At 41.2% G+C, this 67,500-nt stretch overlaps 6 protein-coding genes across 9 annotated transcripts; 2 read left to right on the plus strand and 4 right to left on the minus strand.

Moving 5' to 3' along the window:
• Positions 1-8,243: 8,243 nt before the first annotated feature.
• LOC144213933 (uncharacterized) lies at positions 8,244-11,489 on the minus strand. Its single transcript, XM_077742658.1, has 6 exons — positions 11,466-11,489; positions 10,529-10,575; positions 10,212-10,420; positions 9,446-9,649; positions 9,002-9,305; positions 8,244-8,835 (listed from the first exon to the last, which is right to left on the minus strand). The coding sequence occupies exons 1-6, from the start codon at positions 11,487-11,489 to the stop codon at positions 8,244-8,246; spliced, it is 1,380 nt and encodes a 459-aa protein (XP_077598784.1).
• A 671-nt stretch (positions 11,490-12,160) lies between these two features.
• Positions 12,161-15,648, minus strand: LOC144213465 (uncharacterized). The gene is made up of 2 exons (XM_077741950.1): positions 15,101-15,648; positions 12,161-14,355 (listed from the first exon to the last, which is right to left on the minus strand). The coding sequence occupies exons 1-2, from the start codon at positions 15,225-15,227 to the stop codon at positions 13,349-13,351; spliced, it is 1,134 nt and encodes a 377-aa protein (XP_077598076.1). The 5' UTR covers positions 15,228-15,648; the 3' UTR covers positions 12,161-13,348.
• A 5,758-nt stretch (positions 15,649-21,406) lies between these two features.
• LOC144213427 (uncharacterized) lies at positions 21,407-29,289 on the minus strand. Of its 2 annotated transcripts, XM_077741874.1 has the most exons (3): positions 28,915-29,289; positions 26,351-26,515; positions 21,407-22,255 (listed from the first exon to the last, which is right to left on the minus strand). In XM_077741874.1, the coding sequence occupies exons 1-3, from the start codon at positions 29,003-29,005 to the stop codon at positions 22,140-22,142; spliced, it is 372 nt and encodes a 123-aa protein (XP_077598000.1). In that variant the 5' UTR covers positions 29,006-29,289; the 3' UTR covers positions 21,407-22,139. The 2 variants fall into 2 exon arrangements, with proteins under 2 accessions (XP_077598000.1, XP_077597999.1); XM_077741873.1 differs by lacking the exon at positions 21,407-22,255 and having other exon boundaries at positions 23,493-26,515; positions 28,915-29,288.
• A 409-nt stretch (positions 29,290-29,698) lies between these two features.
• LOC144213445 (uncharacterized) lies at positions 29,699-35,393 on the minus strand. Its single transcript, XM_077741912.1, has 2 exons — positions 34,599-35,393; positions 29,699-33,515 (listed from the first exon to the last, which is right to left on the minus strand). Exons 1-2 carry the CDS (start codon positions 34,726-34,728, stop codon positions 31,777-31,779), a joined length of 1,869 nt encoding a protein of 622 aa, XP_077598038.1. The 5' UTR covers positions 34,729-35,393; the 3' UTR covers positions 29,699-31,776.
• A 59-nt stretch (positions 35,394-35,452) lies between these two features.
• Positions 35,453-47,558, plus strand: LOC144213444 (uncharacterized). Of its 2 annotated transcripts, none has more exons than XM_077741911.1 (3): positions 35,453-36,637; positions 40,061-40,426; positions 45,110-47,558. In XM_077741911.1, the coding sequence occupies exons 2-3, from the start codon at positions 40,105-40,107 to the stop codon at positions 46,618-46,620; spliced, it is 1,833 nt and encodes a 610-aa protein (XP_077598037.1). In that variant the 5' UTR covers positions 35,453-36,637; positions 40,061-40,104; the 3' UTR covers positions 46,621-47,558. The 2 variants fall into 2 exon arrangements, with proteins under 2 accessions (XP_077598037.1, XP_077598036.1); XM_077741910.1 differs by lacking the exon at positions 35,453-36,637 and adding an exon at positions 36,667-38,085.
• An 8,049-nt stretch (positions 47,559-55,607) lies between these two features.
• LOC144213446 (uncharacterized) lies at positions 55,608-67,442 on the plus strand. Of its 2 annotated transcripts, XM_077741913.1 has the most exons (3): positions 55,608-56,269; positions 60,528-61,469; positions 66,673-67,442. In XM_077741913.1, the coding sequence occupies exons 1-3, from the start codon at positions 56,173-56,175 to the stop codon at positions 67,440-67,442; spliced, it is 1,809 nt and encodes a 602-aa protein (XP_077598039.1). In that variant the 5' UTR covers positions 55,608-56,172. The 2 variants fall into 2 exon arrangements, with proteins under 2 accessions (XP_077598039.1, XP_077598040.1); XM_077741914.1 differs by lacking the exon at positions 66,673-67,442 and having other exon boundaries at positions 55,617-56,269; positions 60,528-63,828.
• Positions 67,443-67,500: the final 58 nt, after the last annotated feature.

Below are 67,500 nucleotides of genomic sequence, written 5' to 3' on the forward strand. Positions count from 1 at the left end.
ACAGACAGACAGACACAGACAGACAGACACAGACAGACAGACACAGACAGACAGACACAGACAGACAGACACAGACAGACAGACACAGACAGACAGACACAGACAGACAGACACAGACAGACAGACACAGACAGACAGACACAGACAGACAGACACAGACAGACAGACACAGACAGACAGACACAGACAGACAGACACAGACAGACAGACACAGACAGACAGACACAGACAGACAGACACAGACAGACAGACACAGACAGACAGACACAGACAGACAGACACAGACAGACAGACACAGACAGACAGACACAGACAGACAGACACAGACAGACAGACACAGACAGACAGACACAGACAGACAGACACAGACAGACAGACACAGACAGACAGACACAGACAGACAGACACAGACAGACAGACACAGACAGACAGACACAGACAGACAGACACAGACAGACAGACACAGACAGACAGACAGACACAGACAGACAGACAGACACAGACAGACAGACACAGACACAGACAGACAGACACAGACAGACAGACACAGACAGACAGACACAGACAGACAGACACAGACAGACAGACACAGACAGACAGACACAGACAGACAGACACAGACAGACAGACACAGACAGACAGACACAGACAGACAGACACAGACAGACAGACACAGACAGACAGACACAGACAGACAGACACAGACAGACAGACACAGACAGACAGACACAGACAGACAGACACAGACAGACAGACACAGACAGACAGACACAGACAGACAGACACAGACAGACAGACACAGACAGACAGACACAGACAGACAGACACAGACAGACAGACACAGACAGACAGACACAGACAGACAGACACAGACAGACAGACACAGACAGACAGACACAGACAGACAGACACAGACAGACAGACACAGACAGACAGACACAGACAGACAGACACAGACAGACAGACACAGACAGACAGACACAGACAGACAGACACAGACAGACAGACACAGACAGACAGACACAGACAGACAGACACAGACAGACAGACACAGACAGACAGACACAGACAGACAGACACAGACAGACAGACACAGACAGACAGACACAGACAGACAGACACAGACAGACAGACACAGACAGACAGACACAGACAGACAGACACAGACAGACAGACACAGACAGACAGACACAGACAGACAGACACAGACAGACAGACACAGACAGACAGACACAGACAGACAGACACAGACAGACAGACACAGACAGACAGACACAGACAGACAGACACAGACAGACAGACACAGACAGACAGACACAGACAGACAGACACAGACAGACAGACACAGACAGACAGACACAGACAGACAGACACAGACAGACAGACACAGACAGACAGACACAGACAGACAGACACAGACAGACAGACACAGACAGACAGACACAGACAGACAGACACAGACAGACAGACACAGACAGACAGACACAGACAGACAGACACAGACAGACAGACACAGACAGACAGACACAGACAGACAGACACAGACAGACAGACACAGACAGACAGACACAGACAGACAGACACAGACAGACAGACACAGACAGACAGACACAGACAGACAGACACAGACAGACAGACACAGACAGACAGACACAGACAGACAGACACAGACAGACAGACACAGACAGACAGACACAGACAGACAGACACAGACAGACAGACACAGACAGACAGACACAGACAGACAGACACAGACAGACAGACACAGACAGACAGACACAGACAGACAGACACAGACAGACAGACACAGACAGACAGACACAGACAGACAGACACAGACAGACAGACACAGACAGACAGACACAGACAGACAGACACAGACAGACAGACACAGACAGACAGACACAGACAGACAGACACAGACAGACAGACACAGACAGACAGACACAGACAGACAGACACAGACAGACAGACACAGACAGACAGACACAGACAGACAGACACAGACAGACAGACACAGACAGACAGACACAGACAGACACAGACACAGACAGACAGACACAGACAGACAGACACAGACAGACAGACACAGACAGACAGACACAGACAGACAGACACAGACAGACAGACACAGACAGACAGACACAGACAGACAGACACAGACAGACAGACACAGACAGACAGACACAGACAGACAGACACAGACAGACAGACACAGACAGACAGACACAGACAGACAGACACAGACAGACAGACACAGACAGACAGACACAGACAGACAGACACAGACAGACAGACACAGACAGACAGACACAGACAGACAGACACAGACAGACAGACACAGACAGACAGACACAGACAGACAGACACAGACAGACAGACACAGACAGACAGACACAGACAGACAGACACAGACAGACAGACACAGACAGACAGACACAGACAGACAGACACAGACAGACAGACACAGACAGACAGACACAGACAGACAGACACAGACAGACAGACACAGACAGACAGACACAGACAGACAGACACAGACAGACAGACACAGACAGACAGACACAGACAGACAGACACAGACAGACAGACACAGACAGACAGACACAGACAGACAGACACAGACAGACAGACACAGACAGACAGACACAGACAGACAGACACAGACAGACAGACACAGACAGACAGACACAGACAGACAGACACAGACAGACAGACACAGACAGACAGACACAGACAGACAGACAGACACAGACAGACAGACAGACAGACACAGACAGACAGACAGACACAGACAGACACAGACAGACACAGACAGACACAGACAGACACAGACAGACACAGACAGACACAGACAGACACAGACAGACACAGACAGACACAGACAGACACAGACAGACAGACACAGACAGACAGACACAGACAGACAGACACAGACACAGACAGACACAGACAGACAGACAGACACAGACAGACACAGACAGACAGACACAGACAGACAGACACAGACAGACAGACACAGACAGACAGACACAGACAGACAGACACAGACAGACAGACACAGACAGACAGACACAGACAGACAGACACAGACAGACAGACACAGACAGACAGACACAGACACAGACAGACAGACACAGACAGACAGACACTGACAGACAGACACAGACAGACAGACACAGACAGACAGACACAGACAGACAGACACAGACAGACAGACACAGACAGACAGACACAGACAGACAGACACAGACAGACAGACACAGACAGACAGACACAGACAGACAGACACAGACAGACAGACACAGACAGACAGACAGACAGACAGACAGACAGACAGACAGACAGACAGACACAGACAGACAGACACAGACAGACAGACACAGACAGACAGACACAGACAGACAGACACAGACAGACAGACACAGACAGACAGACACAGACAGACAGACACAGACAAACACACACAGACAGACAGACACAGACAGACAGACACAGACAGACAGACACAGACAGACAGACACAGACAGACAGACACAGACAGACAGACACAGACAGACAGACACAGACAGACAGACACAGACAGACAGACAGACACAGACAGACAGACACAGACAGACAGACACAGACAGACAGACACAGACAGACAGACACAGACAGACAGACACAGACAGACAGACACAGACAGACAGACACAGACAGACAGACACAGACAGACAGACACAGACAGACAGACACAGACAGACAGACACAGACAGACAGACACAGACAGACAGACACAGACAGACAGACACAGACAGACAGACACAGACAGACAGACACAGACAGACAGACACAGACAGACAGACACAGACAGACAGACACAGACAGACAGACACAGACAGACAGACACAGACAGACAGACACAGACAGACAGACACAGACAGACAGACACAGACAGACAGACACAGACAGACAGACACAGACAGACAGACACAGACAGACAGACACAGACAGACAGACACAGACAGACAGACACAGACAGACAGACACAGACAGACAGACACAGACAGACAGACACAGACAGACAGACACAGACAGACAGACACAGACAGACAGACACAGACAGACAGACACAGACAGACAGACACAGACAGACAGACACAGACAGACAGACAGACACAGACAGACAGACAGACACAGACAGACACAGACAGACACAGACAGACACAGACAGACACAGACAGACACAGACAGACAGACACAGACAGACACAGACAGACACAGACAGACACAGACAGACACAGACAGACACAGACAGACAGACACAGACAGACAGACACAGACAGACAGACAGACAGACACAGACAGACAGACACAGACAGACACAGACAGACACAGACAGACACAGACAGACACAGACAGACACAGACAGACACAGACAGACACAGACAGACACAGACAGACACAGACAGACACAGACAGACACAGACAGACACAGACAGACACAGACAGACAAACACAGACAGACAAACACAGACAGACAGACACAGACAGACAGACACAGACAGACAGACACAGACAGACACAGACAGACAGACACAGACAGACAGACACAGACAGACAGACACAGACAGACAGACACAGACAGACAGACACAGACAGACAGACACAGACAGACAGACACAGACAGACAGACACAGACAGACAGACACAGACAGACAGACACAGACAGACAGACACAGACAGACAGACACAGACAGACAGACACAGACAGACAGACACAGACAGACAGACACAGACAGACAGACACAGACAGACAGACACAGACAGACAGACACAGACAGACAGACACAGACAGACAGACACAGACAGACAGACACAGACAGACACAGACACAGACACAGACAGACAGACACAGACAGACAGACACAGACAGACAGACACAGACAGACAGACACAGACAGACAGACACAGACAGACAGACACAGACAGACAGACACAGACAGACAGACACAGACAGACAGACACAGACAGACAGACACAGACAGACAGACAGACAGACACAGACAGACAGACACAGACAGACAGACACAGACAGACAGACACAGACAGACAGACACAGACAGACAGACACAGACAGACAGACACAGACAGACAGACACAGACAGACAGACACAGACAGACAGACACAGACAGACAGACACAGACAGACAGACACAGACAGACAGACACAGACAGACAGACACAGACAGACAGACACAGACAGACAGACACAGACAGACAGACACAGACAGACAGACACAGACAGACAGACACAGACAGACACAGACAGACACAGACAGACACAGACAGACACAGACAGACACAGACAGACACAGACAGACACAGACAGACACAGACAGACACAGACAGACACAGACAGACACAGACAGACACAGACAGACAGACAGACAGACAGACACAGACAGACACAGACAGACAGACAGACACAGACAGACAGACACAGACAGACAGACACAGACAGACAGACACAGACAGACAGACACAGACAGACAGACACAGACAGACAGACACAGACAGACAGACACAGACAGACAGACACAGACAGACACAGACACAGACAGACACAGACAGACACAGACAGACACACACAGACAGACACAGACAGACAGACACAGACCAGACACAGCCACCCAACCACACACACCCACACACATACACCCACCCACACACACACAAACTTTCATTTCGGAGACACGATGAAAGCGCTGCATCCACAAAGAAAGGAGATTATGTGGAACTTCTTTTTCTCATTGTTGGAGAAAATAAGGATTTACATTACCACCTGTCCACTGATAAAGTGTTTTGTGGCACGTCGGGCAAAATTTGAACCAACCTTGTCACTGCTATTGCTGAAGTGATGGAGGAAGAGATGAGAAGGGAAATAAAAGTACTGTTTGTCTCTTTAATGGTGAATGACTCTGTGCATTGTGCTGATGGATTTAAAGCACATCTGGTTTATTTATAATTTTGTTTGTTTTTTTGCTTCACACATTTAATGGCATTTTTGAGCATTCAGACGTGCATTTTTCAATAGTACGCATGATTCTGGCGTGCACGCCCACCAACTCCACGACAGGATTCTGGACAATATTACTTGCCAGACGTGGATCAGATTTCAAGAACACGAAAGACTGATGTTTCTCTCCTTCATTGACCTGAAGAAGTTTCAGGAATACCAGAAAACTTTCCCACATGCGGCCTTCTCCATCTTAACACAAAGCCACAGTACTTTTCGATCTGCCTCGGCTAAGAACAGAACTATTTGTAAAGTATGCCACGGATGATTTTACAGGAAAATCTCCCACTGGTCTCCTTGACTTTCTTCAGTAGAAAAATCTGAGTGAGAGCATGGGGCGGCTGTGACCATCCCCGTTTCCACTGCTTGTCGAACGGACATTTTCAGCCCTAAATATAATCAACTTATGCCAGAAATACAACAGGACAGACTTAACGTTCAGAATTAGTTTTGATGGAAATAGAAAAGAACTTCTCGGTGGACGTGAAACGCACAGGTAATCTGAACGACAGAGTAATTGAAATCTTCTTGAGGAAAGAAATGAGGATGGATTTTGTGTATAAATATATTTTTTGGTGAGTAAAATGAGACTATCTTCCGAAATATTTCAATTTTTGAGGTTATTATTGATTATTTTTTGTGTTGCAGTTGTAGCTGCAGTAAAGGTTTTATAGCTATAAAATACTTGAAAGTTGGATTGATTCACAAATAGCATTATTGAAGCCCAAGGTGTGAAATGCATGGCCCGCCACTAGGTGCCATAGTGTACATAAAGGTGAATTCCAAGTGAGACATGTTGCTAATCTGAATTTAATGAAATACAACAGTATAACTGTTAGGTTCACCAATAATTATAATTTAATATAATTAAAAAACAATACCAGGTGACATCGGATTAAATTAAGGACATCAATTAATTTAGGATCTCTTATGATACTTGCAAGGAGAGTTAATTCTGACATTGTCCTCGCCACAAATGATTATCCCGAGCCGCATTTTCTTCTGCCCATTTAAGACCTCAAATCAAAACAATTGCAAGGTTATTGATTGGATCCAATTGCGTAAGCAACTGCAACAATAATCGCATATCAGACATTCATTAATAACAATTAAGGTCAGAACTAAAAAACAACTCCATTGGAAATTAAACAAACAAGCCTCCATTCGGCGAATCAAGCGAAAAGAGGTTCACAATTTAAAACAATATGCGAGTAATCCCAGAGGTTGGTTGATAGCCACCCGCTGAATCAAAAACAATTTAGGCATCCTTCACAGGTAATCAGTAATCAGTCCACAGAGCGAGGACGCGGTGAAATGTTTAAGTCTCTAGCTGGAACTAGCTGTCCTGGAGAGTGACCTCGAGCTTGCCCCAGTCCCAAATTGAAGGAACTCTTATACAAAAATGATTAAATGCGCACATATATATAGTAGTATCCCAGAATAACCCCAACAGAACCCAAAGTCAGTTCTTATAGTTAAAAAGGGAAAAGCATGTAGTTTACAAAGCTAATAGAACATTCTGAAGATTAAATGAAATAAAACATTTGACTTGTATTTCTCTTTTTCAAACAGAGACAAATTCACAGCAAACTAAATTTATCAAAAAGATTAAAAAATGATGCAAGGGATTCTCGTCATTTTTGCCAATTACTAGACAACATACACACACACACACACACACATTTGTGTCTTTTAAGTTTTATGAATAAATCCTTGGCAACAAACTTAGTATTATGTATTAAGTATTTTTAACCAATGTGTTGAACCACAAATTGAGCAAAGAAAAGGCTTTTTGCCACTGCGGGTTGTTAAATCTTCTTTTCAGGGTTCCCTTCTGTGAAAATGTTGCTCCTGGAAAAGGATTTTGAATTGTGTAGCATCTTAATTGGGTTGTTGCAGCAAATCTGCGGCCACAGACTGAGCAGGAAATTTGTTCTCCAGTGTGGGTTAATAAGTGTTCTTTTAAGCTTCTCCTTTGGGAAAATGTCTGGCCACAAACTGAGCAGGAAAATGTCTGGCCACAAACTGAGCAGGAAAATGTTCTTTGCCAGTGTTGGTTCTTGTGTGTATTTGTAAATATTGCTTTTGAGAAAAGGCTTTACCACAAACTGAACACAAAAATGTTTTTTTCACCAGTGTGGGTTCTTGTGTGCCTTTTTAAGCTTTCCTTGTGTGTGAATGTTTAACTACAAATGGAGTACGAAAATGGTTTTTCACCAGTGTGGGTTCTTATGTGGGTTTTTAAGTTATCCTTGTGTGTGAATCTTCGATCACAAACTGAACACAAAAATGGTTTTTCAGCAGTGTGGATTCTTATGTGGGTTTTTAACGTTCCCCTTTCTGTAAATGTTTTACCACAAACTGAGAACGAAAATGGTTTTTCACCAGTGTGGATTCTTGTGTGTTTTTGTAAATCTTGCTTTTGAGAAAAGGCTTTACCGCAAACTGAACACGAGAATGGATTTTCACCTGTGTGTGTTCTTGCATGACTAATTAAGCTTGTCCTCCGTGTAAATGTCTGACCACAAACTGAACAGGAAAATGGTTTTACAGCAGTGTGGGTTATTCTGTGCCTTTTTAATGTTTCCTTGTGTGTAAATGTCTGACCACAAACTGAACACGAAAAAGATTTCTCACCAGTGTGGGTTCTTATGTGGATTTTTAAGTGTTCATTTTGAGAAAAGGCTTTACTGCAAACTGAACATGAAAATGGTTTTTCACCAGTGTGGCTTCTTGTGTGTATTTTCAAAGATGCGATTTCTGTGAAGCTTTGAGCACAAATTGAGCAGGAAAAAAGTTTTGCAACAGTGTGGGTTCTTCTGTGTTTTCAAACATTGCCTCCAAGAAAAAGTTTTATCACAAACTGAGCATGAAACGGGTTTTTCACCGGTGTGAGTTCTTAAGTGATTTTTCAAATGTTCTCTCCCAGTGTATCTTTGACCACAGACTGAGCAGGAAAATGGTTTTTCACCGGTGTGGGTTCTTAAATGACCTTTCAAATGTGCCTTCCAAGTGAATCTTTGATCACAGATTGAGCAAGGCAAGTGTTTTTCATCAGTGTGGGTCACCACGTGCATTCTTAGGGTTTTCTTTTGACTGATTCTTTTACCACAAACAGAGCAGCAAAAAGGTCTCTCACCAGTGTGGGTTCTTGTGTGTATTTTGAAGTTATACTTTTCAGCAAAGGTTTTCCCACAGTGAGAGCAATTCCATAGTTTGTCGTCCAGTGGAATTTTCTTGTGACCTTCATCATCGTCGTCGCCGTCGTCGTCGCCGTCGTCGTCGCCGTCGTCGTCGTCGTCGTCGTCATCATGAGATTGTGAGACAATATCGTCGGCATCTAATAGAGGTCTGCCACATGATCTTCACATTTCAGGGGGTCACCAGTCGACCAGTCGACGTCTTCCTCCTCTTTAACCGATGGCAGCTCTTCCTTCTTCTCCCTTTTGATTGGAAGATGCTCTTTTCTCTGTTGCCATTGAGGGTGCTCTGTCTGCTCCACTTTGATTCTGGTGTGCTCAAATTCCTCTTTAATGACTGCAGCAGACGCTGGCACCTGCCACTCAGGACTAAGATATTTTGCCAAACCTGCAAGAAAAAAAGACCAAAGATATATTTTATGGGCTCCCTGCGAGGCTAAATCCGCCAAAACAAATGTTTAATGAAATGTTTGACAGTGATGTGCAACTGAAAGAATATGAAATAGCAAATGGTCTATTACATTTACAATGCCAAAATAGCTTTTAAATGACACAATGTGCATTGAATATTTTTTATTTAGCTCGTGTTTTAAGAAATACAACTAATTGCATACTTCATAATGCTTCACACAAATCTTTATCATTGAATGAAAATACCAGATAGCTTAAGTCATGGATGCTCCAACCTTTTCCTTCCAATATAAACGTTTCAAGGAGCGAAAATGGCGTGATCTGGATTTTTTTCCAGGGCACTGAAAAAGCAGTAACTGCGTGAACGCACGATGCCGCTGTTTGATCGCGCAAGTCCCATATGCTGGCCTAAGCCTTTTAATGGGGCATTCATAATGACCTAGGTCGTATATTATAATATAGAAATATTTTAAATAATATTATTGGAAATTATCCACCCTTATGCTCCTTTCCAATAATCTTAGTGACTTGATACTCACAGATTCGCAAGTATGATGTGGCGTCGTTGCTATCTGTTGGTGGAACCATGAGTGTCCCTGCTTGGGAATTTTCTGTTAGGCTGCTCCCACTAAAAGGCTGCGCCCCTCTACTGGCTTCACCCGGATCTTTATCTTCACTCCTCAAGGGTTCAACAGTCCGTATTGGGACTTCCATCCCCTCCTCTTTAATATAGAGGGTCTTCCTCCACCTTTATGAGGAGACGTTGCTGCTCCTCCATGTGAGGTTTTCCAACTTTAATAAAATACTTGTGTTGTTCCTCTTTAATGCGTTCAAATTCATCATTGTTGTCCTTCACCACAGGAGCAGATTCTTGGCGCTGAGGACGATGCGCTTGACTGACATCTGCAAGACAACAGTACACGAGCCCAATCTTATTTCTTTATTTGCAATTGTGTTTCCTCCTCCTCTATCTACCCCACATGTGGCTACAACGGGGCACTGAACACTATAGGTACACTAACGGGTACATAACACATTCTTATCTTGAACAGACGAAATGGGCACTCGGACGTTTGGTTGCCGGACGTTTGGTCGCCGGACGTTTGGTCGCCGGACATTTGGTCACCGGACGTTTGACAACATGTTGACTGTTAAGATCAGCTCTCAAAATTATATTCATGAGAGAGAGTTTAATATCTAAATATCTACTGTTGAAACCAGCTCTCAAAATTATATTCACCCGGGCGACCAAACGTCGGGGCGACCAAACATCCGGGCACCAAATGTCCAGTCACGGACGAAATGAATACTAAACTGTTGTGGGGACACCAAGTGTCTGAGTGTGTGTGTGTGTGTGGGGGGGGGGGTGGTCCTTATTGCCACGGCAATAACCCTGAAAACGAACCTGATAAGCAAAAGCAATATAGAATAAATCATAATTCTTATTGGGGTTTTAACCAATAATAATGAAAAAAAAACACCGTTGTAATCCAACTATAAACAAAAATAATGGCAAAACTTTGCAAAACTCACCCTTTACTAAAAATCGCTAATGGCGCCTTAGTTGATCTCCTTGGCCCCCTCTAATATCTCAGTTTGGGGAAATTTTGGTTCATTACTAGGTTTGTGTTTAGGCGCGGAAATTTTAACAGGCTTATTTTTAGCCATGCATTACACCTCTGATATAGCAACAGCCTTTTCATCAGTATCTCACATCTGCTGGGATGTTAACTGAGGCTGACTGATTCGTAATATGCACGCAAATGGAGCATCTTTCTTTTTCATGTCTCTACCTCCACATCGCCTGGGGCCTTCATTGTGGCTCCTTCTTGATCAAAGAAACTTGAAACATTGGAGTTATTTTACTTATTCTAGTTATAGCTATCGTTGTTTGTAGACTACGTCCTACCATGAGGTCAGATGTCATTTTGTGGTAATCACTAACTTTATATCAGCAGTAGGTAATTATTCCTCATGCTTTATTATCCGTGTTTTTAAATCGTTTTATTGTCTTGAAATCAAGCTTGTGCCTTTTGTCGACTTGAGAGAATGAAATAATTTGCAATGGCATCGCACAAAAGTAGCACTTCTACAACTACCATGAAGGGAATATATAGATATAAAAATCGACATACCTTCTAGTCTGTGAAGAACAACTTTTGCATGCATTATTCTGCAGTGTCGAGTTTTCATTGTAGAACTTTCCTGTTTTTTCCCCACACGTGAATTCTGACGGAGGAGCCATTGATAGCTGCTAGCTAGGCTGAGCTAAAGTAGGCTGCAAAGTTTCAACGAAGTCTTAGACGTCTTGAAGATGATCTTGACTGGAACTTAACACCATGAAGTAGCTAAGCAAGACACTTTGGAGACGCGTGGGTGTATTTAAGTGGAAAAAATTGAGAAAAGACAAGACGCGCCACGTTGCAAGATGGCGACGTGTTCCGCTTGCGCGGAATATAGCATCACTTTCTGTATAGTAGTCGCGTCATTTCTTTCGATGGCATTGAATTGAATGCTTTTATTGTAATTATACAAGTGTAACGAGAGTTAAAGCTTTCACCACATAGTGCAAAAATAACAACAACAAACAGATAAATAAATAATCAATAAATACCAATTTTTCATAGCGCTTAGTGATTATTGTGAGGAACTGGGATGACAGACTGGGACAGAGTCTTGTTCCAGTGAAAGGTTGAAAATGTCCATGAAGACCAGTGAGTGAACCTCTACAGTGTACACCATCAGGTGGTGAAGAAAAAAAGTTTCTCAGCCACAAGCCCGCAGCCCAGAGACATTATTCAATACATTGTTACAGTGTCCTCTGGTGGTTACAATAAAACATATCAGGATAGGTGCTTGTGTTTTATACACAAAGATAGAAAACAATGAGGACAATAAAATTAAATTTAGTGGTTTTTTTAATTGTTGAAAGTCAGTTAAAGCTATCATTTTATATATACCTTTGCATGTGCATCTATTCATATGTGAAAAAACAAGATGCTGTATAAAGAAGATAACAGAAAGAGGGTGTAGGCTGATATGCTCAGACATCTGCAGAGCAGATGTCTCAACATGAGTCGACATTTTTTATAACTCATACCAAAGTGATGCAATACTAACATGCAATTGCAAAGAGCGAGTCAGCATATCTTAAAGTAATAAAATCAAAAACTGGAGAAAAACTTTCTCTCTCACTATTTGAGTTTTGAAAGGGGTTTTCACCCATGTGGATTTTACAGGTGTTTGTGTGACAGTATTTTTCCCACAAATTAAGCGGGATTTCTTTATACCAGTATTAGTACTTGTGTGCATGTTTTAGGGGGTTCTTGTGAGTGAATCTTTGACTGCAGACTGATAAGGAAAAGTTTTTTTTTCTTTTGTGTGGGGTCATTTATTTGGCCTCTAAGTGAATGTTTGACTACAGACTAACCAAGCAAGTTTGTTTAACCTGTTTGGGTTATTAAGTGTGCTTCTAAGCTTGTCTTGTTACTGAACTTAGCCTGTTTGTGCAATCAAGAAACAGGAAAATGTTTTTCACCTGTGTGGGTTCTTAGGTGGGCTTTTAGGTTTGCCTTTTGATTGAATTTGTGGTTACAAACTGAGCAGAAAAAAAGGTTTTTCCACGTGTGTATTCTCATGTGTTGTTTTAAGTTGACCTTTAACCAAGCAAGCTTGTTTACCCTGTGTGGGTTATTATGTGTGCTTCTAAGCTTTTCTTGTAACTGAACCTTTTATTACAGACTGAGCAGGAAAAACGTTTTTCACCTGTGTGGGTTCTTAGGTGTGCTTCTAAGCTGTTCTTGTAACTTATCTTTTTACCACAGACTGAGCAGGAAAAAGGTTTTACACCTGTGTGGGTTCTTAAGTGGGTTTTAAGGTTTGCCTTTTGATTGAATTTGCGGTTACAAACTGAGCAGAAAAAAGGTTTTTCACCTGTGTGTATTCTCAAGTGTTGTTTTAAGTTGACCTTTTTAGAGAAAGCCTGACCACAAACTGAGCACAAAAACGGTTTTTCACCAACGTGGGTTCTTGTGTGTGTTTTCAGATGAATCCTTTCTGCGAAGCATTTGCCACAAACTGAGCAGGAAAATGGTTTCTCACCAGTGTGTGCTTTTGTATGCCTCATTAAGTGGGCCTTTTGAGAGAAATTTTTATCACAAATTGAGCAGGAAAATGGTTTTTCACCAGTGTGGGTTCTGAAGTGTAGTTTTAAGGTGTGTTTGTAGTTGAACTTTTTACCACAGACTGAGCAGGAAAAGGTAAAACCGCTTGTGTGGGTTCTTAAGTGTGTATTTAAATGAGACCTTTGATCAAAGGTTTTCCCACATTGAGAGCATTTGCAGAGTTGAGCGAAACTGTGAGTTTCCTTCTGACTTTCACCATCATTGTTAAATGAGTGTGACGCATTGTCCTGGTGATCTGATGAGCGAGCGATGAAATCGTCTCCCTGCAATCCTTCCATTGAGCTTCTGCTCCAAGGCGTTGCCCCTCTACTGGTCTCGCCCATACAACCTTCCACCTCTTCCCCCTCATTAATGTATGGCAGCTCTCCTTCCTCCTTGATTCGAATTTGTTCTTCGCTCTGGCACTCTGACTCCTCTTTGATTTGAAGGAGCTCAACTTCCTCTTTAATGTCAGGAGACTCTCGGTTATTCTGTTTAAGACCAAAATATTTTGTGAAACCTGCAAGACACGAGAAAAAATCATAATATCAGCGATTTCTAATGGCATAAAATCAACATAACATAACTCGCTTATGTAAGCCCCCGCGAATCTTGTAAACATTCTGCATGTTATATATATGTGTGTATATATATATATATATACACACACCCCCCCACCCACACACAACCACCCACCCAAACACCCACACCCACACACACACACAGTCTGATTAATTAGTGTCAGACTGTAAGACAGTGTTTGTGCTGACATGCAAAAATTCACAGGGTAAAGTTTGTATGATAACAACACAGGCGAAGTTTCTATGGCAACGATCAAACGTTAGGCTGATATGATTAGAGATTTGCAGGGCTAAGTTTGTGCAAAGAAGATTTGTTTTATAGCTCACACAAACTTCCACAATTCGGAAAAACAACTGCAAACACATTTTAGTACTATTAAACTACTAGGTATTTGTTACTTTGTCACTCGATGGCGAATTAGAACAAATAAAAAAGTTTTTCCAATTCAATATCCAGTTTTGGGTGATTTTTCAGAGGGTTGGAACGAATGATTTCGTTTTTAGTTAATTTCTATGGGAAACGTTCGTTAGAGTTACGAGTAAAATATTAGTAAATATTGCCGCGTTGTGTTTATTATCGCTTAATGTGGGGAATTTCAATGAATAATAAGGGAAACAGTTGGCCGAGGTTGCCAGGTATGAAGAAACCAATAGGACAAAATAATCGTCCAAAAGTGAACCCACCTTCGAGCCTGTGAAGAACGACCTTTGCGTGCATTATTTTGTTTAAAGTCGGAAAGGTCTGGGGTGCTGGATCTTCCTTTGTCTCAGAAAGTTCGTTCTTCAACTTTGCTGTCGTCTGAGCAGACATTTTCCACACTTGAGTTCTACTCGTTGCTGACGTGTCATACGAAGAAGCTTGCTTTGTTTAGTTAGCCTAAGCTAACGTAACTGAAATGGAGGAAAACGTGACGCACGGAAAGAGGAAACTGCGGAGGAAAATGCTCGTCTATTTCGTAATCATTTTCGAGACTACCAACTGTTGATCAGCGCATGCGCAGTAAATAGGTAATTGAAACGCGCATGCCTAGATTTGCGGCTTTTATGAGGATCTACGTTGTGTATGGAGGAAAAAACAAAATAAATATGCAATTCGACATTTGTTGGCTAATTAAAATAATTGTATCTATATTAACTGTTTATGTTTTATTCTATTCCTTTCAATATTAATTTTACCGTGAGTTCCTCTCGCTTGCTGACGTGTCAAAGGAGAAGCTAGCATTCTTTAAGATAACGTAGGCAGCAACTGCGCGTGCGCAGTATACAGGTACATGAAACGTCTAGATCTCCGTCTATTTTAAGCCGCTAATGTTGACCTCCCTCTTCCGTTTGAAGATTTCATAATAAAAAGAAAGCATGGTCTGCAAAGGATGCAGGGTTATGCGAATGCTTTCGCGTTTATTTTTCGGGTTTTAAACAGAAATGTATATTAAGGTGATTATCTGTGTTGGTAAAGATTGATTTGGTAAAAGCTTTGGATTTGGGAATAGAGCAAAATAGCCCTGTTGAGCAGTTTGTGGATTCCAAAGAGCTCTGAATTAAAGAAGACTAGTTTTTGGAGGATAGAAGAATATTAATACTATTTTTGAATAGTTGGTATGTTCAAAATACTTTGATCGAGGAGGTTGGCTGGTTAAAGAAAACACAAGGACGGAAAAATTTACAATATTATGGCATATTGGTGACAATTTGAGGGTATTTTATTTAACATTGAGAATTGTAATTAGGAAATGCCTTGCAAAAAGTTGATTTCTCGAATTTAATTGTTGTAAATTTTTATTGTGGTAAAAAGAGAGCTATAGTAAATAGCTATTGTCTTAAGTAAACATCATATGAGGTGATTTGCAAAGATTGTCTTCGGTATTGAGATTTATTTGGTTGTTAATGATAGACAGGAAATTTAACAATGCAAAAGTGGCAAGGGAAAATTCATGGCATTCATCCAAATAATTAGGTGAATTGTACCTTCAAAAAAAATAGCATCTCCAAATTAAAAAATATTATCCTTTAAGTAACGCTTTATGTAGATGGGTTGTCTAGGAATAATATGGGATGGGCAAAACTCGAACGGAATCCGTGATACATTGACGACTACTAAAACAAACTTTAGAGGTGAAATATTTGCCACCTCAATTCTGCGTACAAACAGCTAAACTGGTGGCATTAAAAAGGGTATAACTTAATGCAAAATGTGCAGGTAAATTATTTTACAAACGGTTCAAATACTACTCGCGTGACAGTCGCTCATGCTGACTGACTGGGGCGATGAACGGCGGCACTTTAACTTCCAAAACAAATTTCTATTTGTATAGGTGTGGCACGCGAATCTAATGCATTAATTACCTGGTTACTTCTGGAACAAATATTGCTGATAGGGCAGCAAAAAGGGGTGGAGCTACCAAGAAGCCCCACTGGGTATGGTGGTTTACACCTGTGATGAAAATTTACCACTGATGTATGGTTAAAAGACCCAAATTAAAGGACTGGTGATTAGCGCATCAACCTTATGGTTCAAAGATCTACTAATGGATGCGGGGTGGATCCAGACCTTCCGGAATGTGGGGTATTCCTGGCGTCCTCGAGAATTTGTGGATTTTCTCCGGGTACTCCAGTTTACTCCCACAAAATGAAATTATGGATGCTAGACTGGTTGAACACTCTAAATTCCTCTGATTATGAGTGTGAGTGTGAATGATGGTCTGTCTTTTTGTGTTTATTGATTGGCAGGCCATCAAGATATAATCTATCAATAAAATATCAAGGTGGAAAAGAATTTGGAAAATTGGAATCAATTTCTGAATTTGCCATTAGGCCTTGGGGATAGCGTAACAGATTGGTACAAAAACAAAAACAAATTGGGACCTCAGCTTGCCTAGCTTGAGTCATGGGAAGTCCTATGTCTCGACAGGGGGGGGGGGTGGTGGCCTTGCTAAGACGGCACTACAAAGCTTATGGTTTTAATCTATATGCAGGGAAAATTTTGCAGAGCATGTTTGACTTCTGCTAGGCATAACCCCAATGGGGCTGTACGCCCAGAACGCGGGCAATTCTCAAAAGCTACATATCCATTTCAAAAGATACATATGGATTTTATTGAATCAAGTAAGATATCATTCCATGATATTGAATTCCAGAAACCATCTATAGTGATAATGGCTCCCATTTTGTTAATAGAATAATTGAAGGAATTGGCACTAGGTTTCATATTTTGTTGCGAAATCATTGCGCCTACTGTGGGGTAGACCTGCCAACTGGCTTAATAATTGTTTGTTCATGTCGAGCCATGTCACCAAACTGGTTTTACAAGCATTTGTAAAGACAGTGGAATGTAGGATAGGCCAACTAGCTGGCCTTGCAATTGTTTGTTCGCACCACTAATTATAAGATAGCTAATTAGGTGGCCTTGCAATTGTTTGTTTGCCTGACGAAATGTAACATAGGCTGGCTAATAGGGTTTGCAATAGTTTCCTTGTATTGTGGAATGTGGCCAACTCACTTTGGAACTGTTTGTTCGAAACGTGCAACATAAGATAGGCTGCAGCAGTTTGTGTGTGCTATAAAAATATTGTGTTTGCATAAAACTTAAATCTCTGCGAATATTTGTCTTTTTGCCCGTCTAATTCGTTTTTTTTTAAATTTCAGTTCGGGCTGTTTGAGCTGTTCCCATTTCTGCAGTCCGGTAATAAACCTATTTACTATTAAATTGATCTAACTCGTTCTTAACCTGCTCCTTAAGTTGTTTTACACCTACCTATCACGTGACAATATAATTTGGGGGGGTTGATTCCAGGCACTTACGGGGATTTGCCGCTTGGAAGGATGAAAAAGAGACTATGTCAAACGGCGGTGTCTCATAAAAACAAGTCTGACGTGGTGCACGGTCCCCGGATCGGCTCGGAGCGAAAGCCCGGTGAATTTCAATTTAATATTTATTTTTTCATTAAAAAAATTGCGAAGGTCTGAAGCCGCGATGGGGGAACCGCGAAGTAGGAAGTATTGTTTTCTGATTATATTAAAGTATAATTATTGATGAACCTAACGCCCGGCTATAAAACACACAAAAACACATTTCTGAGCATTCTTGGGTCTCTCGGTACCGTCGACAATACTGCGGTCCATGTCTAATCACATTTCTGCTTTGGAGTGAAAAGAGTTCATCGCGGATAGACATCCAATTCATTTGAAGTGGGAGAATTGGCGGTGAGTGAACCAACCTAACTGTCATCTGATTTTACAAATAATTCATGAATTGAAATGCTATCCATTGTATACCGGGAGGTATAGTTTGGCATCACACAGTTAAAAATGGAATGGTCCTATAAAATAAATGTGAAGTCCTTGACTTTGATTGATTAGGTAAGGCACTTGAGCCATAAGGACCAAAACCAGCACAGCAGCCGTGACTAATTTGAAAATTGTAATAGTCACCGAAACATGATTGGATTGGATAACATTATTCATCCCGTTTTCTGGAATTTGGCAACGAATGAATAAATAGATTCATTTGTCATTCTGTTGCTGATAACCATGTTAGTCACTTTTTGCACATGACTACTTATTTATGTGACCACTTATTCATGTTAACTACTCATCATGTTGACGACTTGTTTATGTTGACGACTTGTTTATGTTGACTAAATGTTATGTTGACTTTTTTGTTGTGCAACTTATGTTTATTTGTTGATTATATCTAATTTTACTGTATGTATAGTCATACAATTCAACAGCGGCGATCTGTGCATTTTCTGGCAACGCCTTCAACCCGACCATCAAACTATTTTATGGACTATGCATGTACATACACAACGAATGGTGCTGTGACAGCAAGATCATTGACACTCATTGTTCTGCGGATTTGGAGCTATTGGCAATACGATGCAGACGATACTATCTACCGAGGGAGCTAACGGTCGTCATAGTAACGGCTATCTACATACCTCCAACTGCTAACGTCAACACGGCTCTCGACCTACTGCTAACGGCTGTAAATAAACAACAGCTCGACCACCCTGATGGAGTCTTTATTGTTGCTGGTGACTTCAACAAAGCATGTTTAAAGTCTGTTCTACCCAAGTTTATCCAATATGTCAAATGCAATACAAGACAAGACAAAATTCTCGACCATGTCTACTCGAACATCAAACATGCCTATAAAGCTGATCCTCTCCCACATCTGGATCAGACCATCTCTGTATATCTCTAACCCCTGCGTACACCACACTTCGAACGCAGACAAGGCCAAAAATAAAGACAATAAAAACTTGGCCCGAAAACGCCCTTTCTAAGCTGCAGGACTGCTTATCCTGCACCAACTGGAACTTTTCGAACAAAACGACCTCCTGGACTATACAGAAACTACTCTCCTACATCAGAAACTGCATTGACAACGTTACTACAAACAAACGGATACAAGTTTTTCCTAATCAAAAACCCTGGATGACCAAAGAGACACAAGCACGTATCAAATGCCGTATCATCGCCTACAGATCGGGAGACAAGAGAAAGTATAGAGCTGCCAGAGCAGAGCTGAAAAGAGGCATAAAGAAGGCCAAGGCAGCATATACTAAGAAAATCAAAGAGCACTTCAAAGAAAATAACCCAAAGAAGATGTTGCAGGGAATACGACATATCACTAACTACAAGAACAATTCTATGTCTGTAAACGCGAATGCCTCACTAGCGGAGGAACTGAACCATTTCTTTGCCCGCTCTGAAACTGAAAAAAATCAGACCCAGTGTCAACACTCCCACCACCACCCTGCGACAATACACTGGAGTTTCGGGAACAGGAAGTGAGAGTGGAAATGCAGTCTGTGAACACCAGGAAGGCTGCTGGTCCAGATGGAATACCTGGCAAGGTGCTCAAAGCCTGCGCTGAACAGCTGGCAGGAGTCTTCACGGACATTTTCAATCGGTCCTTGCAACAATCCATCGTTCCTGCCTGGCTGAAATCTGCCACCATCATTCCTGTCCCCAAAAAGCCAACCATTGACAGCTTAAACGATTACAGGCCTGTTGCTCTCACACCTGTGATCATGAAGTGCTTTGAAAAGTTGGTGGCCCAACACATCAGAAATACAATTCCCCCCCTCAGTCGACCCTTACAAGCTTGCTTATAGAGAAAACAGGTCCACTGAGGATGCTATCGCCATGGCTCTACACACAGCACTGAGCCACCTGGAGCACCAGGGGAACTATGTGAGGATGCTTTTCATTGACTATAGCTCAGCCTTTAACACCATTAAGCCGGACATTCTGAAGGACAAACTCTACCACCTCGGACTATCCTCTTCAATCTGCTGCTGGATAAAGAACTTCTTGACTGGCCGACCACAAACTGTCAGAATGGGTCCACACCTCTCTTCCTCTATTCTACTGAACACTGGCTCACCACAAGGCTGTGTGCTGAGTCCCCTCCTGTACTCCCTGTACACATACGACTGCACACCAGCCCACCAGTCAAACTCCATTATCAAATTCGCCGATGACACCACTGTGATCGGACTCGTCTCAGGCGGGGATGAGTCGGCTTACAGAGACGAGGTCGACAAACTGTCTTCTTGGTGCTCGGCAAACAATCTTACACTAAATACCACAAAGACTAAAGAAATTATCCTGGACTTTCGCAAGCGCAGCACGAACCTGGCCTCACCCCTCATTAACGGAGTACGTGTAGACAGGGTCCAATCCTTCAGATTTCTGGGAGTCCATGTCACGGATAGGCTCTCCTGGTCTACAAACACCACAGTGGTAGTGAAGAAGGCCCAGAAACGACTCCACTTTCTCAGGGTACTGTGAAGGGACAAATTGGACACCAAGCTTCTGGCAACCTTCTACAGAGCCACTGTGGAGAGCATCCTGACTTACAGCATTACAGTGTGGTATGCCGGAAGCACGGCAGCAGACAAAAAAGCCATGCAGAGGGTTGTTAGGTTCATTAATAATTACCTTCGTCCGTATTATCAATAACTGCAGGCAGACATCTTATTCAATTATTGACATTTAATTAAATAGAAATGGATAACAACAGGTTTCCTCCGAAGGGGAGATTCAGCAAGTTCTTCTTACTTCCGAACGTCTCCCCGAATAGACGTTGGCGTCCAACTCTTATTGCCATGAATCAAAACAATTTACAGAGTTGTTGATCATTCCATCACGTATGAGTAAAAACAACATCTGGGACTACAATAACAATCAAAGTATTTTACGTATAACAAAAACAGGAGACTAGACCTAACAACATTTAGATTAGAGTAATTATACAACTTCCTTGACCTAAGAATCATATAATATAATCATATAATGGTTACATACAGAAAAACCCGAAGTGCACGGTTACATAACAATACCAACATTCTTGTTATTGGCCGAATAGCCCTGGCCTCGTCACAAAGGGTCCACCAAATCTCAAGGACCCAGATTGGGTGGATTGTTTGTATAACCATCCTGGAACAGGCTGTCCAGGTTAAAGATGATTTGGCTATTACTCGTGACCTCGCAACACTTTGAAAATAGAAAGAGAATGATTTAACAAAGAAATGAATTAATACAGAGAATAGAAAGAGAATGATTTAACAAAGAAATGAATTAATACAGAGAATAGAAAGAGAATGATTTAACAAAGAAATGAATTAATACAACTATATTTATAATAGTAATACAGAATAAACTCAACAGGGTGATAAACACTGCCCAGAAGATTGTCGGCTGCTCTCTGCCATCACTAGAAGACATTGCCAACCCCCGGTACATCAGAAGAGCTGGGTCCATTGTTGGGGACCCATACCATCCTGGACATGGCCTGTTCCTGTTGCTTCCATCTGGCAGACGCTACAGGTCCTACAAAGCACGGACAAACAGGCTCAAGGACAGCTTTTTCCCAACAGCCATCAGGACTCTGAACCTGCAGCAACACGTGACGTGACGACAACACAAATCCCTTCTATGAAATTAAGTCGCAATAAAGTAACAGGAAGTTCGTTTGGTGTGGATCTGCCTTCCACAGGCTGACTGAGGGAGGGTAAGTATAAAGACTGAGAGAGGTAAGTGATCCATCTTATTCTTGTTGGCATTGGTGAGGCAACTTGCAGTCGCCGGATTGATGGCGCTCAAGGCGGAGAGCTAACAAGTACGAATGTCATAAATAAATGTCATAAACGTGTCTTGCCTGGGAAGACGAACTTGTGGAGAAGCACTATACAATTTCGTCATACGCTGCTGAGGGTATGATGACTACTAGGCTTTTTTGTCAAGTCAATGATGACGACAATGCCTATGTCTGATTTTCATTTTTATCACTATGAAAACTCTACTGCATTTATAGCTGCGACACATTAAAATAATAACCTCATATAATTATAATATTATTTAGGAATATAGCCATATTTTACTTATGAAAAAAAACGTTTTAACTGTACACAATATCCATCCTTCTTCTTTTCTATCGCCATCGAAGCTAATGGTGAAAGTCGGGCCTGTCGTGTCGTATTTCTGGCAGTTTGTCTTGAAAATGGCTTTAAATCAACATAATAATATATTTGCTTGTGCAGCTCGCTCCAAATACAGCTTGGAAGCTCTCGTAGTTAGCGCACTGAAAGTGGCGGACACACTCTTTTCCCAGCAACAAGCTTGCTAACTTTGCTAGGAGTTGACCGCCATTTCTTAATGATGTCCATTTTTTTCTGGAAAATAGCTTTGTGAGCAAATCTTCAACAAAATCCATTTGTTTTCCTCCGTCGGCCATTGTTGGTGGAGTTTGCGATCTCTGGCTGGCTCACTTTGGTTTTGGTACGCCTACTCTACTCACTAGCCAATCATAGTTGGTGAAAGCGATGATGTATCCCTATGCCTGCAAAATGGCCATGGTATCACCAAATCGAATTCTGATTGGTTAAAGCAACAGTCTTATCGACACTTGTTTAATGCAGCAGAGCCCGCAGAACTGATTGTGAAGGCTGCAGATTTCTGACCCTGGCAACAAATAATGGCTGACATGTGATTGGTTAAAGGCTTCAATATGAAAACACACATCTGGAAGCAGTGTAACCAGGGGGAAAGCAATGAAAGGAAGCTAATAGACAATTTGGAATTATTTAATAAGTATTGATTGACAAAATATAATGTATGATTCAGATATTTCCTAGGTCAGCAGAGAAGGCCTTGAAGGCCATGACAACACACCACTGAGTAATACCTTGACATACAAGTGTTCCAACATACACGAAATTAGAGATACAAGGAAAATTCTGAACACATTTTCTGCCTAGAGATTCGAGACAAATTTGAGATATTAGCATTTCAAACGGTTCCCAATTGTCAGTCGGTAGTGAATTAGAACTAATTTTGGTGTATTTTTTTAGGATGGAAATGGATTAATTTGTATTTTGTTCATTTCTTAGGCAAGAATTGACTTGGATGAGTAAATTGACCACCGCAGTAAGCCCGTATTTTAAGGCATTGCTGTTTTTGGATCGTGGATCGATATTATTCATTAAAAAGTGTAAACAAGATTTTCAAAATGCAAAATACAATTAAACTTCAAAAGCAATGATCTTTCAAACAGAAATTGAGAAAGCAAGTAAAGCCATGACTGGCCACTTCTTATCACACCACATTTGCATTTTTTAAGTCTATCCTTACGATTTAAGCTCTAGCAAGAAGCTGAACAGGAAAAGCATTTCTGACCGATGTGGGTAATTATGTTTTTAAGATATTCCTGCCACAAATTGAGCAAAAAAGGACTTTTCTCCTGTCTGGGTTGTTGTCTTCTTTTCAGGTTCCCTAATGGGAAAATGTTGGAACATTAACTGCGCCTGGAAAAGGATATTGAATTATGTAGCTTTTAATTGGGCTGATGTAGCAAATCTGTGGCCACAGACTGAGCAGGAAAACATTGTTCACCAGTGTGGGTTCCGGTGTGTCTTTTTAATTTTCCCTGGTATGCAAATGCTCGACCACAGACTGAGCAGGAAAATGGTTTTTCGCCAGTGTGGGTTCTTGTGTGGCTTTCTAGGTAGCGCTTTTGAGAAAAGGCTTTACCGCAAACTGAACACGAAAAAGGCTTTTCACCTGTGTGTGTACTTGCATGACTAATTAAGCTTTTCTTCCATGTGAATCTTTGACCACAAACCGAACACAAAAATGTTTTTTGGCCAGTGTGGGTGTTTGTGTGGATTTTTAAATATTGCTGTTGAGAATAGGCTCGACCACAAACTGAGCAGGAAAATGGCTTTTCACCTGTGTGTGTTCTTGTGTGGCTTTTTAAGTTTCCCCTCTGTGTGAAGGTTTGACCACAAATTGAGCAAGAAAATGTTTTTTTGCCAGTGTGGGTTATTACGTGGTATTTTAAGCTTTCCTTGTGTGTGAATCTTCGACCACAAACTGAACACGAAAATGGTTTTTCACCTGTGTGGGTCCTTGCGTGGGATTTTAAGCTATCCTTGTGTGTGAACGCTTGACTGCAAACTGAACACGAAAATGGTTTTTCACCAGTGTGGGTTCTTGTGTGTATTTTTAATGTTTCCTTCAATGTAAATGTCTGACCACAAACGGAGCATGAAAATGGTTTTTCACCTGTGTGTGTTCTTGCATGCCTAATTAAGCTCTCCTTCAGTGTGTATCCTTGACCACAAACTGAACACAAAAATGGCTTTTCACCTGTGTGGGTTCTTGTGTGACATTCTAACTGGTGCTTTTGGGAAAAGGCTTTACCGCAAACTGAACACGAAAAACGCTTTTCACCAGTGTGGGTTCTTATGTGGGTTCTTAAGGTTCCCTTTTCTGTGAATCTTTGACCACAAACTGAACACGAAAATGGTTTTTCACCTGTGTGTGTTCTTGCATGATTAATTAAACTGTCCTTTCGTGTGAATGTTTGACCACAAACTGAACACGAAAATGGTTTTTCGCCAGTGTGAGTTCTTGCGTGACGTTTTAAGTGTCCCTTCTGTGTGAATGTTTGTCCACAATCTGAGCATGAAATTTGTTTTTCACCAGTATGGGTTCTTATGCGAGTTTTTAAGCTTTCCTTGTTTGTGAATGATTGACCAAAAACTGAGCATAAAAATGGTTTGTCACCCATGTGGTTTCTTTGATGACTATTTAAGCTTCCTTTGTATGTAAATGTTTTACCACAAACTGTACAGGAGAAGGGTTTCTCCCCAGTGTGACTCCTCATGTGTGTTTTCAAAGAAGACTTATTCCCAAAAGTTTTCCCACACTGAAGGCATTTGCAGAGTTTGTCGCCACTGATGTTTTTTTTAACATCAACATTATCATTGTCAAAAAGCAAGTCATTGCCATCTGATAAAGGAGCAATTAATTTTTTTGCTCGCCATCCTTCTGTTGAGCTGCCGCTCTGAAGCTCCACCCCACTGTTGGCCACGCCCAGATCATCTTCACTCTTGAAAGGCTTACCAGTTGACCATTTGGCACATTCCTCCTTTTTGATTTGAGGTTGCTCTTCTCTTTTGTACTGTTGAGGGAACTCTGGCTCCTCCTCTTTAAATAAGAGCTCTATTGTGATGTTTGCAGGCTCCGCCTCTTCACTGGCCACGCCCAGATTATCCCTTTTCACTGACTCACCTGGTGACCAGGTGAAATAATTTTCCTCCTTCTTGATTTGAGGTTGCTCTTCTCTTTTGCACTGTTGAGGGAACTCTGGCTCTTCTTCTTTAATAATGGGCCATGTTGTGGTGTTTGCAGGCTCCGCCTCTTCACTGGCCACGCCCAGATTATCCCTTTTCACTGACTCACCTGGTGACCAGGTGAAATAATTTTCCTCCTTCTTGATTGGAAGTTGCTCTTCTCCCATTTGTTGTTGAGGGAACTCTGGCTCCTCTTCCTCTTCTTTAATAATGGGCCATGTTGTGGTGTTTGCAGGCTCCGCCCCCCCACTGGCCACGCCCAAAACATATTCCCTCTTCACAAACTCACCAAGTGACCTGGTGAACTGATCTTCCTCCTTTTTGATGGGAAGTTGCTCGTCTCCCATTTGATGTTGAGGGAACTCTGGCTCCTCCTCTTTGTTTTGGGGGAGCTCAACTTCCCCTTCAAGGTCAACAGACTCCTGCCCATCAGCACCTAGATTATTTCTGAAACCTGCAAAGAGATGAAGATAAATGATTAACCAATTTCCAATTATAAAATGACTGAATTTCTTGTTCACAGAAATGAAACCAAACGGAAGAGGGTGCCATACATTCATTTCGTCACAATGTAGTACATATTTTGCTGTTAACTATACTTGCCATTTACTATACCCGGATATATTAAATGATTTTTTCTTTTTTGAGCCTCCCGTTTGTATGTTATTTAATATACCCTGGTATATTAAACGGCCACTCAGCTTTATTGGCAAGATTTGTATGGTGTTCATGGGGGCATAATTACTGATACTTAAGTTCATTAAAATTCCAAGTCAAAATTTAGCAGTAACTAGTAGTTACTAATCGAACAAAAACTGCAAATTGCTGTCAGCAACAGATTTCCCTTCAATATGGATTTCATCTTCATCCTCACTTTCAGCTGCCTCCCCCAGTCCTAAATTTGGCAAGGGCGCTTTGTTTGTTTTTTTTCTGCACCAGCAAAGATTTCAAGCCCGAGTTCAGTTCAACGTTGGAGTGAGCTTTCCCTTTCTCTTTGATGCAAAAACATTAAAACACTTTGCGGAATTTGGTTGCATCCAGCATTTACGTGCTGCGGGACACAAACTGTACTACCTGATCGCAGCCTGGTTGCCTGCTGTTTCCTTTCAGTGTGAATTCCGTCTTTCCATTCTCGAACCATTCCTCCCACAAAACGTTGATGCACCCAGTCACGGCATAAAGAGTGTGTAGTGGATCGTACCTTCCCATTTGTGCGCCATTTGATATAACCCTGCCGTTTAATATACCAGGGTATATTCAATGATGGGGAGGGGGATTAAACAGCAAAATATGGTAATACTGTATTAATAATCATAATATAACAATGATAATATTAAGACATAGGCTTTGTCATCATCATTGACTCGACAAAAGCATAATTATCATCATACCCAGGTGCGTATGACGAAATGTGTAGTGCTTCTCCATAAGGTGCACTTGCCCGGCAAAAGGCCCTAATAAGTGATGATTTCAGACTGGTTGGCATACTGCCGGGATGGATACATCGCATCACCCCCCAAGCGGATCACTTACCTCTCACCGAGTCTCTCACTTACCTACAGTCATCCAGTAGGAGGCAGATCACCGCCCAACGTCTTTTCATGTTAATTCCCTCCCAAGTTATTACACAGAAGGGATTGTGTGTCGTGTTACTTCAAATTTAGATTTTCTGATGGATGTGGGGGGGAAAAACTGTCCTTAAGCCTACTTGTCTGCATTTTGTGAGACCTATAGCGTCTACCAGAGGGCAGCAGCTGGAACAGGTTGTGACAAGGGTGTTATGGGTCCCCAACAATGTTCCTGGCTCTGCTGAGATAACGAGGGCTGGCAATGTCTTCTAAAAATCACTCTCTGCGTGACCTTTTTGTCTGCTACCCAGCTTCCAGCGTACCACACTAATGCAGTATGCCAGGATGCTCTTCACAGTGGCTCTATAGAATGTTACCAGAAGCTTAGTGTCCAAGTTCTTCCTCCTGAGTATGCTGAGGAAATTGAGTCGTTTCTGGGCCTTCTTCACCACTGCCATGGTGGACCAGGGGAGCTTATCCGTGACGTGGACCCCTAGGAATTTAAAGGACTGGACCCTGTCTACACATACTCCATTTATGAGGAGTGGGGCCAGATCTGTGTTGCATTTGCAAAAGTCCAGGATTTTCCAACTAGAAGCCCCTTAAGCCAGACAGGTAATTTAAAGTCTTATACTTATATCGCAGTGGTTAGGCTGGAAAGAAAGGACTAATATGCTGGTCGCTACAGCAACAAAACTAAACAGAAGAGGATGCCATGAATTCATGATGTTGCCAACATAGCACTGCAGCAGTATTCTCATCAACTATTAAAGGGGTTTAAAACTGTTTTTTCAATGTGTATTTTAATAAAAAAAGGACTATTGGTCAGGGAAGTATCTCCACAGGCTCTTAAGTGTTTCCCAACTCTTTGTTGAGCCTCCTCTTTGCACACAGTCTCTTGCATTTTTGAGATTTTAATTGATTTAGAATCCTTCTATAAAAGGGTGATGCATCAAATTTTAATGTTAATCTTTTCCAATTAAAAAGAAAAAATGACACCTATGCATTTTTGACATTGAAAATAAATCATAAAAGGTCAATATTCAATTTAATTTATTTTTCCAAATTAATAATTTTGAATTCGTTTGGATTGAAATAAGTGGGGGCAAACATGTTTTAGAGTATTACCTTTATATGATTTAATCGTTTGTTTGCATTGTTTTATTGTCTTGAAATCAAGCTTGCACCTTCTGTCGAATTGAGAATTAGAATATTTGCAATTGCAGCGCACAAAATTAGCACTTCTACAACTAAGAGAATACATCGATATAAAATGTGAACCCACCTTGTAGTCTGTGAGGAACTTTCTCGTGCATCATTTTGCAAACTGTCAAATATTCCTCCTGGAACTTTGCTGGTCTTGTTCTTGCGGGCATTCCCACATGTGAATTCTGATGGCAGCGCCTGATAGCTACTAGCTAGGCTAAGCTAAAGAAGGGAGTAATGCTTCAAAGTTCTCCGGCAACTTGGAGACTTGTTTCTTCGATAGATGCTTGCAGGCTAAGCCAAAGTATCCAGCAAAGCTTCAATGATGTCTTAAACGACTTGAAGTTGATTGAAATGTAAGGCCGTAAAGTAGCTCATTCTACATGGGTCGGCGACGCGTGGGTAGTTAAATGGGGGAATTTGCGCAAGCGTAGAACATCCGTCACTTCCTCCGATGGCATTCGCTTTATAAATGCTTAAGATTCAGACATAGGAAATAATAATTATTTAAATGGTGTTACATATGGTTTGAACACATTTTGAACACATTTTTTGAATCACTTGAACCTTGCGACTGACTTTTGCGTGCGCAAAACAAATCGAAAAGGGACCATTGCTGTTTCGCGGAATGTCTTTCTGGGAGATGTAGTTCTTCATCGAAAAGGTTAAAACTCGCAGGAATCATTCCCTTGTTTTGGTATCACTCTCTAGCGGTCGGGAGAACAATTGTACTTTTTTTTTCATTTCAGTATTCGTCTAAACCAGGGCTGTCAAACTCATTTTCACAAAGCATCAGCATAATGGCTGTCCTCAAAGGGCCAGATGTAACTTAGAAATGTAATTAAAAAAAAAGTAACTACTCCTTCATTGTAAATAACTGAATTTATTAAATATTTAAGTCACAAATATTAGTTACATTGAAAAAAAGTTTGATAGTTATTCTGTTTTAACATATATCCTTATAATTTCTTTATAAACTCCAATCATGGATCAAATATCAGGGTGAATATCCAAGTGAATTAAGAGAAATTAACATTCATAACTCAGAAGAATGACACAATAAATACTATAAATGCTGAATGTTGAAGATTTAATGCCATCTTTTCCAGCTAATATAAAAACACAACCTACATTGACCTCCTTCATCAAGTCATTAGCCAAGGCATGACCCATGAACTGAGATCCAAGGTATCTGGATAATGTTGCGCGTGTGCACAATTGCGCACTACTCCCGTCTTCTCCGTGCAGCAGCAATCATATAGAGCGCACAAACAACACCCCCCACCTTTCCTCACGTCGCCGTTCACACGACAGCCAGTGGCAGTAGCTCTGTCCACTCGTGTTTTTCGTGTTTTACAGCCCTTCTATCTTTTTTCAATTACATTTTAATATTTCTTAATACATTCCTTTTTACTTTACCGTGCAAATAAAACAAACCGGCCGTCCTTCAAATACCGTGTGTGAAGGTCCAGTTGTTTTTTTTGTTGCACAGCTTAAATTTTCGTCAAACACAAATCACAAATAGCACACACACATTTAGGACTAGATCATTCTTGACGAACGCGGCCACTCCAAATCGGACAATATAGGCGGTCTTGTCTCTTCCACACTGGAATGTTGTCACGATGGTCGAGTCTGGAAACATCAGTTTCAACACTTCCCCGATGTTTTCGTTTGCTCTGTATGACTGGTCTTTCGCCACAATGTTCAGTGCCCGCAAAATTTCTGCTTTAATCGTTTGTGTCGAGCCCATTAGGTCACGTATGTCATTAGAAGTATAATTTGTGGATTTGTCTGCCAGTGAATAGAAATGGGGAATTCTACAAAACTCACATGCTGATTTCAGAGGGCTGGTGTTTATTGGATTTAACGTGGGATTCAAGTGCCTTTACTCCCAGGGTCCGGAGCTTCAATGGTCTTTTGTACAACGTGCAGTACGCATCAGTGTCATTGTCAGGAAGACGTTGAGCCAGTCCGCAAAATCCTGTCGTCCGAGCCAGCCTTCATTAAATCTGCATTTACCCATTGCTTATATTTTGTCAACTGCCATTCGTCTTGCATTACTCAACAACTATTTGCACTTCGCGCCAATATCCTGTGACGACATACACACTCCTGCTTCACGCCTGTAGTTTTATTACAGTCATGTCTGACCTACACGGACAATAAGCCACCAAAAAACAGAAGGGTGTGATAAATAGATTCAAGAAAAACATGTATTTTACATCGATATTTTGCACTTTTGCACTAGGTCTTTAATGACACAAATGAGAATTTAGAGTTGCAGTGGAAAATATCTCGGTATTTTAGACTTTTTAGGCCTAAAATTGAAAATGTCTATTTTTACACTTTTTAAGACTGCGGGGGCACCGTGACCAACTAAACCCCTAAAATTGGTCAAAATTTCCCAATTTTGTATGAAAGATGTGAGGAGATAAACGAAAGAGAAAATCATAACAAAATTATTCCTGTCTTAAAATAAATGAAGCATGTGAAAATGTGCCCTGTGCCGCTGAAATATTTTCCTAAAATAACCAACATGTACTAATTTATTTGACCCCTCTATTTTGGACAACAAACTGTACAGATTAGAACACCTTGTTATTGTTTTTTTTTTTTTTTTTTTAAATGAACATGCATTGAACTCAAAGGATTGTAGGGTCAATAGGCAAATTAAAAAAGAGTTACTTCAATACACTAATCAAAACGGTCCTCCCATTAATGTATAATGTTGAAGATGCTATATTTTTTTCATTCTCAAATAAATAGCTAGAATTGCTTCCTCCATATGCAAATTCCTTAATTCTCACCAGTGAACAATAAGAAGACAATAGAATGATACAAAAATCATGTAAGCTAAAAAAAAATAGGGAAAAAACACAAAAGGCAAACTGAAACTGGCAAACGATTCATCTGTGGATGTTTAAGCTTGGCTTGTGTGTCAATGTTTTGCCACAAATTGAGCACCAAAAAATGTTTTTTCACCTGTGTGGGTTCTTAGGTGTTTTTTAAAGGTTCCTTTCCGTGTAAATGTTTTACCACAAAATGAGCAGGAAAATGTTTTTTCCCCAGTGTGGGTTCTTGCGTGTCTATTTAAAATGCCCTTCTCTGAAAACCTTTTACCACAAACTAAGCATGAAAATGGTTTTTCACTAGTGTGGGTTCTTGTGTGTCTATTTAAAATTCCCTTCTCTGAAAACCTTTTACCACAAACTAAGCATGAAAATGGTTTTTCACCAGTGTGGGTTCTTGTGTGTAGTTTTAAACTTCTCTCTTCTGAAAATCTTTTAACACAAAATAAACATGAAAATGCTTTTTCACCAGTGTGAGTTATTGTGTGTAGTTTTAAACTTCTCCTCTCTGTAAATCTTTGTCCACAGACTAAGCATGAAAATGGCTTTTCCCCAGTGTGGGTTCTTATGTGTCTTTTTAAGGTGCCTTTCTGTGTAAATATTTTACCACAGACTGAGCAGGAAAATGGTTTTTCACCAGTGTGTGTTATTGTGTGTCTTTTTAAGGTTCCTTTCTGTGTAAATCTTTCACCACAAACTGAGCAGGAAAATAGTTTTTCACCGGTGTGGGTTCTTGTGTGTCTTTTTAAGGTTCCTTTCAGTGTATATCTTTTACCACAAACTAAGCATAAAAATGGTTTTTCACCAGAGTGGGTTCTTGTGTGTAGTTTTAAACTTCCCTTCTCTGAAAATCTTTTACCACAAACTAAACATGAAAATGTTTTTTCACCAGCATGCGTTATTGTGTGTAGTTTTAAACTTCCCCTCTCTGTATATCTTTGTCCACAAACTGAGCATGAAAACTGCTTTTCCCCATTGTGGATTGTTATGTGTCTTTTTAAGGTGCATTTCTGTGTAAATATTTTACCACAGACTGAGCAGGAAAATGGTTTTTCACCAGTGTGTGTTATTGTGTGTCTTTTTAGGGTTCCTTTCTGTGTAAATCTTTTACCACAAACTGAGCAGGAAAATTGATTTTCATTAGTGTGGGTTCTTGTGTGGTTTTTTAAGGTCCCTTTCAGGGCATAGCTTTTCCCACAAACCAAGCACGAAAATGGTGTTTCGCCACTGTGGTTCATCATATGTGATTTTAAAAGATACTTATTGCGAAATGTTTTCCCACACTGAGAGCATTTGCAGAGTTTGTCGCGACTGGGATTTTTCTTAACACCTTCATTGTCATCATAAAGCAAGTCATCACTATCTGATATAGGACCAATTAAATTCTCTGCTTGCCATCCTTCTGTTGAGCCACTGCCGTGCGGAGGCTCCGCCCCTCTGCCGACCCCGCCCAGATAATCTCCCCTCTTGAAAGGCTCACCAGTTAACCCGATGACATTTTGCTCCTCCTTTTTGATTAGTTCCTGCTCTTTGCTCTTTTGATGTTGTTGAGGGAACTCTGGCTCCTTCTCTTTAATTAGGGGCCATGTTGTGGCATTTGCAGGCACTGTCCCTCTGCTGGCCACGCCCAGATCATCTTCCCTCTTCGGGAACTCACCAAGTGACCAGGTCACATCATCTTCCTCCTTTATAATTGAAAGTTGCTCTTCTCTCATGTGTTGTTGAGGAAATTGCTGCTCCTCCTCGTCTTTGATTTGGAGGAGCTCAACTTCCTCTTTAAAGCCAACAGACTGTAACCTATCAGGATCAAGATATTTTCTGAAACCTGCTAAGACAGAAAGCAAATTATATATTTCAGAAACTATCTCTAATTTTAAGTCTTTTGAGCTAGACTGGAAATTTAAAGTCACTTACGTTGGCATTAGTTACACGGAAGGAATTTTGTACACATGTGAACCATTTTCCAATTGAAATGACTGAATTTCTTGTTCACAGGAATTAAACCAAACGAAGGGGGACGCCATACAATTCATTACGTCAGTGTTTCCCAACCTTTTTTGAGCTGTGCTAAAAAAATTCCAATGTAAATCTACGCCCCTAAGTGATAAAAAAATGATTAAAATGATATAGGTTATCATCAAAATGTTATCAACAGGAATCAAATAAATCCCCAAAATTATTCCACAATCTATTTTATCAGACCAATCGAATATCACCAAAGTCAATGTCTGCGGACCCTGTACAACTTGCAGTTAAAGTGACGTAAAAAAAGGAATGTAACGTTTTTAATGTCATCATTGTATGACTTTTACTCCCAATATTACGTGGAAATCACTACTACTTTGTTTAATGTTCATGTTGTATTTTGATTTTTATCTCGTAATAGTTTAATCTTACGCTCATTATTAACTACTGTAGTATTCTCCTTAACAGCAGCATGAATTTAAAACTGTTCATATGTGTATTTTTCAAAGTAAGAGACTATTGGTCAGAAAAGTTTCTTCACCGGTGATGGTAGGCTATTAAACTTTGCCCAAATCTTTTTTTTGGAGCAAGCTCTTGTAAGATTTAGATTTTGATTTAGATACAATGCTTTCACCAAAAGAGAGGCATTTAAAAAAAGCATCTTTTATTCTATTAATTGTGCTTTGGGTCATCAAGGAAAAAAGGATATTGTTTGTGATCAGGTTACAATAAAAGGAAAGATACCGTTTTTGGCCGTTGTTAAGTAGTGACACGCGTTGCGACTCATTGTTTTCCTCTTAGAGTAGTTACATTTAAATAAAATAAAATTTATTACGCCTTTCTTCGAATGGTGCTAGTGCGAATTCAGGAAACGGGCGCTAAAATAGTGTCATGTCAATAGAATACCTTGAAGGGAATACTATATGGAAATAAAAAGTGAACCCACCTCCCAGTCTATGAAGAACAACTTTCGCGTGCTTTGCTTTGCAAAGTGTCGAGTGCTGCTGAGGTGAAGGCTCCTGTTTGACGTCAAAAAGTTCCTCCTGGACCTTGGCCGGTTTTGTTCTTGCGGACATTTCCAAACGTGAATTCTGATGATGGCGGCGGCTTTGATGGCTGCTAACTAGACTAAGCTAAAGCATAAACAATCTATTCAATGACGTGTTCCTTTGTTAGCTGCTAGCTAGCAAAAGCATAAACAAACACTTCGACAGCTACTGACTAGGTTACGATAAATTAACCTGGAAACTTCCAACAGGCCATTCGATTTGTTTCCTTGCTAGCTGAAGTTAGCTAAAGCATAAACAAACTCTTCGACGATTTGCCCCTTTGATAGCTGCTAGCTAAGCTAAGTTAAAGCATAAACAGGCACTTCGACAGCTGCTAACTAGGTTGAGATAACTTAACCTGGAAACTTCCAACAGGTCCTTCGACTTGTTTCTTCGCTAGCTGCTAGCTAAACTTAGCTAAAGCATAAACAGACTCTTCGACTTGTCCATTTGATAGCTGCTAGCTAAGCTAAACTAAAGTAGAAACAAGCTCTTCGACGACTTGCTCCTTTAATATCTGCTAGCTAACCTAAGTTAAAGCATAAACAAGCTCTTCGGCGACTTGTTTCTGTGATAGCTGCTAGCTAAGCAGGTTTTGCTGATAGATAGTGATGGCACGAGCGACGCTAGTGCGTCAGCACTGTGCCGATAGCCCCGTATTGGGGCGTATATAGCTTTAAGAAAGAATCACGTGACCGATGCAGGGAATGTATCGTTTGGACAAAATGTGATAATAGTTTAAAGACATAAACTGTATCAAAGTGTCGTGGACCTGTTGGAAGGACTTTTACGTAATTATGGCTCGTTCTAAGAGGTTTTCCCCCGTGTGGAATCATTTTGATCGAGGGACGCGAAACAAACTAATTGTACTGTTATTTCATAGTATTTAACAGTTAACAAAAATGTGGACATACGTTTTTTAAATATCAATTCCGTTTTTTTCCCTGCAAATATTTTATAACTACTGCAGGGGTCACTATTGGGTGATCCTTTTGTCTACCCTGCAGGAGGTGGTGAACCCAGGTGACTGGATCCTGATCAGAGTCATAAAAAGGAAATCCTGGCTCTCTCCATGATGGGAAGACCCATTCGTGGCCCAACTCACCAACCTCCACAGCAGCAAAGAACGCTGAAAAGTCAGTCGATTCACCAACCTCAGGTCGAGGTAGTTCGAGACACAGGTGACTCTTACGTAGACTGTAAGTCGGACGGTGTCAAAACCTTTGTCCGTGAAAATTTCATCGGACGTCTACTCACCTGCCACGAGCACCCCTCACTTAACCTTGAGTTCCCATAGACTTTGCACCTCTACACAGAAGCCGCAGTGAAAGCTGTTCCCACCCACATCAAATTGACTACACTGCCAGTGTCTACAGCAGTGGTCTCAAACCGGTCCTCAAAGGGCCGCAGTGGGTGCAGGTTTTCATTCCAACTCAACAAGGATACCTTTTGCAAGTGCAATCAGTTAATTAGAGCCAGGTGCTACTTATTTTAAAGACACCTGATTGGTTAAAATGTCGGCACTGGATCGGTTGGAACAAAAACCAGGACCCACTGCGGCCCTATGTGGAACCGGTTTGAGACCACTGGACTACAGTGTAGTCACTACACTGTCAGTGACAACCTGGGCGTGTCTGAACGCCCCCCCACAGAGACTCCAGTTGGAAAGCAAGATGGTGACATACTCCCATCACAGAGGAGAGTGAAGTGGTATGAAACGAACAATCCGGAGAACTACTATGAAGATGTGTGGTATAATTTCATGGTGTTCCAGAAGAAACTGATTGTTGTGAATGAAAGTTGTTGTGTGTAGCTGTATACCCATTTCCACAGGTATCCTGACATCCTGAATTCACTGGGTCTAGGCGTCACACTTAAATCTGCAGTGATGCAGGCGGACTAAGAGGCATTCCTTTGAAGGGGAGTGAACATAACAGTAAGAGATAAAAGATCAAAATCAGTGCAATTCAAACCACGTGATTCAATCTGGAGCAGTGATGTTCCTGGTGACCATAAAGTGTGGTCAGCCGTAGGTTCATCACTGTGGTCATGGTTTGCATTGAATTTGCAACCCCCATTCTTGAGATTATGCTATTTTGAATTTTTGTTTGAAAGCCATGATTAAAAACACAATCCAGCACACGCTAGTATCTTACAGTGACATAGAGTATCACCGCATCGCAAACCATATTGGAGATTCTCGCATTCTTTCGAAGTGTGACGAGTCCCATGATGTTGAGTCTTCTGTATAAATGTACTTGTTTGATTTAAAAATTGGGTTCGCTCATCAGGAGGGATGCAGAGGATTTTTCTCGAATGACGCAGAATACCTCGGTTTGTCCTCTGCCTTGACAAGTGATTTTGTTATTTTCCATACCCTGTTAAGTTACTTAATTAAATGTGTATTGTAAAACCTGGAGGGGAGGGATACAGATTGATGTTAATGAAAATTCTTTCAAAGTTACTTCAGGGGGGGAATGTGAAATATGAATTGTATTATTATATTTAATATTGCACCTTTCTGCCACCTTATGAATTTAAAGTTACTAGAATAGAATTTTATCTACACCTATTGGTTAAAACGTACACTACACCTTTTGTTTTGGCCACCTCCTTTATTGTTCATGTATTAACGCCTAAAGTTTGTCTCCGCCTACCTCTATTAAATAGTTTTCCCGAGTGATGGGGGCATTGAATCTGCGGAAGACTTCCAGATGAACGTGAGGAGAAGCGTTTAGGGATTCCCCCTCGGATAACCTCCATCGGCCGGGAGTCAAAAACTACTACGTTGCCTGATGCTTCCTTCCTCTGTCTGAAGATTAATGTTGAGGGCCCAGCCTTAACGTATTCATTTCCCCGATGCTAGCTAAGCTAAAGCAAGGCGCAAAGCTTTATATACGTCTTGAAGATAGAGATGTTATGCTCGAGCCTTCTGATTCGAGCAAAAGGGGCAGAGGCGTGTCGAAACAGTGCGAGCGAAATTAGCAATTAAATCCTCCGGGACGTGCAAGTGTTACATATTCACTTTTGACCTGACTCACACCGATCATGTATCTTGTTTGTATTATAACTCAAATAATGTATCTCTCGTTCATTGAGAGGAAATGACGTTGTTCTGCGCATGCGCAGTAGCGATTGGTCGCAATCCGACAGCAGCCCCAATAGAGGGGTGCTTTTCTTTCCTCGGTTTTCAGAAGATCCACGTTTAAAGTACTTCTTTAACCGTTGAAATGTGGCGGAAATTTGAATGTATGCCGAGGACCCATCGTTTGGGAGGATGTTGGAATTTTGCGGCTGGATTAGCTTAGCCTAAGTTAGCCGCTAAAAAGGAGAAGAAACATCAACACATCGCCTAATAAACAATCATTAAACCCCAAATGTCAGGTAAGTTGACGTTTAACCGACTTGTCGTGAAAATATATTACAATGTCTACAAATACTGGGCTGGTGTAAGAACTTTAAATTTTACTCCGGTTTTCTCCACGTTCCAAAAACATGCACGGTAGACTTGATTGGACACTCAAAATTGCCCCATGCTGGGTAGTGTGAGTGTGCATGGCTGTCCATCTCCTCTTGCCCTGCGATCGGCTGGCCGCGATTCCGGGGTCTCTCCCGCCTTTGGCCCGTAGTCAACTGGGATAGGCTCCAACACCCCCGCGACCATAATGAGGTTCAGAAAATGAGATGAGAGAACGTTAAATTTCCTCGTTTTGAATTGTCCTGCAGATGATGCTATGTTTGTGTCTGCGCTGCAACAAACAGCCAGGCTGGTGTCTTCTAACACATTTTATTTTTTCGAGTGGACAGAAGAAGGTTCATTCTTGATCCCAAGAAAAGTGACTGATTCAAACAAAATCATGCAAACTAAAAAAAAAAAAAAAAAAAAAAGGAAAATGAAAACAACTAAATCGGACCGGGCTAGGCTCTTTCAAAAAACCTCGTCTACATTTTTTAAACATGTCTCCAGTGCCCTTCCCCTTTCTATTCAGTCTCTGCCAATCCACAACTGGGATTTTTGCAAGTATGTGTTATCATAAGCAATGCCTGTAGCAAGGCTTCCGAAAAAGGAGAACAGTTGGGAACAAAAGGTGTGATCTTCCCTTGCCGATGTCAAAATGCAGGTACCAAGCTACCATTCCTTCCTTTGCCTCCCTTGTCCCCCAAAAAACTTACATCTCATGGTATACACAACCAAATCATTTTCAATGATTAAAAACAAATTATTATTTCAAATATTTCATTTCTGCAGTTGGGTTTTCCTGGCATTGGCTGGGGAGATGTTTCTCTATTGGATTCTTTTTTCTCTATCTAGTTTCTGCAAGTAATAAAAATAAATTGTAAATAATATTACAAGTTGGAGCAGTTTGCTCTACTGTGAATAATAGACAAAATAATTCTAAATACATTTTTAACTAAAAAATGAATTGCTCTTTAACTCGTGCATAGCCAATTGTCGCTGCCAACCTGCACAACTCCAATGGATTAAACGTTTGGCACCATCAATGGCAGTTCATGAGTTAAATGACTATTTGATGTGTTTTGCAATACTAATGCTATGTATTTGTTAATAAACTATAAACAATATTTTTTTTCTTTTTGCGCATTAAATTATTTGAGTAATATTGGTCAGCATACATTCTGAAAAAAGAAAAAAAAGAAAATGTTGTCGCTCCCCATACTAAAGCTAACAAATGCTATGCTAATGCTACAAGTTACATTTAGATCAGTGGTGTTGAACGTACGGCCTCGTAGGCAGTCCGATTTGGCCCGTGGTATTGTTCTGACTGAAAGGCAGTTTGAAACTTATTCATACAGAATCAAATGCTTTTATTTTTTTGGCACGGGTGTCGGGAAAACTGAATTTTGTGAGTTGTGTGAGACTGCACTTTGCTCAATTCTCTGTCCGAGATCACATTCTTTATTTTGCTCCTGCAGTGAAAATGGCGGTGTCTAAGGTGGCCAAAGAGTAAACAAGAAATCCTTAAAATGCCCCAAACCTAATAGAAAGTAGCCTGAAAACGCCCCCCCCCCCCCCCCCAATCGTCAAACAAACAAGAAGCATCCCACAAAGTCCCTCAAAACCAATAGGAAATATTCTAAAACTTATAGGAAGTGACCTGTAAGTACCCTACAAATGGCAAGGAGGTGATGCAGAATGAATTCTTTGTTTGACCCTCACAACAAAAGATGTCCGATTCACTTAAAAGTAAATGTGATGGCGAGCAGTTTGAATGACCTCACAGATAAGAAGATAAAAATGATTACAAAATGGTCCTGGAGAAATATTACAAACGTGGTGATTCATTTTGGGTTCACACGATTACAAATACAGAAATAAAATGTTGTCCATGTGTTTCAGATGCCAGTCAAGTGCATTGTCCTGAGAGCCAGGAATCTGCTCCAATGGTAGAAGAAGAAAATGAAGAAATAGTACGGATAATAGAGGAACAACAGGAGTATTTTATTACAGTTGGGAAACTCCATATTGAGGAGCAGCAGCGTATCCTCATAAAGGTTGAGGAAGTCCCTCTATGTATTAAAGAGGAGGGGGTAGATGTCCCCATGTGCACTGTTGAGCCTTTGAGGAAGGAAGATGAAGGTCCAAGTGAGGCTAATAGTGGGGCAGAGCCTCTCAGTTGCAGCAGCTCAACAGAAAGTTTCCAGGCAGAGAACCTCATGCCTCCACCACCAGTTAGCCGCGACACCTTATCACACTTCCAATTCCGTGAGTATCAAGTCAATAACATTGGGAGGAGCCTTGGGGTGTAAAATTTCAAGAATACTATTTAAAATATTTCAATATTATAATGTACTACCTACGTCGTTATGAATGCCCATGGAAAAATAAAGACTTAGGCCAGCATATGGGAGTTGCTTTGACGTCCTGGGGAGGATGTCGAGGCGAGGTATGAAGAATTAGGACCCAATCGCAGGGAAGCAGGCGAGGATGAGAGAAATAGTGCATGTAACCAAAACTTTAATAACTTAGGCCAGATGTTACAAAATAACAAAGACTTAGGAAACGAAACACGAAACCAAACCGGACTAGAGAAAACTCGGGGAATCGAGGAATGAGGCAACGTGGATACATGGCTAGGTAATTTAGGCAGCCGATGCGACAATGACATTATAATCAGTGGGGTTTAAGTGGACACAAATGGGACTAATTTTGAACCACGCGCAGCTGCGCGAGCAAAACGACAAGGCAGGAGGGACAAACAAAAGTAGGGAAAAGGCAAAGGGAAAAACAATAACAGACTGCTCCTAACACTTGCACGGTTAAACAGCGGTACCCTGCATGATTACCATATTTTCCCACCGAAAGGATGCACCACCTGAAAAGGCGCCATCAACAGAGGCAAGTTCTGTATTTTGCCCATAGATAAAGCGCTTCGGCCCAAAGGACGCTAGCATGACACTATGCCATCGTATATCATAATAGCGGATGTTATGTTACCGTATGTTATGCAAGCGTATGTTCTGCAAGCGTATGTTCTGCAAGCGTATGTTCTGCAAGCGTATGTTCTGCAAGCGTATGTTCTGCAAGCGTATGTTCTGCAAGGGTATGTTCTGCAAGGGTATGTTCTGCAAGGGTATGTTCTGCAAGGGTATGTTCTGCAAGGGTATGTTCTGCAAGGGTATGTTCTGCAAGGGTATGTTCTGCAAGGGTATGTTCTGCAAGGGTATGTTCTGCAAGGGTATGTTCTGCAAGGGTATGTTCTGCAAGGGTATGTTCTGCAAGGGTATGTTCTGCAAGGGTATGTTCTGCAAGCGTATGTTCTGCAAGCGTATGTTCTGCAAGCGTATGTTCTGCAAGCGTATGTTCTGCAAGCGTATGTTCTGCAAGCGTATGTTCTGCAAGCGTATGTTCTGCAAGCGTATGTTCTGCAAGCGTATGTTCTGCAAGCGTATGTTCTGCAAGCGTATGTTCTGCAAGCGTATGTTCTGCAAGCGTATGTTCTGCAAGCGTATGTTCTGCAAGCGTATGTTCTGCAAGCGTATGTTCTGCAAGCGTATGTTCTGCAAGCGTATGTTCTGCAAGCGTATGTTCTGCAAGCGTATGTTCTGCAAGCGTATGTTCTGCAAGCGTATGTTCTGCAAGCGTATGTTCTGCAAGCGTATGTTCTGCAAGCGTATGTTCTGCAAGCGTATGTTCTGCAAGGGTATGTTCTGCAAGGGTATGTTCTGCAAGGGTATGTTCTGCAAGGGTATGTTCTGCAAGCGTATGTTCTGCAAGCGTATGTTCTGCAAGCGTATGTTCTGCAAGCGTATGTTCTGCAAGCGTATGTTCTGCAAGCGTATGTTCTGCAAGCGTATGTTCTGCAAGCGTATGTTCTGCAAGCGTATGTTCTGCAAGCGTATGTTCTGCAAGCGTATGTTCTGCAAGCGTATGTTCTGCAAGCGTATGTTCTGCAAGCGTATGTTCTGCAAGCGTATGTTCTGCAAGCGTATGTTCTGCAAGCGTATGTTATCCTAGATGTTGGGGCTACTGGCCAACACTTACATAAACTCGAACACAGGAACACACATTGAGGCAGATAGAATGAAAGTTAAAGGCGCGTCTGCAGAGGCGAAAACTCAAGTTTGCTTAGAGGTACTTGAGAAAAATTCCTCTACGTCCCTCTTAATGAGCGAACACAATTTTCAAGTCAAGACAAGTACATTTACCCAGACAACTCGACATCCGTGGATTCATCACACTTTGGAGGAGTGCTAGAATCTCCGGCAAGGTTTGTCATGCTGTGAATGAAACTGTATGTCACTGTAAGCTACCAGCGTGTGCTGAATAGTTTTTTGAATCATAGCTTTCATACAATGGATTAAACTCATTGAAAAGATACAGAATAGAAGTAAAACCACAAGAAAGGGAGTTGCAAATTTAATCAGAAAAGTGAACCATGATCCGAATGTTGACCACGACCACAGCGATACACCTACGGCTGAGTGATCCTGGGCCATGGTGTTGGTTAAGGCTTTAATCTCACCTATGGCACGAGTTATGTTACCTTCGTCACCAGTTTCATCTGGGATGAAGGTGCAAGAGTGTTCTCCAACTATGGCACACACACCTCCATCCTTGGCTGTTATCAAATCTAGGACCATACGGTCTTGCAACTCCATTTCTCTAAGGGCTCTTAATTCATCTGCTATACCTTGTAGGGCCTTGACAGTTTAGTTAATGAACACTCGTGTAAAAATCCAATGTCCAAGTTGGGACAGTAGTGACAGTATGACTTTCGGGGTGGGGGTGGGGGTGGACCACAATTTATGGTCACCAGGAACATCACTGCCCCAGATTGAATGACGTGGTTTGAATTGCACTGATTTTGATCTTTTATCTCTTACTGTAATGTTCACTTCCCTTCAAATGAATGCATCTTAGACCATCTGCATCACTGCGGATTTAAGTGATGCCTAAACCCAGTGAATTCAGGATGTTGGGACACCTGTGGAAATGGGTATATGGCTACACACATAACAACTTTCATTCACAACAATCAGTTTTTCTTCTGGGACACCATGAAATTATACCATGTATTTTCTTCAAAGTGGTTCTTTGGATTGTTCTTTTCATACCACATCACTTTCCTCTGTTACAGCAACGTAGCATTGTCTCGTTTTTCGACTCAAATCTCTGGGGGCGGGGCATTCAGCCACACCCAAGCTGCCACTGATGGAAAAGTCAATGTGATGAAGGTGGCAACAGCTTTCATTTTGGCTTCTGTGTGAGGGTGCAAAGACAATGAGAGGTCAAGGTTAGGTAAGGGGTGCTCGTGGCAGGTGAGAAGACGTCAGATGAATTTTTCACGGACAAGAGTTTTGGCACCGTCCGACTTGCAGTCTACTCAGAGTCACCGATGTCTCTAACTACTTTGACTTGAGATTGGTGAATCCACGTCGACTGTGGAGTATAGAATGTATTATAGTCACTAGGATAGAATTTTGCAGAGCCTAGTGGAAAAGTTCCATCATGACACCTTTTAGTTAAGGGGGTGTCATCTATCACGACACTCCCATTTCTTTGTCTACTTCTTCCCGCCTTAAGTTTGTACCTAGGTCACATGACCCTTTGTTAATAAAACCAGCTCAACTGTTGGAGGTAGTGTGGGATTCGAACTGGTCATGCTGGGGGATGGACTCATTTCCCAGAGCTGGCTATTCTGACACCTCCTTCAGCTGAAGTCTTTGAAAATCTCATCAAGCCGACTCTGCGTGTGCTACCTCTGACCTGAAGTTATTGAATGTATATGGTTCTAAACCTGACATTAACCTCTCAGCAATCCTTACTGCGGTGGGGGTGGTGAGTCGAACTACGAATGGGCCTTCCCAACATGGCGGTGACCAGGATTTCCTTTTTATGACTCGAATCAGAATCTGGTCACCAGGCTTCACCACCTCCTGGAGGGGAGACAGGGGATAACGGCAGCTTACATGTTTTTTGGACAATTTTCTCCAAACATTTTAACATCCATTCTGTGAGTAGATCTGCCTCACCCTTAGTCTCTTGTCATAGTTCACCTTACCGTAGAGGAAGTTGGAATGGTCTTCCATGAACTATCTCAAAAGGTGCTAATCCCAAGCTAGTTGGTACTGTCTTCATACGTTTTGACCAGTGTTAGTATTGGGGCTACTGGCCAACACTTGAATAAACTCGAACACAGGAACACACACTGAGGCAGATGGAATTAAAGTTGAAGGCCGCGTCTGCAGAGGCGGGGGAGTGGACCATCCTGAGGCCCGAGAGTGTGACTACTCTCCAAGCTCCTCTACGCTATCTCCCCCCGAAAAGCTGCTTCAACGGTGGTTTTATTAGAGATAAGACAAGTCATAAAAATGGGAGGCATTAATACAAATGAAGGAGGTGGAGTGCAAAAGGTGTAGTGCACATTTGAACCAATAGGTGTAAGTTAAATTCTATTCTAGTAACTTTTAATACATCATAGTGAAAAGGGTGCAAGACTAAATATAAGAATACAAATATATTTCACACTCTCTCTCTACATCTCGCTGTCTCTCTCTCTCTCCGTTCCTCCTTGCTTCATCGTGAGGTGCGAGGTAACTTGAGATAAGGCTCTTGCCTGTGCATTTCAGGACCCCCCCTTAATTTAAGTAAAATCTAAAACATGTTTCCATTGAAAAGGCTCCAAAAAAGATTTGACTAATTTTAAGGAGCTACATCACCAGTGAAGAAACTTTATGACCAATAGTGCCATACTTTGAAAAATGTACCGATGAACAGTTATAACCTCATGTTGCTGTTGACGAGAATACCACATCAGTAAGTACTGCATTGTGACGAAATGAATGTTTGGTGCCCTCTTCTGTTATGTTTCATTTCTGTGAACAAGAAATTCAGTCAGTATTATAATTTTAAAAGGGTTAATCATTTATCTTTGTGTCTTTGCAGGTTTCAGAAAAAATGTTGGTGCTGATGGGCAGGAGTCTCTTGACCATGAAGAGGAAGTTGAGCTCCCCCAAATCAAAGAGGAGGAGCCAGAGTTCTCTCAACAACAAATTAGAGGCGAGCAACTTCCAAACAAAACGGAGGAAGATCAGTTCACCTGGTCACTAGGTGAGTCCGTGAATAGTGATTATCTGGGCGTGGCCAGTGGAGGGGCAAAGCCTGCAAACACTTCAGCATGGCCCCAAATCAAAGAGGAGCCAGAGTTCTCTCAACAGTGCAAAAGAGAAGAGCAACCTTCAATCAAAAACAAGGAATGTGTCAAATGGTCAACTGGTAAGCCTTTCAAGAGTGAAGATGATCTGGACGTGGCCAACAGAGGGGCAGAGTCACTGAGCGGCAGCTCAACAGAAGGATGGCGAGCAGAAGATGTAATTGCTCCTTTATCAGATGGCAACAACTTGCTTTTTGACAATGATGTTGAAGATGTTAAGAAAAAACCCAGTGGCGACAAACTCTACAAATCCTTTCAGTGTGGGAAAACTTTTGGGAAAAAGTCTTCTTTGAAAACACATATGAGGAGCCACACAGGGGAGAAACCCTTACCATGTACAGTTTGTGGTAAAACATTTACACAGAAGGGACACTTAATTAGCCATGTGAGAACACATACTGGTGAAAAACCATTTACGTGCTCAGTTTGTGGTAAAATATTTACAGAGAAGGGAAGCTTAAAAATACACACAAGAACCCACACTGGTGTAAAAACACTTTCGTGTTCAGTTTGTGGTAAAGCATTCAAAGGGAAGGCGTATTTAATTCGTCATGCAAGAACTCACACTGGTGAAAAACCATTTTCATGTTCAGTTTGTGGTAAAACATTTACACAGAAGGGACACTTAAATTTTCACTCAAGAACCCACACCGGTGAAAAACCATTTTCATGTTTAGTTTGTGGTAAAACATTTACACGGAAAGGACACCTAATTAGTCATGCAAGAACCCACACTGGTGAAAAACCATTTTCATGTTCAGTGTGCGGTATAGCCTTTCCTCAAAAGCAACACTTAAAAACACACACAAGAACCCACACTGGCGAAAAACCATTTTCGTGTTCAGTTTGTGGTCTAACATTCACACAGAAGGGAAGCTTAAAAAGGCACACAAGAACACACACGGGTGAAAAACCATTTTCGTGCTCAGTTTGTGGTAAAAGATTTAGTGAAAAGGGAAGCTTAAAAGTTCACACAAGAACCCATACTGGTGAAAAACCATTTTTGTGTTCAGTTTGTGGTAAAGAATTCACAGGGAAGGGATATTTAATTCGTCATGCAAAAACACACACTGGTGAAAAGCCATTTTTGTGTTCAGTGTGTGGTAAAACATTTACAGATAGGAGAACATTAAAAACCCACATAAGAATCCACAGTGGTGAAAAAACATTTTTGTGTTCAGTTTTATGTAAAACATTTACTAGCAAGGGACACTTAAATAGTCATGCAAGAACACACAGGTGAAAAAACATTTTTGTGCTCAGTTTTTGGTAAAACATTGACAAATAAGGAACATTTAAAAAGACAAGAACCCACACTGGAGAACAATGTTTTCCTGCTCAGTCTGTGGCCACAGATTCGCTACAGCCCAATTAAACAGCTATACAATTCAAAAACCCTTTCCCGGCACAGTTAGTGTTCCAACCTTTTCACAGAAGGTAACCTAACCGCCCACAATGGCAAAAATCCCTTACTTTGTTCAATTTGTGGTTCAACACATTGGTTAAAAATACTTAATAATTCATAATATGAAGTTTGTTGCCAAGGATTTATTCATAAAACTTAAAAGACGCGTGTGTGTGTTATCTATTAATTGTTAGAAATGGCGAGAATCCCTCGTCATTTTTGAATCATGTTTACAAAATTAGTCGGTTGTGAATTTATCTCGGTTTGAAAAAGAGAAACAAGTCAAATGTTGTTTTATCTTATCCGTTAAATCTTCAGAATGTTCTATTAGCTTTGTAAACTACATTCATTTCCCTTTTTTAACTATAAGAACAACTCTGGGTTCATTTTTGAGTAGTTCTTTTCGCTTTTTATATTTATCTAAACTGATTTGATTTGTATGTAAATAGACCTGGCAGTCGGTATATGAACTCAAATGTGAATGGTATTTATTTTTATTTTATTTTAATGTTGAACAAACAATAGTCAATATTCTTGTGTAATTATTAGTAAGAAAAAAAATATTGATGGCTTGAAACCTATCGTTGTGATTGTCCACTGCTTTCCCCTTTGGCTGCCTCCCTCCGTGTCACCCACCTGATTTCTATGTCTCGTTAACCCATGTCTAACTGCGTCCTGCGGCTTTTCGTTCATTTAAATTTTTTTGTACATTTTTTATTTTGGGCTCCGGTTTTCAGTTTGCTCTTTCTGTTTTTAATTAAAACTCTTTATGTATACCTTAATGATTGTTTGACTTTCCACGACAATGCACTCGTAACAGAACAAACAAATTTAAATTAACTTGGATTAATATATACAGACACATTCAAACATACATTTAATTTAACTTTACACAAAACTGACTTCAAATTTTGTTTTAATTTTTTTTATCTTCGTTCTCTGGGTGAGCTGTTTGCCACGCCTCCACCCTCACGTTCACGGTCGATGGGCTGTTTGCTGTTGTATTCCCTTCAAAATATTCTGAAAATGATGCACACACAATAGGATAACGGACGACCACTTGCCAACGATAAGTATTCTTGAATGAGCGGGAGCTAACAGGCTAAGGAAGGAAAAACAGGAAATGCAACAGCTCAGCTTACCCACATATTGATTGTGGGTAATGAAATTTTATTTTGAGAAAGGGTGCCATTGGCTATCGGTGTTGTGTGCACGAGTATACAGTGTTCCCTCGGTTATCGCGGTTATTGGGGACCGGGACCACCCGCGATAAGTGAATTTCAGCAAAGTAGGGATTCCCCTTCAAAAATGCCTAATTTGAATTTAATTCCAATTTTTTTAATTTTTTTTTTACATTTTATTTACCCCCTGTATACAGTACATCATATAGAATATGGGTAGAGAGAGTGGAATTCAAGTAATGACAAAAAAACTGCAAAATATGTTGTTTCAATGTAATATTTGTATTTTATTTTTGTTCAAAAAAAATCCGCGAAGCTCTGAGTCCGCGGTAGCTGAACCGCGAAGTAGCGAGGGACCACTGTACTTCAATACCCAGAAAGCCCATTTGCCCACACATTTGCGTTGTGCGTTTTCTGGTCCATGTGTAGAAGAAACTCGTGATGAAACCGTTCAGTGCTCATAGATATCTGTTATACATGAAAGAAATGCGGCAAAAAAGGTATCTATCATACAACTTATCACTTCCACACCACAACCAGATGTCAGCTCGGGATAAGGGGTGTGGTACTGGAAAAGACATATTCAATACACACCAGTCAGACGAAATGCTTCCCAATGATTTTCCTGTCCGGTTTAATTTGAGGCAGGTAAAATTTTGGCGTGCTACTGATTTGACAAAAATTATTTTCTATATCCTCTTGGGTAAGTAGGAATTTCGAATCGTATTTAGAAGACTTAAATGTTGGATTGGTGTTTTTTTAGGAGGTTCTCAATACATTCTTTGCCAATTGGGGACGAAACAATATGGAGTACGGGTTGAGCACCCATACACACGAGACAATCATCTTGGGTTTTGCTGGCAGCTTGGTCTGCCATTAACAGCCAATTGTTAGATACTGCTGAAATACCTGTAGTCATTCTAAACCACTCGCCAACTGATGGTTCGCCATGGATTATTCTGACTTTACTCGATTTAGGGGATCCAAATGACGGAATCACCTTGCCCGTTTTCGCCTGAGTAGTACTGTTTTTTTTTTTACACATCCCCACTGGCCAGCATGCATCGGTATCTGAGGACCACGCACACAGGTTCAGGAAGCCAGTGTTGTCTCATTCGTTGGAGATTGTGATGTCATTGGAGCCACATCCATCTGATTGGAGATCGCTCAACAGGAATATGATATACACTTGTGGAGTGTTCCTTCAAAAAATAACAAGAGAATTAATAAGCCAAAACATCCTGTACCCAACTTCCCTCTCTTGGACTGGAATAAGCCCAGTCCAGACCAGGAACTATGTGTCATGTTTAGATGTATGTGATCTGTCCCGGGGAAAACCAAAGGCCTCATTTGGAGGATCCTGTGGTGGAGTGTGTGGTTATGGGTTTGATGGATCAACGTGTCTAATTTGGGAATAATGAAACAACTTCTGTCTCTTATGTTCAATTTGAACCGCCTTTGATGTACGAGCAATCACTTTGAAGGGACCTGTCCACCTGGGCTCCGACCACTTCTGGGATAGAACCTTGAGAAGAATGTGGATTGAGACTGTGGGTTCCTCCTGTGGGTGTGCAGCTGCAGCAGCCTCCTGTACCTGTGTAGAAATACTAGATAAGAGAGAATGCAGTTGAGCTCATTATGATTCATGTGAGAGATTGGGTAATGGATTCTCCTCATATGGGGTGATTGAGGAACTGGGACCGGGCATCAGCTGGCTCGCAAGTAATTCAGATGGGGCAACATTTGTGGTTTGGTTGATGGTTTGACGAATAGAGAGTAAAGCTAATGTGAGGCCTTGAAGCCAAGACATTTTGGTTCCGTACATCATTTTGCCAATTTATTTTTCATGTAATTGCACAAATTAACTAATAATACTAAAAAATATGAAAAATACAAAAAGCAAACCAGGCTGCCTTCTCAGGAAAACAGCTTTCCTGCTCTCTGCAACAGTTCCATTCACATCAATTAATATCCAGAAATAAATGTACACATTTATAATTCTGAAAAGAATTGGACCCACTAAAATGCAACCACCCCTTGTTTGTCAGGGTTAATATTTTGTAGCATATTTTGTGTCTTTTAGAGCAATTCCAACTCATTACTTATAAAAAGCATACCATTCAAGTCCCAATTCATTTTACAATGTGTATTGCATTGCATATTAAATTCAGTTGTTTGGAAATTCAAAATACCCCAATCTAGTAGTCTTTTTATCAAATGTAACTTTCCATTGTCTTTGGAGTTTGCCAATCATCTCCTATAAAACTTTTAATCAATATTTTCAATAGTCGGGCATAAGATAAAAATCTAGTTACATTTCTATCCCTTGTAATTTCTCTCTTCTCTCTAATTGTTTACTTTAAAAAACTGTAAGAAGGTTTGATCTCAATTGAAACACTTCCACTCATTTTTTATGGAGTCAATAAAACCAATAAAAAAGTTCCTTATGGTTTCTTGCATTGCTCCTCGAGCAATCATTTTTCCAATCAATAGTGGATTTCCATTACGTCTTATCACGTCAAAAAGTATATCTTACTTGTCTCCTCATACGTTTCAACTGAGAGAACCTTCTTGCATTGCAAAGGTGGATCCTGCTATGTCAGCTGACGTTCTCATTTTGGGTTGCTCGTGTGTCTTCTCCATGTTTCCTGTTGAAAACCACAGTCTCCTTCTGCTAACACAAATTCAATGTGTTGTACCCGCGATTTTCCACGGGGTAGCGGTATTTCGCCTTTAAAAGACGGGTGAAATAATCAGACAGGTCCTTTGTTGTATTTCAAACCAACTTCAGTTATATCAAAGCAATTCACACAAAACATAATATACAATAACACTCAAATATATACATAGTAACATATTAACAACCCGTTATAATCCAAAGCAATGTACTTGCTGCATAAACGATTATAACTTATGAGTATTGTAACTTGTTACCTTTTGTTCCGGCCGTCATTTACTGCATACTATTATGCTACTGTTATAACGGCGGCCGAAAGTAGCCTGCTGTAAACAATGCACCCGAGACTCGCACATTCACGCACACACATGAAAAAAGTAAACAACCAGCGGCCGAAGGTAGCTCGCTTTAAACAATACCCGAGACTCGCACATTTACTCGCCCACATGAAAAAGTAAATAACCAGCGGCCGAAGGTAGCTTGCTGTAAACAATACCCGAGACTCGCACATTTACGCGCACACATAAAGAAAGTAAACAAGCATCACTAAGCATTACGTTCTTTCTCACATGCTACTTATTGCCTCTTGCACATCTCACACTCAATCGATATTCAAAACAAAGCAACATACCTTTAAAAGACGGGTGAAATAATCAGACAGGTCATTTGTTGTATTTCAAACCAACTTAGAGAAATGTCTGAATAGCCCGTTATTATACCATACCAAGGTCTATGACCATTGGTTAATCATTACGTCATCGCCCCGTGTTTAACGCATGCTAGCGGCATGAGTCCCTTTTTAACTTAACACCTGCACTCATGTATAACATCAACTACTTCACCCTGTCACACTCTCCCCCACAAAAACAAATGTCGTCCCGACATTAATATGCTCCCAAACATTTCCACTTTGGTGAGCCGATGCTCATTACAGTCCAGGCGGCACGGGCCACAGTTCAAATATAATCCACAACTCGTACGGTCCACGTTTTACTGGATGGCACAGTAATCACAGTCCATAACAGTCCATAACAGTCCATAACAGTCCATAACAGTCCATAACAGTCCATAACAGTCCATGACAGTCCATGACCGCATCATGCACGTCGTCCTTGTAGGTTCAAGCTTGTTGGAGTCCAAACAAAAAAGGTGGCTGCAGGTAATATGGATGCAGGTGTACTAACCAAGGGGCCACTCCTGGTGCAGGGTAAACAGTTAGCCGCTCCTGCGGTGACTGTGTACTATAACAGGAGGGGATTCCAAGATGGTCATAGGTCGTACGTCGTGGTGGGTGTCTCTCCCTTCTCGGCCGTTCATCAGTCAGCGCCTCAGGTTCCGTCACGGCGGTTGGCGGGAAAGTCTCTGATAACTGCTCAGCACTAGGACCTTCAAGAGGAGGGTTTGCTCCCTCACCAGGCAGGTCCTCCAGCTGATGGTCCTCTTCTACTTGTACTGGTCCGGAAGCAGGGCCCCTCACTTCGTGTGTCTGGTCCACAGGCAGCGGCCTGTGCTCCGGCTCCATCTCTTGGGTACCTCTCTCATTTAGCTGGCGTAGCTCATAGTGGAAGTCATCTTCGTCATCGCTTTCTTTGTCTGACTCCTGATGAGCTGCCGGCTGCTGTTTCTTTCTCGGCGTCCTCGTGCCGATTTTCCCTTCTTCTGGTGTTATCTCAACGGGCAAATGGTCACAAGACATTAGTAGATTTCTGTGCAGAATTCTGGAACGATCTTTACCTCTTTCTGGCCTAACTTCATAAATTGGTAGGTCAGATCCCATTTGCTTCACCACTGTGTGAACTGTATCTTCCCAGAAGTCACGGAGTTTCCCAGGTCCTCCTCTTGGTGTCATGTTTTTCATCAGGACGTGTTCTCCTGGTTGTAGCACAGAACTCTTCACTATAGCGTTCAGAGATTTAGCTTGTACGTTTCTTGATGTCCGAATGTCTGGTTTTGGTTTGACCTTTGGGAATCTACTCGTCTTTGTCTGTTGAGTAGGAATTGATTCACTAGATTTTTGACATTCAAGGGGAGACTTGTCAGTGTCTCTACCATATTGGGTCAAAGCTCTAGTTGATTCTATCTTTAACCTCTCATTCGCCTGTTCTTGTTCCCTTTCTTTCAAGAATGTAACTTTTTGCAGCTTCAATAATTCAAGCTCCTCTTTCAGTACTTCCTCCCTCTGGAGAGATGCCATAATCTCTCTTTCTGTTGCTTGCTTGGTCTGAAAAAGTTTCTCCTTCTCCACAACAAACATGTCCACCTGTTTCTCCAGAGCCATTTTCTCTTCTTGCAGTACGCTAATCTCATCAGTTTTCTGCTGCTCAGCTTGTTCAAACTGAAGTTCAAGATGGTCAATCTTTTTCTGAAAGGCTTCTCTCTGTTGCGATATGTCCTCTTCCAGTTTTTTGATGATGTGATCTTTAGATTGAACGATTTCATCAGTATGCAAGTTTTCTAGCGCCAAGAGTTTTTTCTGTTGGGCTATTTCCTCTTCATAAGATAAAAGTTTCAATTCTTTTGCCTCCACATCTGTTGCTGCCTTTGCTAAACAGCCAACTGTTTTGTCAAGCTGGTTCTTCAACTCTGCATTTTCGCACCGCAGATTTTCTCTCTCAGCTTTGTAAATTTCTATAGCTTCATTTCTCGCAGAGAGCTGCTCCAACAAATCTCTTCTTTGCTTATCGCTCTCTTCATTATGCCTAGCTTGTTCTTGTTTCATGGCTTCAAGGTCCCTCTTGAGAATTTTTTCGCGCTCAAGAGAGGCCAAGTGTTCACTATTTATTGCCTGCTTTGCCCCAAAAAGTCTCTGCCACCCCAGTCTTCTGTCTTCATACAACATCCTTATCCCCTCTTTTAATTTTAACCACTCAGACATACCTTTGTCCTCGTCTTTGAGTTCGTTCCTTTTTAGGTGGTTATAGATGTGACACAACAATGGCACTCGTGATATGCATTCCGGACTCCCTATGTTAAGGAAATCACATATTTCTAACAGGTCATTAACTGTTAGCTTGAAAAACATTTCTTCTACTTCCAGGCGTAACTGCTTCCGTTCCATTTCCATTTTCTCAACACAGTAGGAGTTTGGTTTATGATGCAAAAGTGTGAGCACTGAACTGGCACGTTTTTACCGTCTCTCTGATGATCTCTACTGGCCTCAGATGACGAGTACTCTGCCAACTTCACGTCCCTTTTCACCACAACGCCTCTCCTCACTGTCTTTTTCCTGGATGTGATTGGTTCTGCTGGCTCAGCTTTCAGTAGTCAGGGTGTGAATACTGGTCATCTAAGCAGCAATCCCAGCGGTGCCTCCAAAAATGTTGTACCCGCGATTTTCCACGGGGTAGCGGTATTTCGCCTTTAAAAGACGGGTGAAATAATCAGACAGGTCCTTTGTTGTATTTCAAACCAACTTCAGTTATATCAAAGCAATTCACACAAAACATAATATACAATAACACTCAAATATATACATAGTAACATATTAACAACCCGTTATAATCCAAAGCAATGTACTTGCTGCATAAACGATTATAACTTATGAGTATTGTAACTTGTTACCTTTTGTTCCGGCCGTCATTTACTGCATACTATTATGCTACTGTTATAACGGCGGCCGAAAGTAGCCTGCTGTAAACAATGCACCCGAGACTCGCACATTCACGCACACACATGAAAAAAGTAAACAACCAGCGGCCGAAGGTAGCTCGCTTTAAACAATACCCGAGACTCGCACATTTACTCGCCCACATGAAAAAGTAAATAACCAGCGGCCGAAGGTAGCTTGCTGTAAACAATACCCGAGACTCGCACATTTACGCGCACACATAAAAAAAGTAAACAAGCATCACTAAGCATTACGTTCTTTCTCACATGCTACTTATTGCCTCTTGCACATCTCACACTCAATCGATATTCAAAACAAAGCAACATACCTTTAAAAGACGGGTGAAATAATCAGACAGGTCCTTTGTTGTATTTCAAACCAACTTAGAGAAATGTCTGAATAGCCCGTTATTATACCATACCAAGGTCTATGACCATTGGTTAATCATTACGTCATCGCCCCGTGTTTAACGCATGCTAGCGGCATGAGTCCCTTTTTAACTTAACACCTGCACTCATGTATAACATCAACTACTTCACCCTGTCACAAATGCATTTCTTTAAAGTTTTTCTTTTACGCAGATAGCCAGATTAGTCTAATCATCCAGATCCAATCGTGTAGTGAATAATGGCGTTTGGTATGGTGAATATTCGAGGAAGGACTCTGTTAGGTTATTTTTTATTTATCTTTAATATAATAATATAAAACAATACAAGGGAGGCATCAATCAGGTATACCCCAACCTTACTTGCAAGTGAGAATCCATCTTGGCTCAACCTCGCCACGGATTATTCTAAAAGACCGAATTCATCTCCTACAAATTTAAGGCATCAAATCAAAACAATTACAAGGTTATCGATTCGATCATTAATAACAATTAATGTCGGAACTAAAAACAACTCCATTGGAAATTAAACAAACAAGCTTCCATTCGGCAAAACAATTCCATGTCAGGCGAACCAAGCGGCAAGATTTAAAAACAATATGCAAGTATTGTGTAGTATTGTAGTACATATTATGTGTTTTAAATTTGTGCCCTGTCAGTTTAGACTTTAGACCAACGGTCGGGAACCTTTTGACAGAGAGACCATTAAACAATTCATACTTTCAAACATTATGCCTAGAGAGCCATACACAGAATTTAAAAGTAAATATACTTGAAAATATGTGCATTTTTAAAATTCATTTCACCACTTTTAAAGTAGAAAGGGTCTCCTATTTGTGCATTTGGGAATCAACTCTCACTGACAGTTTCCATATTTTTAGCTCACAAGTTAGCGGAGAGCCGTATGCACCCATCAAAAGAGCGCATATGGCTGCCGAGCCATAGTTACCCTAGCACTGGTTTAAACGAATTCTGAAATGAAGAAAATGCAATTGTTCTCCCGACCGCTAGAGAGTAATAACAAAATACGGGAATGAGTCCTGCGAGTTTAAACGTTTTCGATGAAGAACTACATCTAAGATGCCATTCCGCGAAACAGCAATGGTTCCTTTTCGATTTGTTTTGCGCACGCAAAAATCAGTCGCAATGTTCAAGGGATTTATGTGGTAAATTCAAACCTTCGAAAAAAATGTGTTCAAACCATTTGAAGAATTATTATTTCCTATGTGTGAATCTTTTGCATATAAATCGAATGCCATCGGAGGATGTGACGAGTGTTCTCCGCCTGTGCATATTCCCCCATTTAACTAAACCCACGCGTCGCCGACTCATCTAGAATGAGCTACTTTACGGCCTTATATCTCAGTCAAATTCAAGTCGTTTAAAACCTCGCTGAAGCTTTGCAGGCTACTTTAGCTTAGCCTGCAAGCATCTATCAAAGAAACTAGTCATCAAGTCGCCGAAGAACTTTGAAGCATCACTTCCTTCTTTAGCTTAGCCTAGCAAGCAGCTATCAAAGGCGAGCCATCAGAATTCACCCATGGAGATGCCCTCAAGAACAAGATCAGCAAAGTTCCAGGAGGAAAATTCGACAGTTTGCAAAATGATGCACGAGAAAGTTCCTCACAGACTACAAAGTGGGTTCACTTTTTATATCGCTATATCCCCTTAATCTTAGTTGTAGAAGTGCTATTTTTGTGCGCTGCAATTGCAAATATTTTAATTCCCAATTCGACAGAAGGTGCAAGCTTGATTTGTAGACGATAAAACAATGCAAACAAACGATTAAATCATAAAAATGCATTATTTCATTTTTCTATTGTTTTAGAACTCTAAAACCGCCCCCACTTATTTCAATCCAAAACTATTGCAAAATTATTAATTGGAAAAAATAAATAGATTACATTGAATATTGATTATTTTTCAATGTAAAAAAATGAAAAGTTGTAATTATTCCTTTTAAATTGAAAAGGATTAACATTAATATTTGATGCATCGCCCTTTTATAAAACGATTCTAAATAAATTCAAAAATACAAGACTATTTGCAAAGAGGAGGCTCAACAAAGATTTGGGGACATTTTAAGAGCCTGTGGGGATACTTCCTTGACCAATAGTCCTTTTTTTAAAATGCATTTAAAAAAAAAAATGTTTTAAACCCCTTCTATAGTTGATGAGAACACTGCAGCAGTGCTATATTGGTAACATCATGAATTTATGGCATGCTCTTCTGTTTAGTTTTGTTGCTGTAGCGCCCAGCATGTTAGTCCTTTCTTTCCAGCCTAACCACTGCGATATAAGACTTTTTAAAATTCCCTGTCTGGCTTAAAAGACTTTTAGTTGGAAAATCCTGGACTTTCGCAAATGCAACACAGATCTGGCCCCACTCCTCATAAATGGAGTTTAATGTGTAGACAGGGTCCAGTCCTTTAAATTCCTGGGGGTCCACGTCACGGATAAGCTCCTGGTCTACAAACACCACGGCAGTGGTGAAGAAGGCCCAGAAACGACTCAATTTTCTCTGCATTCTCAGGAGGAAGAACTTGGACACTAAACTTTTGGTCACATTCTATAGAGCCATTGTGGAGACTCTCCTGGCATACTGCATCACTGTGTGGTATGCTGGAAGCACAGCAGCAGAAAAAAGGCCATACAGAGAGTGAGCAACACTGCCAAGAAGATCGTCGGCTGCTCTCTGCCCTCACTGGAAGACATTGCTAGCCCTCGATACCTCAGAGCCGGGAACATTGCCGGGGACCCATACCGCCCTGGTCCTAACCTGTTCCACCTGCGGCCCTCTGGCAGACGCTATAGGTCTCATAAAATACGGACAAATAGGCTTAAGGACAGATTTTTCCAACAGCCATCAGGACTCTGAACTTGCGGTAGCACACAAAATTCGGACAAATAGGCCTAAGGACAGTTTTTTCCAACAGCGATCAGGACTCTGAACTTGCGGTATAATGCCAAATTATGAGTGGAATTATTTTCACTTATTTGGTTCTTTTGCCGGGAAAACAGACCTTATGGAGAAGCACTACCAATTTCGTCATACGCAGCTGGGTATGATGACAAATAGGCTTTTGTCGAGTCAATGATGATGATGACAAAGCCCATGTCCGAATATTATTCATTAAAGTTGGAAAAACTGGAACCACACACAGTCTTCCACGAGATGGGGAACTTCTGCAGACTGTGACCGAGGTAGAGAATATGCCGAGTCACTCTTCCAAACTTATCCGCGCAGTTCTTCAGTAGTTTGAAGCTGATGAAAACAGCAGCAGGGCAGAACTCCTCGTCTCCATTGCTGGTAAGCGCCGACAGCACATCCAACCTATCCCACGATGGAATAGTTCGTCAGAAGCGTTGCCTCTTCTCCCGGCACTTTAATCCAGCTCCGAAACTCCGGCGGCACCGAGGTGTTGCTCCTTCTGCTGTGTATTGTAACAGCTAGTTCCATATGTGTGACAGCGTAGGCATTGCTGATTGCTTCCCAAAAAGAAGTAGCTGAAAGAAGCCAGGCTAAAAGAACAAGGAAAGTTGTAAAAACATTAAAGTAAAAAGTATAAAGTACAAAGTGAAGTAAAAAGGAATGTATTAAGAAATATTAAAATGAAATTCAAAAAATGAATGAAGAGCTGTTAAACATGAAAGTCATGAGTGTGCAGAGCTACTGCCACTGGCTCCCGGTAGAACGGCGCCATCTTAGCCTTAAATCTTGAATGTTTGAATGCAACGCTGAACTGAACTCCAGCTTGAAAGCTTTGCTGGAGCAGAAAAAGAAAACCAAAAAGCCCTTGCCAAATTTAGGACTGGAGGAGGAAGCTGAAAGTGAGGATGAAGATGAAGTCGTTTTTTGAAGAGAAGTCTGTTGCTGACAGCGATTTGGAGTCTTTGTCCGACTAGTAACTACTACGCACTGCTGAATGAAGTCAGACTTGGAATTTTAATGAATTTAAGTATCTATAATTATGCCCCCATGAACACCATACAAATCTTGCCTAAAAAGCTGAGTGGCCTTTAAATATACCAGGGTATATTAAAAGGCACAAGTATATTAACTGGCACACAAGCGGGAGGCTCAAAAAAGGGTATATTACACGGCACAATAAGTACATTCATGCCTTGAGATACGACAGCTCCGCCTTACTACATTCTTGTCTTACGACGAAAATTTTGATCAAATAATTCACCCGAAATGTGATCAAAATTTCGTGATGCGACCAAGCCAGGTGGCCATGGCCTTTTGTGTTTAAAATATTTCTACGAACACTGGGCGTACTTTGCATTTCCCCCCGCGTTGGGTACATTTACAGGTAAACTATATTACTATGAATCGGCAGAGTTCTGCGAACAAAAGGCGTTGACAATAGACACAAACGCGAAGTAATTGAAAAATATGAGTGGGGTAAGTGTTACTGAGCTCGCTAGGCAATACAAGAGGAATACGTCAACCATTTCCACCATCCTTAAGCAGGATGAAGCATCAAGACATTTGCCTTGATTATCGCCGAGGAGAGTTACATCCCCCAGCAAGTTTTCAACTGCGATGAAACTGGTCTTTTTGTGAAAAAGAAGCGCAGGTAGACATTCATTGTGGCAGAGAAGAAGGCATTACCGGGACACAAACCCATGAAAGACCGCTTAACTCTAGCGTTGTGTGCTAATGCGAGCGGTGACCTTAAAATTAACCTGCTAATAGTGTACAATGCGGTGAACATGCGTGCCTTCAAGAGACCTACAAGTGATGTGGCGCGCTAATTCTAAAGCTTGAATTATGTGTATTGTGATTGTCAGGTTTAAGACCATATACATTCAATAATATCGGAGCAGTGGAAACACACAGCCAGTCGTGATGAGAATTTAACTCACTTCATATGAAGGAGGAAGCCAGAATAGCCAGAGCAGGAAGATGTTTCCATCTTCCAGAATGACCGTTTGGAATTCCTGGCTACTCCCCACAGACAAACTGGTTTTATTAACACAGGATCATGCGACAGAGACAAACTTAAGGCGGGAAGGTGAACAAAGAAATGGGGGTGTTATGCGGGATAACACCCCCCCTCTAATTAAAAGGAGTCGTGGTGGGAGTTACCACAAGGTCGTGTAAAATTCTATTCCAGTGACTACACTATATAAACCAAAAGACATAATAATAATAAGCATAAAATACATTCATACTTCAGTGATTATACTTGTGTGCGTCATTTTCGAAAAATTTCGAAGAGGAGGCAAGTTCCTAACAACGCTTGATGAGTTCGTTTTGAGGACTCAGGCAAAACGGCTGGGTGGGGTCAACCCGCAGAACTAAGGTAAAAAATAAAAGATCAAAACAAAATTAGAATTCAGTTGTGCAAAGTTACATTAAAAGTTGAGTGTCTGTATATTTCTATCCAAGTTAATTTAAATGTTTGTTCATTTACGAGTGTATTGTTGCCGTGGATAAAGTCCCCCCCGAACAGGCCCCACCTCCGCCTCCGTGTGTGTCATTGTCTCTCCCCTCCGCCAAATGCATCTAATTCGACATCTATTAAACACATTTTATTACTATCAAACCACTCGTTATTTATTACTTTGTCAACAAATGGCGAATTAGAAAAAATAAAACCTATTTTCCAATCCAATATCCGGTTTTTGGTGTTTTTTCAGGAGGTTGGAACAAATTCATTTGTTTTCAATTCATTTGTTTTCAATTCATCCGCTTCAATTACGATATGCCTGTCATACGATCACAGTCTCGGAACGGATTAAGATCGTAAGTCGAGGTACCACTGTAATGCGTGGTGACAAAATGAATGTATGGCTCCTTTTCCATTTGGTTTCATTTCTGTGAACAAGAAATTTAGTCATTTTATAATTTGAAAATGGTTAATCATTTATCTTCGTGTCTTTGCAGGTTTCAAAAATGATCTTGGTGCTGATGGGCAGGAGTCTGTTGACCTTGAAGGGGAAGTTGAGCTCCCCCGAAACAAAGAGGAGTCAGAGTTCCCTCAACATCAAATGGGAGACGAGCAACTTCCCATCAAAAAGGAGGAAGAGCATTTCACCTGGTCACTTGATGCATTCGGCAAGAGGGAAGATGTTCTGGGCGTGGCCAGGGGAGTGAAGGAGCCTGCAAACACCACAACATGGCCCCTAATTAAAGTGGAGGAGCCAGAGTTCCCTCAACAACAGATGGGAGACGAGCAACTTCCAATCAAAAAGGAGGAAGATTATTTCACCTGGTCAACAGTTGAATCCGTGAATAGGGATTATCTGGGCGTGGCCAGTGAAGGAGCGGATCCTGCAAACATCACAACATGGCCCCTAATTAAAGAGGAGCCAGAGTTCCTTCAACAGTGTAAAAGAGAAGAGCAACCTTCAATCAAAAACGAGGAATATGTCAAATGGTCAACTGGTGAGCCTTTCAAGAGTGAGCCTTTCAAGAATGAAAATGATCAGGGCGTAGTCAACACAGGGGTGGAGCCTCTGAGCGTAAACTCAACAGAAGGATGGATAGCAGAAAATGTAGTTGCTCCTTTATCAGATGGCAACGACTTGCTTTTTGACGATGATGATGTTAAAGATGTTAAGAAAAATCCCGGTGGCGACAAACTCTGCAAATGCTTTCAGTGTGGGAAAACTTTTGGGACAAAGTTTTCTTTGAAAACACATATAAGGAGCCATACTGGGAAGAAACCCTTCTCATGTACAGTTTGTGGTAAAAGATTTACACAGAAGGGAAACTTAAATAGTCATGCAAGAACCCACACAGGTGACAAGCCATTTTCGTGTTCATTTTGTGGTCAAGGATTCACACAAAAGGAAACTTTAAAAACGCACATAAGAACCCACACAGGTGAGAAACCATTTTCGTGTTCAGTTTGTGGTCAAGCATTCACACACAAGGGAAGCTTAAAAAGGCACACAAGAACCCACACTGGTGAAAAACCATTTTCGTGTTCAGTTTGTGGTCAAAGATTTACACGGAAAGGAATCTTAATTAGTCATGCAAGAGCACACACGGGTGAAAATCCATTTTCGTGTTCAGTGTGTGGTCAAGGATTCACAGACAAGGGAAACTTAAAACGGCACACAAGAACCCACACTGGTGAAAAAACATTTTTGTGTTTAGTTTGTGGTCAAGAATTCATGCACAAGCAAACCTTAAAAAGGCACACAAGAACCCACACTGGTGAAAAACCGTTTTGGTGTTCAGTTTGTGGTCAAAGATTCACACGGAAGGGGATCTTAATTTGTCATGCAAGAACACACATGGGTGAAAAGCCATTTACGTGTTCAGTTTGTGGTCAAGGATACATAGACAAGGGAAGCTTAAAAAGGCACACAAGAACCCACACTGGTGAAAAACCATTTTCGTGTTCAGTTTGTGGTCAAAGATTCACACGGAAGGGAAGCTTAATTGGTCATTCAAGAATCCACGCAGGTGAACAACCTTTTTTGTGCTCAGTTTGCGGTAAAACATTTACACGCAAGGACAGCTCAGAAGCTCACCTAAGAACCCACACTGGTGAAAAACCATTTTTGTGTTCAGTTTGTGGTAAAACATTTACTGAGAAGGACATTTTAAAAAGACACAATAACTCACACTGCTGAAAAATTATTTTCCTGCTCAGTTTGTGGTCAAACATTTTCCCAAAGTGATAGATTTTCCAATTAGTATTTACATGTTCAACTTTCAATAATGGACGCATCTGAGATCATATCCTTTTATTCTTGCAAGAAGAGAATCCATCCACACGCGCCTCCGGTCAGATGATTCTGAAGACCACGGTGTCTCCTTTGCTAATATATTCATCAGTGTTAAGTAACACGCATAACATAAGTCTAAACAGTACTTAGTGTTTCATAACAATTTGTCTCGGTTCTCAAAACTATTGTCGGTCTGTCGAATCTTCCCGAGAGAGTGTTGTTGCGGACCATCTTGAGGTAGCCACGTTTCCCAAAACAAGTCCACAGTTCCCAAGAGTTTGTTGTTGAACCATAGTCTCGAGAAGTCCAGGTGTGAAGGACAAGTGACCTCCAAAGGTGTTTTGGTTAACTTTGGAGTGAGCATTTCTCTTGCAAGAGATGTATTAAAACTCCATTGTATTAATGTCACCTTTATTATAATGATGAACCTAACACTCCTAATAAGCAAAGCGTTCTTCATTGCAAGCACATATATAATATTGATAACTCGTTAATATATGTAATGTTTAAACTTCCAAAATAAGCAAAGCGGTCTTCATTGCAAGCACATATATAATACTGATAAATAACATTCCTAATAAGCAAAGCGTTAATGTGTAATGTTTAATATCATTGCAAGCACATATATAATAATGATGAAGAAGCTCAAAAGAACACTTATTAACCCACACTGGAGAACAATGTCTTCCTGCTAAGTCTGTGGCTGCATATTTGCTACAACAGCCCAATAAAAATGCTACACAATTCAAAAACATTTTCAAGGCGTAGTTAATGTTCCAACATTTTCACAGAAGGGAACCTGAAAAGTAGACTTAATAACCCGCAGTGGCGAAAAGCCCTTTGTTTGTTCAATTTGTCGTTCAACACATTTGTTAAAAATACTTAATAATACATTATACTAAGTTTGTTTCGAAGGACTCATTCATAAGACTTAAAAGACACGTGTGCGCGTGTATGTTACAAATAATTAATAAAAAGGACAAACTGTTCATTTTTGAATCATATTGATAAAAGTAATCTGCTGTGAATTTGTCTGTTTGAAAAAGAGAAAAACAAGTCAATTGTTTTATTTCATGTCATCTTCACAATTCTCTTAGCTTTATAGTCTACATTCTTTTTCTTTTTTTTTTAACTATCAGAACTGACTTTGGGTTCATTTTGGAATACAAAAATAGTCTCGTTTATCGCGGTTAATGGGGACCGAGACCACCCACGAAAACTGAAAATCCGCGAAGTAGCGGTGCCCCTTTAAAAATGCTTTGGAAAAAACGTATACAGTATACCCCCCTGTATACAGTACACCATATAGAATACGGGTAGAGAGAGAGTGAGAGAGAGAATGAAATTCATGTTATAACAAAAAAAAAAAACTGAAAGATATTCCATCATGTTTTTTTCTTGCTTCTTTATGTACCGCAGCGAGTCATTAAGGCCATATTGTCGGGCTACGCTCGCGTATTTATTTCCTGCTTTCAACTTGTCCAATAAACTCACTTTTTCGTTAATTGTTAACATCTTTCGCTTTTTCTTCGGTTCACTAGATGGACCAAGGGCTAAAGAGCGTTTGTGAGGCATCACGAAGGGCTTCACAAAGTTTTTACACTTAAAAAATCACCGCGAGACAAAGACTAACTAACTAGTTGGGGGAGGGGGAGTTTGAGGGGGAGAGGGAGAGGGGGAGGGAGGGAGAGAGAGAGATTATAAATCTGCATGTATGTTTGTATATATACACATACATATACACGTGTATATATGTGTATATAGAGAGAGAAGGTGCAAGCTTGATTTCAAGACCATAAAAAATGCAAACGATTAAATCAGAAAAGGTAATATTTCATTTTTCTTTTGTTTGCAAACTCTTAGTACAGCTTTCCTCCCACTTATTTCAATCCAAAATTATTTCTAAATTAATGATTTGGAAAAATAAATAAATTTTATTCAACATTGACTTTATTGATTTTTTCAATGTAAAAAATTAACAGCTGTCATTTTTGGTTTCAAATTGAAAAGGATTCATGTTAAAATTTAATGCATCACCCTTTTATTAAAGGATTATAAATTAATTAAAATCGCAAAAATGCAAGTGACTATTTACAAAGAGGAGGCTCAACAAAGATTTGGAAGAAAAAATAATAGTCTGTGGGGATACTTTCCTGACCAATAGTCCTTTTCTTATTAAAATACACAAAAAACAGTTTTAAACCCATTTTATAGTTGATGAGAATACTAAAGCAGTGCTATGTTGGCGACGTTATGAATTTAAGGCATCCTCTTCTGTTTAGTTTTGTTGCTGTTGCGCCCAGCATATTAGTCCTGTCTTTCCAGCCTTACCACTGTGATATAAGTATAAGGCCTTAAATTCCCTTTCTGGCTTAAAGGACTTCTAGTTGGAAAATCCTGGACTTTCGCAAATGCAACACAGATCTGGCCCCACTCCTCATAAATGGAGTATGTGTAGACAGGGTCCAGTCCTTTAAATTCCTGGGGGTCCACATTACGGACAAGATCTCCTGGTCTACAAAAACCATAGCAATGATGAAGGCCCAGAAACGACACAATTTCCTCCGGGTACTCTGGGGGAACAACTTGGACACTAAACTTTTGGTCACATTCTATAGAGCCATTGTGAAGACTATCCTGGCATACTGCATCACTGTGTGGTATGCTGGAAGCACAGCAGCAGATAAAAAGGCCATGCAGAGAGTGAGCAACACTGCCAAGAAGATCGTCGGCTGCTCTCTGCCCTCACTGGAAGACATTGCTAGCCCTCGTTACCTCAGAGCCGGGAACATTGCCGGGGACCCATACCGCCCTGGTCACAACCTGTTCCAGCAGCTGCCCTCTGGCAGACGCTACAGGTCTTACAAAGTATGGACGAATAGGCTTAAGGACTGTTTTTTTCCAACAGCCATCGGGACTAAACTTGCGGTAGCACGACACACAATCCCTTCTGTGTAATAACTTCGGAGTGAGGTAACGTGGACGTTCGGCGGTGATCTGCCTCTTACTGGCTGACTGAGGTAAGTGAGAGACAGTGGGAGGTAAGTGAGAGACAGTGGGAGGTAAGTGATCCGCGGGGGCGGGGGGGGCTTTGTGATGTATCTATTACGGCATAGTGCAAAATTACGAGTGAAATTAGTTTCACTTATTTGGGTCTTTTGCCGGGAAGATGCAACTTATGGAGAAGTACTACCAATTCCGTCATACGCAGCTGGGTATGAAGCTGGGAGGCTCAAATTTTTTTAAAAATCATTTAATATAGCCAAGTATGTTAAACGGCAAAATAAGTACAGACGCTCCCCAATTTGCGAACAAACGGTACGTACAAACATGTCTGCAAATTGCATTTAGGTCAAAAAATGGTCGTAAGTTAGATTTTGTAAGGCGTGCCTTCTTCAGAGTAGTGCTTCTTTGCGCCGCTAATACCCACGACTGGTGCTGTGAGAACTCTGCTCACCAAGCATCCACCTTCCTCTGCCCTGTTCGTTGCAGTGTGTAAGTTGCCTGTGTAAGTTGCCTGTGTAAGTTGCCTAAATGCGTGACGTATCTCCAGTGTTCAAAGAACCTTTTTCATTTTTATCATTAAATATCTTGTGCATCCATTATTCAATATGGTTGGTGAAAAGCGGAAGGCTTCTAGTGAGGGAGGTGCAAGGAAGAGGCAAGCCATTTCATATGAAACAAAAATGGCAAGAATAAAGAAGCTTTATCCGTGGGAGAAAGTGGTGAGCGTTGCACGGGAATACTACAACTTGAATTGTTCGACTTTTCAGTACCATTTATAAACAGAAAGATCGAGCAGCAGGACCCAAATATTGAACATTGCACAAAGGTTGCAAAGCAATTGAATGATTCCATACAGTGCTTCCGCATTTATGATGAAAAAAAGAAAACTTCGAAATCGTCATTGGATAGCTTCTTTCGGCCAGTTTCCCGTATATCTCTCTCTCCATCTCTAATGTATGTAAACAGTATTGTATGTATTCTCCATTTTTTAAATGTTTTTTCCAGAACAAATCAATGCTGGTTACTTATACAAGCCTTAAAGGTGCAAAAGCACTTGTATAAACCTTCAATATACTTGTAAAGGTCTTCAAAATAAATTATAATACAAAATATAGCAATCAATCAACTTCAATTTGAACAATTTCAACCTATTAACACTTTCAATTCATGAACAAGCGCTCGGAACCTAACTCGTTCGTAAGTAGGGGAGCGTCTGTACTGCATGGTGACGAAATGAATGTATGACGCCTTTATCTGTTTGGTTTCATTTCTGTGAACAAGCAATTCAGTCATTTTTTTAAAAATTGGAAAATGGTTAATCGTATATCGTCGTGTCTTTGCAGGTTTCAGAAATAATCTTGGTGCTTATGGGCAGGAGTCTGTTGAGCTCTCCCAAAACAAAAAGGGGGAGTTAGAGTTCCCTCAACAACAAATGGAAGACGAGCAATCTCCCATCAAAAAGGAGGAAGATCATTTGACCTGGTCACTTAGTGTGTTCGTGAAGAGGGAAGATATTCTGAGCGTGGCCAGTGGAGGGGCGGAGCCTGCAAACACCACAACATGGCCCATATTTAAAGAGGAGCCAGAGTTCCCTCAACAACAAATGAGAGAGGAGCAACTTACAATCAAAAAGGAGGAAGATTTTTTCACCTGGTCACCAGGTGAGTCTGTGAAAAGGGATTATCTGGGAATCGCCGGCAAAGAGGTGGAGCTTTCAAACATCACAACATGGCCCCTAATTAAAGAGGAACCAGAGTTCCCTCAACAGTCCAATAGAGAAGAACAATCTCCAGTCAAAAATGAGGAATGTCTCAAATGGTCAACTGGTGAGCCTTTCAAGAATGAAAATGGTCCGGGGGTGGACAACAGAGGGGCGGAGCTTCTGAGCGGCAGCTCAACAAAAAGATGGCAAGCAGGAAATTTAATTGCTCCTTTATCAAATGACAACAATTTGCTTTTTGATGAAGATGATGTTGAAGATGTTAAGGAAAATCCCCGTGGGAATAAACTCTGCAAATGCTCTGTGTGGGAAAAGTTTTGGGAAAAGGTCAAATTTGAATATACATATGATGAGACACACTGGGGGGAAACCTTTATGTACAGTTTGGGGTAAAACATTTTCACACAAGGGAAACTTAAATAGCTATGCAAGAACCCACACAGGTGACAAA

Source organism: Stigmatopora nigra, chromosome 20 (assembly GCF_051989575.1).
Source record: "Stigmatopora nigra isolate UIUO_SnigA chromosome 20, RoL_Snig_1.1, whole genome shotgun sequence".
In the NCBI taxonomy this organism is placed as follows: Eukaryota; Metazoa; Chordata; class Actinopteri; order Syngnathiformes; family Syngnathidae; genus Stigmatopora; species Stigmatopora nigra.

Excerpts from the sequence above, each read along its gene's own strand:
- LOC144213933 (XM_077742658.1), bottom strand. The coding sequence starts at position 11,489 with ATGAAGGCCCCAGGCGATGTGGAG. Across the intron at positions 9,650-10,211 it reads CACATCATACTTGCGAATCT|GTTTGGCAAAATATCTTAGT; the intron begins GTGAGTATCAAG and ends TTTTTCTTGCAG. Across the intron at positions 9,306-9,445 it reads AGACGTCGACTGGTCGACTG|GTCACAAGAAAATTCCACTG; the intron begins GTGACCCCCTGA and ends ACGATGATGAAG.
- LOC144213465 (XM_077741950.1), bottom strand. The coding sequence starts at position 15,227 with ATGTCTGCTCAGACGACAGCAAAGTTGAAGAACGAACTTTCTGAGACA. Across the intron at positions 14,356-15,100 it reads CGTTCTTCACAGGCTCGAAG|GTTTCACAAAATATTTTGGT; the intron begins GTGGGTTCACTT and ends CGTGTCTTGCAG.
- LOC144213427 (XM_077741873.1), bottom strand. The coding sequence starts at position 29,005 with ATGCCCGCAAGAACAAGACCAGCAAAGTTCCAGGAGGAATATTTGACA. Across the intron at positions 26,516-28,914 it reads AGTTCCTCACAGACTACAAG|GTTTCAGAAATAATCTAGGT; the intron begins GTGGGTTCACAT and ends ATCTCTTTGCAG.
- LOC144213445 (XM_077741912.1), bottom strand. The coding sequence starts at position 34,728 with ATGTCCGCAAGAACAAAACCGGCCAAGGTCCAGGAGGAACTTTTTGAC. Across the intron at positions 33,516-34,598 it reads TGTTCTTCATAGACTGGGAG|CAGGTTTCAGAAAATATCTT; the intron begins GTGGGTTCACTT and ends TTTCTGTCTTAG.
- LOC144213444 (XM_077741910.1), top strand. Across the intron at positions 40,427-45,109 it reads CTTATCACACTTCCAATTCC|GTTTCAGAAAAAATGTTGGT; the intron begins GTGAGTATCAAG and ends GTGTCTTTGCAG.
- LOC144213446 (XM_077741913.1), top strand. The coding sequence starts at position 56,173 with ATGGAGATGCCCTCAAGAACAAGATCAGCAAAGTTCCAGGAGGAAAAT. Across the intron at positions 56,270-60,527 it reads AGTTCCTCACAGACTACAAA|GTTTCAAAAATGATCTTGGT; the intron begins GTGGGTTCACTT and ends GTGTCTTTGCAG. Across the intron at positions 61,470-66,672 it reads GCACATAAGAACCCACACAG|GTTTCAGAAATAATCTTGGT; the intron begins GTGAGAAACCAT and ends GTGTCTTTGCAG.